This window comes from Perca flavescens, chromosome 6 (assembly GCF_004354835.1).
Source record: "Perca flavescens isolate YP-PL-M2 chromosome 6, PFLA_1.0, whole genome shotgun sequence".
Taxonomy (NCBI): Eukaryota; Metazoa; Chordata; class Actinopteri; order Perciformes; family Percidae; genus Perca; species Perca flavescens.
In genome coordinates, this window is record NC_041336.1 from 29,874,422 (window position 1) to 29,930,282 (window position 55,861).

Here is a 55,861-nt window from a genome sequence, read left to right on the forward strand (position 1 = left end):
GGCCTTTTATCCTTTTTTTTTTGATCCACTATACTATGGCTTTATGGCTTTCTCATCACCTTTTTCGACATACTATACTCTGACTTTTTCATCACTTTTTTCACCATACTATACTATGGCCTTTTTCTCACTTTTTTCGACATACTATACTATCCATCCATCCATCCATCTTAGTCCGCTTATCCGGTTGTCGGGGTCGCGGGGAGCAGCTCAACAGGGGACCCCAAACTTCCCTTTCCCGAGCAACATTAACCAGCTCCGACTGGGGATCGGCGTTCCCAGGCCAGGTTGGAGATATAATCCCTCCACCTAGTCCTGGGTCTTCCCGAGGCCTCCTCCCAGCTGGGCGTGCCTGGAACACCTCCCTAGGGGCGCCCAGGGGCATCCTTACCAGATGCCCGAACCACCTCAACTGGCTCCTTCGGCGCAAAGGGCAGCGGCTCTACTCCGCTCCTCACGGATGACTGAGCTTCTCACCCTATCTCTAAGGGAGGCGCCAGCCACCCTCCTGAGAAACCCATTTCGACGCTTGTACCCTGGATCTCGTTCTTTCGGTCATGACCCAGCCTTCATGACCATAGGTGAGGTAGGCGAAAAACTGCCCGGTAGATCGAGAGCTTTGCCTTCTGGCTCAGCTCTCTTTTCGTCCTGGCAGTGCGATAGATTGAATGCAATACCGCACCCGCTGCGCGATTCTCCGACCAATCTCCCGCTCCATTGTCCCCTCACTCGCGAACAAAACCCCAAGGTACTTGAACTCCTTCACTTGGGGTAAGGACTCATTCCCTACCTGGAGAAGGCATTCCATCGGTTTCCTGCTGAGAACCATGGCCTCCGATTTAGAGGTGCTGATCCTCATCCCAACCGCTTCACACTCGGTTGCGAACCGATCCAGTGAGTGCTGAAGGTCGCAGGCCGATGATGCCATCAGGACCACATCATCTGCAAAACAGCGATGAGATCCCCAGCCCGCAAACTGCAACCCCTCCCCACCCGACTACGCCTCGATATCCTGTCCATAAATATTACAAACAGGATTGGTGACAAAAGCGCAGCCCTGGCGGAGGCCAACCCTCACCTGAAAGCGAGTCCGACTTACTACGAGAACCCGGACACAGCTCTCACTTTGGTCATACAGAGATTGGATGGCCCTGGTAGAACCCCCTCACCCCATACTCCCGCAGCACCTCCCACAGTATCTCCCGGGGACCCGGTCATCACGCCTTCTCCAAATCCACAAAACACATGTAGACCCGGTTGGGCATACTCCCAGGCTCCCTCCAGGATCCTTGCGAGTGAAGAGCTGGTCCGTTGTTCCACGACCAGGGCGGAATCCGCATTGTTCCTCCTCAACCCGAGGTTCGACTATCGGCCGAACCCTCCTTTCCAACACCTTGGAGTAGACTTTACCAGGGAGGCTGAGAAGTGTGATACCCCTATAATTGGCACACACCCTCTGGTCCCCCCTTTTTAAAGAGGAACCACCACCCCAGTCTGCCACTCCTTTGGCACCGTCCCAGACTTCCACGCAATGTTGAAGGCGTGTCAACCAGGACAGCCCCTCCACACCCAGAGCCTTGAGCATTTCTGGACGGATCTCATCAATCCCGGGGCTTTGCCACTGTGTAGTTGTTTGACTACATCAGTGACTTCCGCCTGGGAAATCGGCGACAATCCCCGTTATCCTCCAGCTCTGCCTCTAACATAGAGGCGTATTAGTCGGTTCAGGAGTTCCTCAAAGTGCTCCTTCCACCGCCCTATTACCTCCTCAGTGGAGGTCAACAGTGTCCCATCCTTACTGTACACAGCTTGGATGGTTCCCCTTCCCCTCCTGAGGTGGCGAACAGTTTTCCAGAAACACTTTGGTGCCGACCCGAAAGTCCTTCTCCATGTCTTCTCCAAACTTCTCCCACACCGCTGCTTTGCCTCTTTCACGGCAGAGGCTGCAGCCCTTGAGCCCCCTTCGGTACCCTGCAACTGCCTCCGGAGTCCTCCGAGATAACATATCCCGGAAGGACTCCTTCTTCAATCGGACGGCTTCCCTGACCACTGGTGTCCACCACGGTGTTAAATGGGTTACCGCCCCTTGAGGCACCTAAGATCCCTAAGACCACAGCTCCTCGCCGCAGCTTCAGCAATGGAAACTTTGAACATTGTCCACTCGGGTTCAATGCCCCCAGCCTCCACAGGGATGCAAAAGCTCCGCCCGGAGGTGTGAGTTGAAAGTCTGTCGGACAGGGGCCTCCTCAGGCGTTCCCAATTTACCCGCACTACGTTTGGGCTTACCAGGTCTGTCCAGAGTCTTCCCCCACCCCTGACCCAACTCACCACCAGATGGTGATCGGTTGACAACTCTGCCCCTCTCTTCACCCGTGTCCAAAACATCGACGGCCTCAGATCAGATGAAACGATTATGAAATCGATCATTGACCTTGACCTAGGGTGCTCTGGTACCAGGTACACTTATGAGCATCCCTATGTTCGAACATGGTGTTCGTTATAGACAATCCATGACTAGCACAGAAGTCCAACAACAAACAACCACTCTGGTTTAGATCAGGGGAGGCCGTTCCTCCCAATCACGCCTCTCAGGTGTCTCCATCATTGCCCGTGTGCGTTGAAGTCCCCCAGCAGAACAATGGGTCCCCCACTGGAGCCCCATGCAGGACTCCAGTCAAGGTCTCAAGAAGGCCGAATACTCCGAACTCCTGTTTGGTGCATATGCACAAACAACAGTCAGAGTTTTCCCCCCACAACCCGCAGGCGTGGGAGGCGACCCTCTCGTCCACGGGGTAAACTCCAACACAGCGGCGCTCAGCCGGGGCTTGTGGTATCCCCACACCCGCCCGGCGCCTCACACCCTGGGCAACTCCGGAGAAGAAAGAGTCCAACCCCTATCCAGGAGTATGGTTCCAGAACCGAGACTGTGCGTGAGGTAAGCCCCACCAGATCTAACGGTGGCGCTCCACCTCCCGCACCAGTTCCGGCTCCTTCCCCACAGAGGGTGGCGTTCCGTCCCCAGAGCCAGCGTCTGCCGCCCGGGTCTGGTCCGTCGAGGCCCCTGACCTTCACTGCCACCCATGTGGCATCGCACCCGACCCCAACGGTTCCTCCCACAGGTGGTGGGCCCATGGGCTGGAGAGATGGGAGCCACGTAGCTTGTTCGGGCTGTGCCCGGCAGGCTCCGTGGCAAACCCGGCCACCAGGCGCTCGCCCGGCGAGCCCGCCGTCTGGGCCTGGCTCCAGGCAGGGGCCCGGGCTTCCTCCGGGCAGGGTCACTCCATCTCTACCTTGCTTCTTCATTGGGGTTTTTGAACCATTCTTTGTCTGGCCCCTCACCTGAGACCACTTTGCCTTGGGAGACCCTACCAGGAGCACAAAGCTCCAGACAACACAGCCCTCAGGTTCACAGAGACACACAAACCTCTCCACCACGATAAGGTGATGGTTCACGGAGAAGCATACTATACTATGTCCTTTTTATCCCTTTTTTCGACAAACTATACTATGGCTTTTCTATCCCTGTTTTTGACATTCTATACTATGGCTTTTTATCCCTTTTTTCGACATACTATACTATGGCTTTTTTTATCCCTTTTTTCGACATACTATACTATGGCTTTTTTATCACTTTTTGTCGACATACTATACTATGGCTTTTTTATCCCTTTTTTTACGACTATGGCTATTATACTATGGCTTTTTATCCCTTTTTCATACTATACTATACTATGGCTTTTTATCACTTTTTTTATTTTTTCGACATACTATACTATGGCTTTTTATCCCTTTTTTCGACTATGGCTTTTTATCCCTTTTTTCGACATACTATACTATGGCCTTTTTCATGACCTTTTTTTTTTACTATACTATGGCCTTGACTACTATAGCTTTATCCCCCTTTTTCGACATACTATACTATGGCCTTTTTCATCACTTTTTTCGACATACTATACTATGGCTTTTTTTCCCTTTTTTCGACATACTATACTATGGCTTTTTATCCCTTTTTTCGACATACTATACTATGGCTTTTTATCACTTTTTTCGACATACTATACTATGGCCTTTTTATCACTTTTTTGACATACTATACTATGGCTTTTCTATCCCTTTTTTCGACATACTATACTATGGCCTTTTTCTCACTTTTTTCGACATACTATACTATGGCTTTTTTATCACTTTTTTCGACATACTATACTATGACTTTTTTCGACTTACTATACTATGACTTTTTTTTTTACTTTTTTTGACATGCTATACTATGACTTTTTATCACTTTTTTTCGACATACTATACTATGGCTTTTTATCACTTTTTTCCACATACTATACTATGGCCTTTTTATCACTTTTTTTGACATACAATATAATGGCTTTTTTATCACTTTTTTCGACATACTATACCATGGCCTTTTTATCCCTTTTTTTTTGACCTACTATACTATGGCCTTTTTATCACTTTTTTAGACATAATATAGTACAGCCTTTTTATCCCTTTTGTCGACATACTATACCATGGCCTTTTTATCACTTTTTTCGACATACTATAGTATGGCCTTTTATCACTTTTTTAGACATACTATAGTATGGCTTTTCTATCCCTTTTTTCGACATACTATACTCTGGCCTGTTTCTCACTTTTTCCGACATACTATACTATGTCCTTTTTATCCCTTTTTTCGACAAACTATACTATAGCTTTTCTATCCCTGTTTTTGACATTCTATACTATGGCTTTTTTATCCCTTTTTTCGACATACTATACTATGGCTTTTTTATCCCTTTTTTCGATATGCTATACTATGGCTTTTCATCACTTTTTGTCGACATACTATACTATGGCTTTTTTATCCCTTTTTCGACTATGCCTTTTTATCCCTTTTTTCGACATACTATACTATGGCCTTTTCATCACTTTTTTCGACATACTATACTATGGCTTTTCATCACTTTTTTTGACATACTATACTATGGCTTTTTATCCCTTTTTTCGACATACTATACTATGGCTTTTTATCCCTTTTTTCGACATACTGTACTATGGATTTTTTATCCCTTTTTTCGACATACTATACTATGGCCTTTTTATCCCTTTTTTCGACATACTATACTATGGCTTTTCTATCCCTTTTTTCGACATACTATACTATGGCCTTTTTCTCCCTTTTTTCGACATACTATACTATGGCCTTTTTATCCCTCTTTTCGACATACTATACTATGGCTTTTCTATCCCTTTTTTCGACATATTATATTACGGCCTTTTTATTCCTTTTTTCATCATACTATACTATGGCCTTTTTATCACTTTTTTCAATATACTATACTATGTCCGTTTTATCCCTTTTTTCAAAATACTATACTATGGCATTTTTATCCCTTTTTTCGACATACTATACTACGGCCTTTTTATCCCTTTTTTTGACATACTATACTATGGCTTTTTATCACTTTTTTCGACATATATACTATGGCTTTTTAGCCCTTTTTTCAACATACTATACTATGGCTTTTTATCACTTTTTTTCGACATACTATACTATGGCCTTTTTATCACTTTTTCGACATACTATACTATGGCCTTTTTCTCACTTTTTTTTTTCGACATACTATACTATGGCTTTTTTATCACTTTTTTCGACATACTATACTATGGCTTTTTATCCCTTTTATCGACAAACTATACTATGGATTTTCTATCCCTTTTTTCGACGTGCTATACTATGGCTTTTTATCCCTTTTTTCGACATACTGTACTATGGATTTTTATCCCTTTTTTCGACATACTATACTATGGCCTTTTTATCCCTTTTTTCGACATACTATACTATGGCTTTTCTATCCCTTTTTTCGACATACTATACTATGGCCTTTTTCTCACTTTTTTCGACATACTATACTATGGCCTTTTTATCCCTCTTTTCGACATACTTTACTATGGCTTTTCTATCCCTTTTTTCGACATACTATATTACGGCCTTTTTATTCCTTTTTTCATCATACTATACTATGGCTTTTTTATCACTTTTTTCGACATGCTATACTATGGCCTTTTTATCACTTTTTTCAATATACTATACTATGTCCGTTTTATCCCTTTTTTCAAAATACTATACTATGGCATTTTTATCCCTTTTTTCGACATACTATACTACGGCCTTTTTATCCCTTTTTTTGACATACTATACTATGGCTTTTTATCACTTTTTTCGACATACTATATTATGGCTTTTTTAGCCCTTTTTTCAACATACTATACTATGGCTTTTTATCCTTTTTTCGACATACTATACTATGGCCTTTTTATCACTTTTTTCGACATACTATACTATGGCCTTTTTCTCACTTTTTTCGACATACTATACTATGGCTTTTTTATCACTTTTTTCGACATACTATATTATGGCTTTTTAGCCCTTTTTTCAACATACTATACTATGGCTTTTTATCCCTTTTTTTGACATACTATACTATGGCCTTTTTATCACTTTTTTCCCTTTTTCATACTATACTATGGCCTTTTTCTCACTTTTTTCGACATACTATACTATGGCTTTTTTATCACTTTTTTCGACATACTATAATATGTCTTTTTTATCACTTTTTTCGACATACTATACTATGACTTCTTTCGACTTACTATACTATGACTTTTTTTTACTTTTTTTGACATGCTATACTATGACTTTTTATCACTTTTTTTCGACATACTATACTATGGCTTTTTATCCCTTTTTTTGACATACTATACTATGGCTTTTTTATCCCTTTTTTCGACATACTATACTATGGCCTTTTTCTCACTTTTTTCGACATACTATACTATGGCCTTTTCATCCCTCTTTTCGACATACTATACTATGGCTTTTCTATCCCTTTTTTCGACATACTATATTACGGCCTTTTTATTCCTTTTTTCATCATACTATACTATGGCTTTTTTATCACTTTTTTCGACATACTATACTATGGCCTTTTTATCACTTTTTTCAATATACTATACTATATCCGTTTTATCCCTTTTTTCAAAATACTATACTATGGCCTTTTTGTCACTTTTTTCGACATAGTATGCTATGGCCTTTTAATCGCTTTTTTCACCATACTATACTATGGCTTTTTATCACTTTATTCGATATAATATACAATGGCTGTTTCATAACTTTTTTCAACATATTATACTATGGCATTTTTATCCCTTTTTTCGACATACTATACTACGGCCTTTTTATCCCTTTTTTTGACATACTATACTATGGCTTTTTATTACTTTTTTTCGACATACTATACTATGGCTTTTTATCACTTTTTTCGACATACTATACTATGGCCTTTTTATCACTTTTTTGACATACTATACTATGGCTTTTCTATCCCTTTTTTTGACATACTATACTATGGCCTTTTTTATCACTTTTTTCGACATACTATACTATGGCTTTTTATCACTTTTTTCGACATACTATACTATGACTTTTTTTCGACTTACTATACTATGACTTTTTTTTTTACTTTTTTTGACATGCTATACTATGACTTTTTATCACTTTTTTTCGACATACTATACTATGGCTTTTTATCACTTTTTTCCACATACTATACTATGGCCTTTTTATCCCTTTTTTTGACATACAATAAAATGGCTTTTTTATCACTTTTTTCGACATACTATACCATGGCCTTTTTATCCCTTTTTTTTTGACCTACTATACTATGGCCTTTTTATCACTTTTTTAGACATACTATAGTATGGCCTTTTTATCCCTTTTTTCAACATACTATACTATGGCCTTTTTATCACTTTTATCGACATTTTATACTATGGCCTTTTTATCACTTTTTTCGACAATACTATACTATGGCTTTTTCATCACTTTTTTGACACACTATACTATGGACTTTTTATCCCTTTTTTCAACATACTATACTATGGCTTTTTATCAATTTTTTAGACATACTATATTACGGTCTTTTTATCCCTTTTTTCAACACACTATACTATGGCTATTTCATCACTCTTTTTGACATATTATACTATGGCCTTTTTATCCCTTTTTTCGACATACTATTCAATGGCTTTTTATCACTTTTTTAGACACACTATACCATGGCCTTTTTATCCCTTTTTTAGACATACTATACCATGGCTTTTTAATCACTGTTTTCGACATACTATACTATGGCTTTTTATCACTTTTCTAGACATACAATACCATGGCCTTTTTATCCCTTTTTTCGACATACTATACTATGGCTTTTTATCACTTTTTCGACATACTATACCATGGCCTTTTTATTCCTTTTTTCAACATACTATACTATGGCTTTTTTATCACTTTTTTCGACATACTATACTATGGCTTTTCTATCCCTTTTTTCGACATACTATACTATGGCCTTTTCATCACTTTTTTCGACATACTATACTATGGCTTTTTTATCACTTTTTTAGACATACTATACTATGGCTTTTTATCACTTTTTTCGACATACTATACTATGTCTTTTTATCACTTTTTTTGACATACTATACTATGACTTTTTTTTTTACTTTTTTTGACATGCTATACTATGACTTTTTATCACTTTTTTTCGACATACTATACTATGGCTTTTTATCACTTTTTTCGACATACTATACTATGGCCTTTTCATCACTTTTTTCGACATACTATACTATGGCCTTTTCATCACTTTTTTCGACATACTATACAATTACTTTTTTCAATATATTATGACTTTTTTCGACATATGATACTATGACTTTTAATCACTTTTTTTAACATATTATACTATGTTTTTTTTAATCTCTGCTTTCAACATACTACTATGCTATGCTGACTTTTTGCGACATGCATACTATGACAATTTTCAACACAATATATTTTGACCCGCTATATATGTGCACCCGCTCTTCCAACTGAGCTATCTGGGTGCCACTTCTTAATCACTTGATTGACATACTATTCTTTGACGATAAACTCGCTTTGCTTCGATAAACTATACTACGACTTTTTTATGACTTTTTCCGGCATACTATGATATCTTTCAACATAACATATTATGTCTTTTTAATGGCTTTTTTTTAACATACTATACTATGACTTTCGTATCACTTTTTCGACATACTATACAATGACTCTTTTACAATATTCTATATGTGACTTTTTGGTCACTTTTTCGAAATATTATAGTATGACTTTTTTCCCACATATTTACCATTTTACCAACTAATTATTTACTCTTTTAGTTACTTCTTCATCCACATTAAAGCTGGCATTTCAGTTTAGCTTCATCATTTCCACGTTTCCTACAACAACAGCTTTTTACAAATATTTTTTTAAAGATTATTTTGTGGGAATTTCTGCCTTTAATGGATAGGACAGTTAGATATACATTGTCACAGGTCAGACTTGAACCCTGGACCTCTGCTTTGAGAAATAAACCACTTGTATATGAGTGCCTGCAATACCAACTGAGCTAACCAGGTCACTGCTTTTACCCATTTTAACCAGCAATTCAGTGTAGAGACAGCTTTCAAAAGACCCTCGAAATATTCCACTTATGTTTTATACATTAGTGGTAATATTCAAAATGTCAATGAAATTCATACTAATATAAACCATTCCCACTTGTCCAACTATTCTCACTACTTCACCTTCTTCTTACACAATCATGCCAGCAATCCAGTTCAGCTTTAGAAATTTAGCCTTTCAGCATTCACAATCAAATTCTGCAGGAAATACATTTTCTAGTTACACTTGTTATCTCATACAGACCAGATGTTATTTGACATCAGAAATGTGTAGGTGCATTGCATAAATCATTTCTTTACATACAGCTGTCTGATATACACAGATACTGCAACTGCAGATGTAATTTGTCAGTTGATTGACTGACCAAATGATCAAATGACTTGCTGACACACAGACAGACTGAATGACAGACTACCATTCAATGGCCACAGCATCCCCACAGTCGAACCAACAGCACATACACGCAAAAAGCCTTCCCTGACCATAATGATAGCAGCGCGTGCCATTTTCTCCCCAGGGTCCACATGCTCACAGCACCTGACAGAGGGCACGACTTAGAAGTTTCATTGCACGGATTAATAGCGTCTTTACGGCCCTGCTTCCTCCCCCATTGTATTCCCACAGAGCTCTTGATTTGGGCTTTTATAAAGTGAGTGCATAGGCACAGCACTGGAGCTCCTGCCCTTGTCTCTCTTCGGCCATCTGCAAGCAGTAAATCCACATTATACCTCTGTTATGAAGGGCATGTTGAGAGAACCATGGGGGTGGTTTTAAGAGATGCTTTAAGAGATAATTGCTTGACCATACTAAGATACCTTTGATAGTTCTATAAGCCTTTTCTACATTTGATCTTTTTTGGTCCCTTGAGTCAGATTTTGTGATTTTTTTCTCTCTCCAGAGATGTGTCAGATGACCATAAACAGGCCGTCTTATCAATTACCTTTAGGATGATAAAGAAAGAAGATAAGGACCATATGTTTGGGGATTCAAGCATGTGTTTACATGTGTTTTTCAAATCTGTTTAGGGTGGGGTTTTTAGGGCTCCACAGGTGTACACGTAGCCCTTCCATGGGACTGTTTCACATGTGACAGGACCCAGCAGATGACCCGCAGACATGGTCACATCGTTGCGGACCCACAGACAAATCACCTTTTTAAAAGACACTTTAAGAGACACTCTGAAAAGCAACCAGATGGGGCCTGGAAAATCTTGTGCCTTCTTTTATTCTCCATCTGCAATCATTCAGCTTGATTCGCTCTCTCTTTTGTGATGCGTGAAATGTTGTGCAAGGATTTATAAAAAATTTAGCGGCGGGACAGATGTTTGACCTTAAGAAATGTGAAAAGTGAGAATTATCTTTAAGAGTCTGTTTATATGATCACAACATGAGTTCTCCATTCTCCACATCAAAGGCGATGCATTCAATACCCATTTCTAGGTCACTCTAAGAGCTCTTTTTCTTCATCGAAAAATACTCCAAGCAATCATTCTTCCATTGTTTGCTGTAAATGTTTTGGTATGTATGCAGAATGTTTATGTTAAAGTACATTGTAGCGCACATTAGGGATGCTCTTAATGGGCTACAGTAAAAGCCCTTGCTAGTCAAGAGTTCAGGCAGGTGCAGACTCTTACAGTAGATAAAGGAGCCTGGCACTGGAGATGAGTTCACGACAATCACTGTGAGGCTTTTAGACGCCTTCTCCAAGCTCAATCTTCATTTCCCCTGACACTGATTTTGCAATAAGGATCCGGAGAAAAGGGGAATGTCCATCTATTCATTTTAATGATCCCTCATTATTGACTGCTGGCAGGGAGGGGGCGGGCAAAGGTAATGATTCTTTGTCTTTGCTGGCCAATCACTCCTCTTAAAGGAATAAGACTCTAAATAAGGCCACTAATGGATGCCCAGAATGACCTAAAGCTGACCCCACATGCAACCAATGCGAACTGACTTCCCGACATAAAGGAGTGAGAGTCCGCTGCTTTAGTTATTTCTCTCTTTTTAGTGGGTTGGTTAAGATTTGTCCAATAGGAGGAGGAATTGTTATTAAATGTCGGCGCTGCAGATGAGGGTCTGTCTAGTCCACACAGCATTCTGGGATGGGAGAAAGACGTGCTCTGGTTTATTGGCATTTCTTTAAAACAATCACAATCATCTTGATCGGTGCTAAGCGCCGGACGGATCCACGGTGCCTCTGCAAAATAGCCTCGGGAAGGAACTTTTTTTGGTGGAAAATGTGCTTGTTCAAAAGTTGTTTTAGTCGTGCAACAGAAAACTCAGATTGGACAGATAGTCTAGCTAGCTGTCTGGATTTACCCTGCAGAGATCTGAGGCGCAGTTAACCATAGTCCTCATAAATCCACCGCAGTTTAGAACGCCAACACAAAGAAAGCGGAAGGTGTGAGACATTCGGCTTAAAAAGAGGGATATCCAGTGGAATTTCCGGCAGCAATCCCAGAATTGGAACGTCGTTGATATAGACAAATCTAAAGGTGACGACACAGAACCATCTAAGAAACTTTGTTGGAAAAGGGCAGACACTTTCAAAAAATACCTGTCTATTAAACTCTTGCCCAAGCCAGCCGGGAGAAGAGCGAAAAACTTCTTTTGCGATGAGAAAATCCTTCAGTGCTGTTCTTTTCTTTTCTTTTAATGAAAAAATTCTCTTCAGTTCTGATATAGCTGAAGCTATTGCAGCATCTACACTGACCTCTTTAGGAGCCGCCATTGTTGTTTTGGTCGAACAGTGGCCTCTATATGTCGTCACACACACCTAAACCACGGCAGTAGTTCTTTGCATCAAGCATTTCCCAAAATGTTGAGGTATTCTTTAAAAAAAACTTTTTTCCCACTGAACTTTTTTAAAATACAGATGTGTTATCTGCACCCGCAGCATGTTGGTCACATATCGATTTGGAAGCCTTCGGCAAAGGACTTGCAAGAAAATGATTTTACATCTTAGAGCTCCAGAAAATAAATCTTTTTTTAAGTGTAGGTGTTCGGTTCATATAAGATCCTATGTGTGCATAATACAAAGGAGCACTGATTGCACATTATTTAGCCTTTATCTTAGTATGGGTAAATGTATGTATATGTGCGCATCTCAGCCAGTCTTAGCTGTCATCGGTCTGTCAAGGTAATGAACTCTACTTTACTGCAGCCTCCAACAGCTCTTTAAGGCCTACTTCACACCACTGCGGAAATACACTCAGGTATTAGTTCTTCTGCCTGGATCCTCCGCTGGATGATGGGTGGGCGGGGATGTTATTAGGCGCATTCATCTACAAGGCTCCCCAAGCCATACTATACTGAAACTGACCACAAGACAACCCTATCATCCTCAAAGATTACCTGTCTCCTGCACTGTATATGAATGTTTTATCATAAAAGCTTTTCTTTTTTGCTAAGTGCCTCCTTGAGTGTTTGCTTTTAACTTTTGATTACTTTATGTCTTGTTGAGAAGAAGAAAAAAGAAAAAGGCCTAGCCCATTTGAATATAATGGACTTAACGGGAAAGGTAGTCTCTGCTGCTTCATTGAAAGGATATATATCGCGGAGGTGTAATCCCACACAGCGGGTGTGAAAAAAAGTGGTAATTTCAGTGTCTTGGAGTGAGACGTTTTATCTTGACATTGTCAAATGGGCCAAGCAGGTGGAGTGAGTCAAGGGAAAAAACAGACATGACACAATCATATAAATAAAACAGTATGGCAGGCTGTGTATGGGATCCATATGGTTCCGTCTGTGAGGAAATATAGGATGTCATGCATTACAGCGTAAAAAGACTCATTTACAACCATTAAAAGCAGCCCAATTCAACATCTCTGCCTTTGATCACATCTCCTTCGGCTATGTTTATATATGACAGCTGAGTTTCACTTTTATACAGTCTTGAAGTCATTTAGAAGAACAAATATTTTTCTGTCGTTCGGCCTAGACGTTGAGGTTTCCAGCCCTTAGCCCCCCCCTCCCCCTGCTCTCCTCCTCCAGGTTTTACCAGACGTCGCGTTGTGAGAGGGGAATGGTCGATTGCATAACGGAAGGCGAGACGTGATCATTCCTGGCCTTCTCACAAAATTCAATCATTCTCAGCATACTCCAATCCCATGACGGCCCATTAAAGAGCAGCGGGGGCTAGGATTTCCCCTCATGTGTTTTAAATTGAAATTACGGTCACAAAGTCTGCCATATGCATGAATCGAGGAAGACAGAGGAGCTTGGGGAAAAGGAGATATCAAAATAGTTGGACTGAAGGAGAGACAGAGAGAGGCAGGCAGAAAGATAAGGAAGACTCTTACTTTCTCTCATGTTGCTTGTGTCATTCTGCCATTGACATTCATATTGGCCAGACTGTCCACCTGTCTGGATCTCAGTGCATTCAATTTTATCAGACTGTTTCAGAAAATAACATATTATTAAGAATGAATCTAATCTTGAATGTATCCCCAAACTTAAGATATTGCCCAAATCATTCCAAACAGGTCTGCAGCTTTTAAACTCAGCACACCATAAGTCATAGAAACTACAGGAAGAGATAAGGAGAAAAAGTGAAGTGTAAGACACCAAATGATGACCCCAGATGTTCTCTGAGAGGAACCACTGGGATGTGAATCAGACTCTGACTGGCCATGAGTTCCTTAATCCTATTTGTCCCTGCAGAGTGGAAGAAGAAGGATAAAAACACGCACACACACACACACACACACACACACACACACACACACACACACATACATGAATATACCTACATGGATAAGACAATCTCTGATTTAGTGTTAGGAGGATATGATGCAGACGTGGTGAGCTGGGCAAATTCTCCAGAGACATGTATCACTCCTCGATCTAAACTGAGGTTGAGCAATATGCTTTTGAAAAAAGACGCGTTAAAAAGGCAAAGAGGACCGACAAGTTAATGTTTATGCTTAGTTTTTCAACCGCATTGGGTATGAAGTTTTGTATAATTCAGAGGACATCCAAGATCCATTTTATACAATATTTCTTACTGCAGATTTTGCAAATGTGACTGGATCCTAGGTTGGTTGGAATCACCAGAAACATCACGATACAATATCATCACAATTTTAAACATATTGCGATATTCTGCTATATATTGCAATTCATTACCTTTTATTCCAACTTCAAATTATGTCAAATTACATCTGTTTTGTCTAAAAGAAAATGTCTCTGGTTTGTTCATCTCACTCCAATTTTCCATCTGGTGGACTGAAACAGCAATTTATTGATTATTAAGATTGATACTTGGCATCCGTGTATCGATACAGTATTGCCATGGAAAATATCGCAATACTATGCTGAATAATTTTTTTCCCCTACCCCTACTGGATCCAACACATTTGGAGTAATTTTTTATACTTTAGTCCTGCAGATCAAAACTGTAGCACTACTCAAATTTAGAAGCTTAAGTACAGTCTGCTTCAGGTTCGTATTACGGGTCTTTTAATCAAACAGTGACATCTAGTGGTGGTTTTAAAGGTGTGCAGGCTGCTGATGCAGGGAATCACCAAAGTCATCGCTGAAGTTTTGAATTCAATTTAGTTCATCTTACCTTTCATCTATGTATCTATAAAAATGCAAGATATTGCATAATATAGATATGGTTTATGTAGATTTATTAGAGTATGGACAGACTACTAATTGGAAAAGGATACGGTAAAATAGGTCTTTGACTTTGTTACAATCACCAACTTTGATTAAATCTGTTTTGTCTTCAAAAGTGCCCTTTTCAACTTCTTGCTCGGTTATACCACTTGAACCAAAGCACACACAACGGAAGATATTTAAGACAGGCTCATGCTATTTGTATCTCTCCCTATTGCCCTATCTACCATTGACCCTTCTCTGGTACTTGTTGCCCCCTGTACCCCCACTACCCTTGGGCATAAAGCCATCTTCCCCAGCAGGCTCAAGATAAGGGGGATGTTCAGTATAATGCACATATTCTGGTAGCAATAAAACGTGTTTTATTAGGTATTGTTGAACAGTTTCTCCACACAAGTAACATATACAAAGCAAGTTAGAATGTACAACCAGGTACACCAAAAACAAGCACAAATCTTCTCAAATGAAGGCACCTTTTAAAGCCAAAAGTGCTGTAGGTTCTTATAAAAGCAACATCAATCAATAATATTCTCACATCATATTAACAGTTCAAGTAAACTGGCTTTGACCTCTGAATTGAGAATGACTTGTAATGTGCTCAGCAACAAAATGCTCTTGTGTGATCTGACACATTGATAATGTCAGGGTAATTTCAGCCTTGTGCTGAGCAGTATCAATAAATATACAGATATCTGTATAAAACATAAATTTACCATCTGACTCTGATGAGAACAAATCTGTTAAACAGTGATTGTGTTGTAGGTAAACAGCTTAGATCTGTTGACACAAACAGGAATATGTAAAGGTCACGACTGCAAGGAATTCAGTGCATCTAGAATAAGCGCAGATTAGTTTTCAGTTTGGTACAGCAGTGTTTAACTTAAACTTAAATGTATTTACTACATTGGACACTTGGTGTTGCAGGGATCACCTGACCTGAACAGTCCATATACACTGACCAACGGGAACATGGATACAGCACCAACCATGGAACCCAACTGCACTACTGCTCCACACCACACCAGGGCACTGTGGCCCTCATCCCTCAGAATCACCCCAATGATCACCTTCACGTAGGACAGAGTCAGGACAAAGAGGACCCAAGTCAGCACCTGCAACACAGGAGAGGTCAATATTATGCATTACATTGATCTGATAGCCAGTCCTTGTTATTCAGTACCAAAAATATAAGACTTAACGTGTTCAACTCACATTGAAACTTACAAGACTTTGAAGACTGGGTGGATAATAATATTTAAATTTACTTCGGACAGCACTCTAATACTTTTTATCGCCAATAAAAAGTATTAATTGGAGTGCTGTCCAACGTACCTTTATATATTCAGTACCAAACACATTTGCAAAGTGTCCTAGTTTGACCTTAACATGTAAGCCTGCTCAGTGGCTTTCAATGGTTTGCCATCATTAACAGGTTGGACAAGAGGTTTTTTTACTCCAAAAACAGACTCCGTTCACCCTCTCTGGAGGAGGTGCTGCAGTTATCGGGTCATGATTACTGATACACCAATTTATTGTCTTGTGCTTAAAACATCTTATTGCAACTAACTGTGTAACTGTTTGGTAGGAATCCCCGTATGCTACTCATTTTTACATGTTCTGATAGTCATTATTTTAGCATTTTTATTTTATCTATGTTTTATGGCACTTTGCCTTTGCCTAAGCTATACAAATTCAAATTATTGCGTTATTATTTGTGATACAAGTAGGACAAAATTGCACACATTAACAATGGAGAAACAGAGAATATAATACATTATTATGGTAAAAATCTGATTTGTTAGGCCACAAGCCCAACCCAAAGGGATGCCTCTCTTGATAAGGTCACAGTTGTCAGTACTCTTAGCTTCACAGTACACCTCTCTCTGTCTCTCTCCCTCGTTTTCACTGCTCAAGGAAGGAGTATTCTAGTTTTAGTACGCAGTGATCAAAATAAAAGAAAATAGCCATATGCCTTTCCTACAACACATGCTAACCTACAGTATACCCTGCTCACTTGCTATTAGCAAGATATTTTAAAGATTCTTTTTCGGCACTATAAGCCTTTATTTTGAAAGAGTAAGTGAGCCATTGACTTTTTTTTATAACATTTACATATCAGCATGAGGTTTTATTTTGCGACAGTATTCTCTAAAGCAACCCTGTCCAAGAGCACCAGCTAATATATATTTGAATAAACACATCTGTGACGTTGAAATCTTTCCTCTGGATAATGAGTTTTCACAAATATGCCACAAACATGGTTTGACAGTATTGTCTTAATCAATCAAAGATTGCGTTGATATCAAAACCTGCCAATCACACAACACTCCCAAATCATGAGAAATCTGAACATACACGTGGCCATAACAGGCACATCGTGTAGCGTGTGCAAGACAGCCCACAAGATCCCAAATGAACTGCTATTAAGTGACATATTTCACAGTCTAAATAAAACATCTGTATGTCCAAATCATTTTTAAAGATCAAGTCTTACTATGACTGCAGTTCCGGAGGCACTGTGGACCAGCAGGGGGCATGGACTAAGAGCAGCCATGGCCATGATGTAGGCTCCAAATCCAGTCCCAATTATGGCCAAGAAACCCATGAAGATGAGAGACCTGAAAACAAAAGTCAACGCATATGGTAAAACTGAACATTTTCTGTAAGACTGAAACACTTTTCTTCCTAAAAACACACTAATATGAGAGTTTAAACAATTTCAGTACTCAACACTTTTAAAGCTATAGTGCGTAGTTTTTGTTGGCCCCATGAGGAATTCTAAGTAATGAAAACACAACAACACTGCCGACACATCCACATGGCGCAAGCCTTTGGTGATTGCACCACCCCTACCCTTCCTCCACACAGTTGCTAGTAGCTTTATACCGTCAAATCAAGGAGGACTAACAAAAAAAACATGATGGACTCTTCAGCAGAGGTAGTTATCTTGTAATTTGTGTGCAACAAAAGTCTTGTCGGCGCTTCTTTGGGTTTTTAAGACATGTCTTCAACTATTGCAGCAGTCCTCTTCTTCTCCAAAGATGAACGCTGCGGTTGTCCTTTCTCAGCGGTGACATAAAACGCATCACTTGAGCTTCTGCACATGAATGTCGCCGGACTACACCGTTTTGTAAACATATCCATACTGAGTGTGTTGTGGAGCTGATAGGCTTAAGTAGCTTTGCAGCGACTCATTTGTCAATGGCTTGAATGTAACGGACATCCATTAATATAAGCTGTGACCTCTAAAAACTCTAGTGACCTGTAGGAGTTGCAGTTATTTGAATTTTATGTTATTGTAGGAGACACAGTTTTTATATAAAATGATAATTTCATGTAAAGAGATGGTTCCAGTAATCATTCCTACCTAATAGGCACAAACATGGCGATGAAGCAGGCCACTGGGTTAGCAACAGCTGCCATGGTGGCAGCTAGATGGTAGGCCTTGTTCCCATAGGGCAGACAGGAGTAGGACTGGACCGAGGGCAGCACTGCATTGGTCAGAGCATTGACCCAAGCCAGTACAACAAAGATGAACACCACCTCCAGATTGCTATACGTCCCCGTACCAAAAGAGCTCCTTGCTTCCCTCCTGACGGCTTGCAGAGGGCTGATCATAGGCCTCTGCTCTGGTGTCTGGGTGTGCAGGGACAGACCTTGTTCTCGCTTCCCAGGGGCCAGATCACCACTGAAGTACAGGTCGTTGTTTCTCTCTCGAGCCACAGCTGGGTGATGGTTGAGTAGAATGAAGGCTACAAGGCACACAACCATCATGGCACTGAGGAACACAAAGAACACCTCGGCAGAGAATTTAGCTGGCGGGTAGATGGCTTGTAGCTCTCCACCGCCAACCATGGTGCTATTGTCAGCTGTTGTGTTGGCTGCACCAGCCAAAGTGGCATTCTGACAGTGGGCTACACCAACACCTTGAATTAGAGCCACTAGTGCAGGCACCAGACCACTGAGGCCTTCACCTGCGAAGTACGTGGTGAGGTACTGTGGACGCAGCCGCATCATGAAAGGCAGAAAGGTAACAGAGGAGGTGCAGTCCACCACAGACAGCAGGAAGCTTAACACGAGCAGGGGCACACTGTGCAAAGAGCCCCCTATTGTCACCGTTTGCCTCCAGAAGAAAGTCAGCAGGAATGTAGCAACAATCCCCAACCCTACGATGCAGTAGATGACCGGCCGCTCATCTAGCACCCCTGGGCGGAAGCGGTGCATCAACGTGATGAAGATAGGACCTATGTTGGCCATTTGGATAATGACTGTGAGGTACGATGGCAGATACCAGCCCTCTTGGATCTGCGGTACAACCAGGGGCAGCTCCACCCACATCCCGTTGATGGCCACCCAGGAGCCCATACCAAACAGGCACGCCAGCACGTGAGTCAGCAGCGACATGGTGGAGGCAGGAATCAGGAAATGTAGAAGTATGCAATCTGGAATACAGACACAACATGGGACAGTTCAATTAGTATGCAAAATTTCACCAAATTCTAGAAAAACATGAAGACAATTAATGGAAGGGGAAGTTTCAATTTGATATTTTATCAATAAGTGTAATATAAGCATTTTAGCTTTATCCAGCTCTAATAGATGTTCCAATTTTTTTTTTACAACATTGATTCGAAATAAGCCAATTGTCTGGTCTGTTATGCAGCCATGCTAGCTGTAGACACCTCTGTGAGGCTGTATTCAAGGGCATTGCGGCACTTTTAGCTAGCGTCAGCTTGCTAACATGATCATTATGTTGTGGTGTTTTTCTGTCACCATCTCATAGTTTAGCATGTTAGCATGCTAACATTTGCTTATCAACACTAAACACAAAGTAGAGCTGAGGCTGATGGGATTGTCATAGTTTGCAGGGATTGAGAAACCAAACCAGCTACAATTGTGACATAATGATGGCACTAGATAAGTTGAACATCCTGAGAGGGATATTAATGTCTGTACCAACTTTCACAGCATACATCCAATAGTTGTTGAAACATTTCAGTCTGGACATTGCCATCCCTAAAGCCATAATGCTAGCATGGCTATTGGCTAAAAAGAAAAAAAGTATCTCTGGGATGATGTTCGCTAACTACATTATGGCAAAAAAAAAATTTAAATATGGTTTCATAAAATAAGAATAGCATAGCTGAATGTCATCATATACTGTATTTGTTACTGAGAACAAAAGCATGTCCCCATGTGGCTGGGATTGACCTTCCCAGTCTCCCTATACTCTGCTTCTTATCAAGTCCCTCTCCCATGTGCTAAATGCTAAGGGTATGCTTGACCTTTCACACACTGACACACTGCCCGCATAGAAAAAAAAGCCACATGTGGCTGTGACATAAACAGACACATTAAACAGAAGTGATTGTAAAGCTGTCTAATAAAACTACATTACTACTGGCATTGTGCAAGACCTGCTCTAATTAAAAACCATAAATGAATAGTGAACTTTTATTTATACTGTACCGTTTGCATATTGTTGTTCTGTTACTGGAAAAATATATATTTTAAGGGTTCTTGTACCAAGCTCATACTAAAGAAAAATCTCTCAGGTGGATCATAAATTTAGAAACAAGGAAGTATGCTGACTACATGAGGTGAACATGATTAAACTTCATGTTACCTGCTTCTTTATCTAATATCAAAACTGTACAATGATCCTGGTTCCTATTCTTCCCTAAAGGGGTTCCTTTAGGGAAGAATAGGAACCAGGATCATTGTGGTTTCTTGTGGTTCTCGGATAACCAGGAAATTCAATAATCCTTACTTCCTTTATACATATATCTTCCACAGTTGGAGACAGGTGTATGAATATCTCATCTTACCTTGTTCAGAACATAACCAGGAAGCTCTCCTCTTCCCTCTATCTTTTAAAAAACTGTCAGTGCATTGTGACCACAGTTTGTTTCTGTTACATCAGCGTTGTGTGTGTGTGGGGGGGTATGCATTCCCTCCCCCTTTTCTCCTCCACACAGGCATTAACCACTAGCTTGATCCATAGGCTTACAATCTGCTTCCGTGTCTGTCTTGACATGGGAGTGGCTGCACAGGCGCACATGCTTCTAGCACCACCATGACACTTTGATTGTCCAAAATCATGCAGCCATGTGCTCTGTGTGAGCCGGGGAGCTCAGGGATAGGAGGAAAGAGAGTGAAGGGGCAGGTCTCAGTGAGAATAGCTCCTCCTTTTTCCGTTTTTCTTCCCCCAACCAGCATATGACCTTGTAGCCTGCCCTCCTTTAAACACACAGGCTGCAGTGTGGGTGAGACGAGTGAACCGGCTTTTGGTTTGACATCACACTTACTAAATATAGACCAAATCACAAAGTTTGTTTACAATATCTTCTAGGTAGAAAATCCCTGTGTTCCGTATATACACAGTAAGGCATGGATACCCGAACCGGGCCCGACGGGCCGGGCCGGGTTCGGACAGATATTTAGAAATGATGGTCGGGTTCGGGTCAGGCTCGGTCACATCAGCGTGATAAGGCATTTATTATAAAATGGTGCTGTGGCCCCTTTAAGAGAGCTTAGTGTGTGTGGGTGTGTGTGTGTGGGCAGAAGAGAGATAGAGAAAGAGGAAGAAGACGTGTTGTATGCAACCAGAGCACAGTTGGTGGAGTAAGTCTAAGTTTTTGTAGAGGGTGTATGTGGTGTCCAAAATAAACCCCAGACTGAAAGCCAAGTTCATTCATTTGCTCACCAGAAACAGGTTTTTAACCCTGACGTTATTCATGTTATAACGTCGGCCCTGGGGGTAACGAGTCTCCCCTGGTTTTCTGACCACGGTCGGAAGCGAAGCAAGCAGGAAAGGTTAACACATTGAACATTTTAACAGTTTATTAACGTGCGCTTGTTGCCCCGTGTGCTCTGATGCGCTCATCTGTTGACATTTCCGAATGCCAGTTGCTTAATTAAAGCGGGCTTTCCACACAAAAACGTAGCCTTTTTCCATTAGTATGAAAAAAAAAATAGATTTTCACTGTGTCGGGCTCGGACACAAATTTCTTAATGCCTGTCGGGCTCAGGCCGGGTTCGGTCACGGCTCTGTCGGACACGGGCCGGGCTCGGACAGAAAAATTTGGCCCAATTCGGACTCTAATACACAGGGATACAGAGCAGAGATACAGAGCTAAGCAAACAAGGGCAAGAAACAACTGGATATACAGTACTCTAATCTCAGTCATCTAAAATGCATCTAAAATGTTTGAAGTCAACACATTAACTAACATTAGCTTGTAGACATAATTTACCTGTTGGGCCACGGACTAAAAGAAAATGGCACCACTCAAACAACAGAAAAAAAATATGTCATATATCTCCGCATTTCAAATCAACTGCCATTTGTCTAACCGGAAGTATTTTTTGTGTTCACGGTGATTGGGTCTATTGGAAATACTACACTGACTTTCCTTCAATTCTTCTGTTCCTGCCTCAGTCTTCTCTCTTATGGCCTGCTGAGCAACCTTTGGCTTCTCACTGTGCCAGCAGTTCTTTTGCATTATCCAGTGTGTGAATACAATTAGGCTACTCAACTGAAAAGACCAGTCTGCCAAGTCGAAACACAACACACAGTGTGGTGTTTATTTCAACCTTCCTGAATACGCCAATTGAATAGGCCTTTACTTCTCTTTTTCAGTCACATTTGACGCACATTAGGTAAAGTACAGTGGTTGTAATGTCTCAGTGGTATTCTGCAGTGGTTTTAAACATCTAGGTTAAGGCCGAGATCTTCAATAGGAGGTCCGGGACCCCTAGGGGGTCCTCAGAGTTACTTCAGGGGGGCCGCCAAATTATTGTTAATGTTTTGAACGTCTTTTTCAATAATGAAAATCTAAAGTCTAAACATGAGTACAACATATTATTAGCAAATATAATTCAGCCTATTTTTGAAAAGAATACATTGATGATAGGCTTACTGGCCTATAGGAAAGGTAGTCACTAAGATAGCCATCCACAGATACAGTTAATCCCAAGTATTCACTGTGCACACATGTATGTTTATCATTAAAACAAGATTATAAAATCATGTCAATAATTATTATTTTATTAGCATAGTATTCAATGGACAAAAAATGTATGTATAAAGGCTTTAGGCCGCCCACATGTTATTGCAGGCCCAGTTAAATATGCAACTTAATTTTATACAATATATGTACAACAAGCCTGGATGCTTTTGTTACCTTAGTCCATGATAGCAATGACGTAAGTGAGGAGCGCAGCCTTGAGGAACTTGGTGATCCCTCGCTTTTCCTCTACTGCCCCCATAAGGTTAACAGAATTTGGTTTTGAGTTAAAAGTCTTGACAACTTTTGGATGAATTTCCACAAAATGGGGTGCACACATGCCCCATCATCTAGCACCATCAGTAAATGTCAATTTTTGAAACAATTCCTGATTTTAGTGAATGGAACCGACTGAAGGCTCAGTTGGTAACTTCTATATGCTAACTGTCACCATATTCTGATGTTAGTACATGAGACAAATAATCTGTGAAAAAGCTTGATCCTCTGGCTCCTCCTGGTGCTCCTAACGGCATTTGCAAGATTCTGTCACTCGCTGGACAACCAATCAGAGGCAGTGATCAAATATAAATCAATATTCTGTTATTACATTGCCTATTCTTCGCCTCAAATGTTTTCAGGGACATATTTCTACTGTTTAGCTTTAAAATTTGTTTGTGACCCGGCCGCCATGTTGAAAACAGTCGAGCCAGAGCCAAAACTAACCACCGGAGCAAACTTTCTCATTTCACAGCTAAAAAGTACACTTCCTGAAAACATTTGAAGTGAGATATAAGCAATTCGGTGACAGAATCTCAATTCATATTTTATCACCGCTGCCTAGTTTTAGAGTTCACAAGCGGTCATTGGCACTGCGTTAGAGTCTCCTCAGCTCTGATTGGTTGTTAATCTACGGGCGCGGTGGAATCCTGCAAATGCCATTAGGAGCAGCAGGAGGAGACAGAGGAACATAATTTTTTCACAGATGATCTGTCTCATGTACTATTGTCAGGATATATTTCAGCAAATATGACAAAAACTTATTTTTTATAAAAGTTACCAACTGCAGCTTTAAGGAGCCTGCAGAAATCTAAAGCGCTAATAAACCAGCCTTTCTGCAAGTGATAACATTTCCCTCTGACAGTCAAAGCAGTAGCTTTTGTCAAGGTTGTCAGAAACAGGAGGATTGAGAGTTGCCTGGAAAAGGTTGAGGATGTAGGAGGATCCATGTTATATAGCAGATTGATACAGAGCACTAGACATTAAAAGGTGTATTTCTGCAATCAAATGTGTCAAGTAATATAAAACTGCTTTTGTCAAATTTTTGAATGTTAAGCTACATCAAAATGACAAATTGTCTATTTTTCACAACAGAGGGAAATGCTGATACAATGCTGATCTCACAAAGTTGTGTTAGGTGAGGACAGTTGCTAAGGACTAACTAAAAATGTGGAGTTAAAAACCTGCCAGCCCGGGTTGTTAAAACATTTTTTTTCTGTCTTTACAAAACTCTAAACTGGACTAACTTAACACCAAACACCATAAACTTTCTGAACTCCTTTCAACATTTTAAATCACCTCTATTCGTCATTCTAAATTAGACAAGATACCACCTACCTGCTTGTGGGAACGGAAGTGCAAAGTCAGTTCTGGTGAGATGTTACACGAGTGGAGCGTAAAGTGAACTGAGGGCTTCTCTGTTCAGAGGTGTAACAGCATAGTGGCGATCTGATGTTTCTGTGTGTAGAGCATGCATGCACATCGAGTTGAGTGCTTTGTATTTTACTACTCCGGGTCTCTTGATCTGTGTCATGTGACTGCAGAGGGCTGAGCCAGGGGTCCAGTTTGGGAACCAAAGTCCTCAGCAGCAAGGGTGGGTGGAGGAAGGGAATGAGGACACAGAGATGAAAAGCGAGGAGGAGAAGGATGGATGGTAGGATGGAGGAAAGGGAGCTTAAAAAAATGTTGGCAATAAAGTAAGGGAAAAGGAACAGACTGAATGTGATGAGTCTAACATGAAGGTTCTCTCCATTTCTGTAGCGAGCGAGTGCGGACAGCTTAGCCAACCAGAAGATGACTTTAGACAGCTGTCTGTGCTTTCTCAGTGGGTGTTTGGTTGGGCTCAGTCTGGCTTTTGTTCAACACAAATTCCAGCCCAAATAAATGACCCCTGTTGGGCACTAAGTTCCTGGTATTTCATTCCCACCCCTGCACTGACTGGTACTACATGTTCCCCTTCTTGAATAAAAGCATTTCTTTTCAGGTCTGTGACATTGAAGTGAATTACTTTTGATGAAGTAAATATAAATGATTTGAGCTTTCCTGGATGTGGGATTAAGGTGACTGTTGCGTTACTAACAAATTAAATAAGTGGACTGTTTGTTGCTGCCAGATGCCAAAAGAAATATTATTGTTCAACTGAAGTAATTCGGTCATGAAAATAATTATTGCTCTCATTCTGTTTTGTTGTTGGCAAATTGGCGTTTGAAACGTTTTGAGTTAAACATAATGTTTAGTAAAGTTATTAGATTAAAATACATCAAATGTGTCCGTGCAAGATCAGTCAGTTGAGTGGTCTACGTAGACAGTCTCTACTCTAACAGGACGTTTGCATTACCCAGTGAAGGAAGACTGATCTTGAAATACAACAGTATATAATGTGCATAAGATACAGTGTACAGAGCATTTTTATATCTGGCTGTAGCACACTGCAGCCTAGTCAGAAAAGAAGAGGGACCGTGGCCGGGTTGGTTCAGTGGGTAGAGCAGGCGCACGTATACGTTATGCCTCAACGCAGAGGGCCAGGGTTGGAATCTGACCTGTGACGATTTCCTGCATGTCTTCCCCCTCTCTCTCCCCTTTCTCACCTAGCTGTTATGTCAAATAACGGCGGAAAAGCCTGAAAAATTAATCTTTAAAAAAAAAGAAGAGGGACCACATCGGAGGAAAAATAGGTGCAAGACAAAAAATCCTTAAAGGCAGGGCAAAAAAAGAGTTCTGCCTCTTGGTTGGGCTCCAGTTAAATAGTTTATTTGTCTTTTTTAAGGCAAGGTTTTGATCTGCAAGATGCAATAAATGCAATCCTCAAAATGGAATAATACTGTAAATGCAATACGTCCGATTGCATGAGCTCTTTGCTCTGCTACGATCAAAAATATTGCATATCTTATCATAAGTGTGTATTTTGTGAGCAAAATACACTGACGGCCAGTCACAGGACAGTGTTGTTTGGATAAACCAGGGCACTCCTGTGGCCTGGAGTCACGGTGAATATTTGTGTAGAAGTACAATACTCTGCTTTCTTTCTCACAAACTGCTGGGCTCTGTGTTTAAACAAATATGATTTTGGTGCTGCATGTACGGAGCAAGTGAGTCTGAAACCCTCACTTGTTAGACATCAACAGGTGGGGGCAACCTGAGCTGGGGATCCACGGACTGAATTTGTGCCATTGAGAATTCATCAATAAATAAGATACCAAACACAAGACTATGTACACCTGACCTTTATCCTTATTCTGTTGTTATGGTGACTGGTGACGCTTAATATGTGACGGATTCACCTTTGTATTATGCTATCAAACCAAAAGTATTCATGGTTGCTTCAAATCTGCTGAATCGTCAGCGTGTACGACACCGAGCTGGCTGTAAAGATCGGCGGGCTTTTTTCTTAAGTTACCAGCCAACGCTAGCGCTGGCTAGCTAGCTGGTGGGCATAACGCTGAACAATAAATGTTCCAATAAAGTTTGAGAGTGAGTGGGTCAAAATGTAAGATAAAACACCCAAAAACCAGTTCACAGCTATTTTATTGTACAGGGCTATGGTTAGCATTGCAGACACTCTGTCCTGATTGACAGGTGGGTTTGTAGCCACGCCCTAAAGCATGCCCTGCTTTATTTTTCTATTTTAACATAAATGGGACCACCATTTTCAAAATGAACATCACGCTGTATTGAAGACTTAAAACTAGCAATTGCGACCATAAACTCATTATGAAAATGTTTATTGAGGTATTAAATCAAGTGAGAAGTAGGGTTTATTTCCTCATAGACTAACAGTCTTCTCTTTGGAGCCAGTGGAGTCGCCCCCTGCTGGAAATTAGACAGAATGCAGGTTTAAGGCACTTCTGCATTGGCTTCACTTTTTCAGACCAGGAAGATATGTCCATTGTTTTTTACAGACTATGGTTATTGCAGAGGTAAGAAAATACATACACACAGCATATTAGTTAGCCAAACTGAACAAATGAACATACTTTTGTTTTAAAGGAACGCGCCAACTTATTTGGACTTTAGCTTATTCACCGTATCCCCCAGAGTTAGATAAGCCCGTACATACCCTTCTCATCTCCTTGCGTGCCATAACTCTGTCTGGTGCACCCACCGCTAGCCTAGCTTAGCACAGATCCTGGAACGCCAACATGTTCCTATTTACATGTTGTTTTTTGTATAGTCACAGGGTGTACACATAACAAGGTCACATGAGACACAGCCATCTTCTAACCGTATACAAACTGGGAACTATATTCTCGGAAGGCAAAGCGCTGCTACTTGGGCGGAGTGATTAGCGCAACACCTGAAAACCACCGTTGTTACTCTCTGATCCTCACCACGGGGCTTCTCAGGTGCTGTGAGCAAATCACTCCGCCCAAGTAGCAGAAGTAGCAGTGCTTCGCCTTCTGAGAATATAGTTCCCAGTTTATACACGGTTAGCAGACGCCTGCGATGGATACGGTGAATAAGCTAAAGTCTCAATAAGCCGGCATGTTCCTTTAAATCATTTGGTTTGTCCATCTGCTGGAAGCCTGCTTTTTATGCGATCATTTTCTGTCTGTCTTGATTTCGGGAAAAATAGCACATGAATGCAGAACTGTATATTATTAATGAGGGAATGATCTTGGCCAATTTTTGTATTTTTTATTACAAAAAGCTTTTTTTTGTACAAGTGGACGTAAAATTATTAGTGACATTCATCTACAGTTTCCCTAAATTAGACATTAGAATGAGTGCTGGGTATAGAAACATTTACAGTACAGAAAGATTAGGGTGCATAGCAATAGAAGTAAAATCTGGCTAATGTATTTGTTTTTTTACAGTACAGTCAAATTGTAACCCTTCTCCAACATCAACACATTGAGGCCAAGAGGAAAATGTACTTTATCATGTAAAAACATTTTTGACTTTTAAAAAAATCATTTTGACAACTGCATAGATGAAATGCAACCTCAGGTAGATCTAGTACAAAGGTACACATACAAATACAGTAGCGTTACACTGCTGATAACGTATTGTAAGCATCAACTGCTCTATAGTAGAACCAGAGTGGAAGCAAGGCACAGTGCAACACTGAACAGCATCAGCTGTAAACTGATGGTGGTGCTGCAGTTGCTTCTCTCTCAGGGATAACATACTCCAGTACTATTTTTTTTGTTTGTTGCTGAAACGATGCATTTTGGTATCTTCAGGTTCGTGAGAAAACCTTGAAGGAAACAGATGCAGCGTTTCACATGGTTCTTAAACATCTTTCAAAGTAGAGTCATGAAATCCAGCCAGTTGTGAGAATTGCTGAATGGATTGGAGGTCAGAGAAGAAAAACATCAAGACAGAAATACAGACAATTTAAAATGTACTGCTTTGGGTAAAACAGGCTGAAAAAGGGGACAAAAGGAAACAAAAAGGTCGATTTCACTGAAAGAACTACACTGTTAACCCACACATATCACCTGCAGTGCATTCTCTTGAAAAATGAATTCTCTTACTCACGACAACTGCCAGATTTCCCACTTTGTAAAATAACCTAAATCTAAAGTAGTAGGACACAAGGAAAAAAAAGTGCATTTTTTTAATGAAAAGAATGTGCTAAACAAAACTTTCCCAGGAAGTACACTGTTATAAAGAAAACAACACATCTACATTTTCACAGTAATGTTCCATAGAAATACATACATCCGATGGCAAAAACCAATCCTGAGAAAATAATCTCTACAAATCAACAATGACCTGTCGTACCTCAGTGCATTGTTCAGTACGCAATCTCCAGTGTTTAAAACATCCTTACAGTAAAAAACTATACAAAAATACATCATTATTTGAAAACATGGTGTCGAAAAAGGTAAAAGACAAAAACAAAAAACAGTGTGGCCCTGCCAACAATGTTATCTTTATGGAATGAAATAAAAACAAAACTAATATCACAAAGTTGAAGGACAGCATACTGTACCATTCACATACTTCTGGTTTTGGTATATGTGTTTTTTGGATGCTAGTAGGGGCAGTCAGAGGGACAGTACAGCACCCTTACATACAATGTACAAATGTGTTCCGGCTGTATGTCACTTTTAAAATCACTTACGCCACATTACTGCCCACGACAGAGCATTATTCTTGGGTTCAGGTACCGTCTGCTCATCTTTACAAGTGAAGAAGAATAACTAGCTGGGGAAAAAAAAAAAACTAAATCTGACTTAAGCAAGGCTCTGGCTATCATGCAATAAGCATCCATGCAGAACTTTTCAATTCCTACTCTCTACGCAATCAGATACTACTGCATGCAATGCAACAGGGGACAAAAAGAATCGCTGTCTCGCATCTGCACTGACCTCCTCATTGTCCACACAGAGCACGCACAAACATTTTCCAGTTTCAAAGACACTTTACCATCCCCTCTGTACTTCTTCTGTCAGGGTCTGCTTTTTATAGATGTGACTGATGCATTGTTTTTGTTTTTTTTTTTGCGGCCCTGTTCTCACGTTACTTCTGTTTATCACTCTGTTTCGGGGGCCCCAAGGCTGTGTTTGGGTTCAGCGCTGCAGCGTACGCATTGGTTCTCAGAGGGCAGAGGTAATCATGTGGGTAACCTCGCAGCTTCGTCTAGACGGTGCACAAGAATGAAAACAGAAAGAGTAGGTGTTAACTCACCAGCACAAGTTATACGTTCTTTTAATGTTTGCGTTGTCCAGTGACAAAGCAACTTTCCTTAAAAAAAAAAATATCTGAGGTGATTGGCTGACCTGACGGTGAGGGAGAATTATCGTCCCCTGTTGTGGTAAACTGTAGATCAGATCCCAAAGCAGCGATGGAGCTCCTGGGACGGATGCAGCGGTCACCTGAGAAACTTCTGTGGAGTAATGCCTAAAGCGAGACATGTTAGACTAATTAGAGTAAGATAGCGTCGTGGTCAAATATGTGAAAGCGCGTATGGAAAGTGTAGGATTTTATGTTCCTCAAATGAAAATTCAAGAAAACTCAGTTTGAAGGATGTTACTGCTGTCCCGGCACTCATGTTATATAGGATCAGATTCTGCATTTTGACTAGTTAAGCTAAGTTAAAACTTCTGCGTGAACAGGAAGATGTGTCCCACTTATAAAATTAAAAATATTACATTATGAAAATAGTAAAAATATAATTACTTAACTAAAACGGAGACAGCTGCAAAAAATTGAAATGCAGCACACACATATGCCAGTCAAGGCTGCAAATCTTATGAAATGTGTGAAAAGTGTGTTGATGGTAAAAACAATATATTCATATATATGTATATCCATCTCTATATCAGTATATATATTCTCCCCAATTGTAAATAATGGCCTGTACAATATGCCTTTATTCATATTCATATTTATATTCATCTATAAGTATTTATGGTGCACATATTAAGGTTATGAATCTCTTCTTATTTTTTTCTTCTATTTTTATTCTTTCTGTGTGTATTTTTCTATCCTATTCATATTTAATGTGTATTTTTGTCATTTTGTTGTGCTGCATTGAGCTGTTGTGAATTTATCCATTGTGGGCTCAATGAAGTCTATCTTATCTTATCTTACCTAATAATGTCTCCAACTAGTGTGGTCATATTTTGATATTAAAATAACACACGTAGCACCTAGATAAATGACAGGATAACATGCCTTGCGTGTCATGGGGCTGGTGGGGGCCGAGGCACTGCTGTAGAGGCTGAGGCTGGAGTTGGACCTGCTGACGGTCAAACCCTTGGAAGTGCTTCCTGCAGGAGACAAGTACTTCTCCTTGATCTTCAGGTTGGTCCGGCCTTTCACTGTTGGTGACACAGCAGGGGGATTTAACCGAATACTGTAAAAACGTGTTCACCTGTATAGGAGCCACTCCTCTAATAATAGCCAGCAGACACTGCATGCACACACAATTGAAGCAAGATTGCCAATATAAAATCTGTGTTAAGAATATCTGTATTCAAATTAGGGGTGTAAATCACACATTTTAGCACGATATTATATTGATTCTTTGGACAACGATACAATACTTACTGATAGCACAAAGTCTGCCACGATACGATTTTGATCCATTCCAGAGACCATACATAAGCACATTTAACACAATGTACGTGTAAAGTTACATTTATATATATTTACAAAAAGCAACTTAATTATTATTTGACAATTTCATTACAGAATAAATATAAAGTGGGAATTTCAAAATAAAGGTGCATCTTAAAGATGACAATATGTATTGATATTTTCACTTTGTGCCGATACTTTTGGACTGTTGATGATTGAATCGATGTATCGATCCAGATCGATGTAACGTTACACCCCAAATTCGAATGGTAGACAATACTCGCAGAAAAAATGACTAAAACAGATATTAAGTGGAACGCTGACATGTTTGAACAGTTCTTATGCTTATGCTTGATGATTTAAAAATGCTAAGCGTACAGTACATAAACAATATCTGACATTAGCTACAACTATACTGTAGGAAAGCATGGCACCAAAGAAAAGATAGAACCTTGGTTTTAGGTAGAATGTTTACCTGACCGTAGAAGAAGAGCTGACACTAAATGTTGTTAGGTTATAATCTGTGGTACAGTATGTGTGGATCTAAGCAGCTTGTATCACTTGTAGTCATACCAGGCGCTGAAGACTTGTCATATTACAGTACATAGTATCCATTAAAGGTGCTGTAGGTAGGATTGTGAAGATCCAGGACTTCGACAACTTTGACAAAGTTGAACATCGACAACTTCTCAGTCCCTCCCCCCTTTCCGCTAAAGCCCAAAACGGTCTCTTAAGCCCCTCCCCCCCACAAGGGAGAGCTGTGCACAATAGAGCACGTGTGAAGAGGGGGGAAGGGGAGGAAACCTATCTGCAGCTGGTGGGCGGGGAAGGGGGAGGGGAGGACACTATGAAATGTGTGTGGCTGAGCAATGATTGACACGCAGTTAGACAGCCCCCCTGGCCCTGATTGGTGCATCTGAACCGGGAGCTGTAGGTGGTGCCAGAGGAGCGAGATTTTTTTTCTTAATGACCTGCTTCATGAAGTTCTACTCGAACATTGGGTCAGTTTCAGCAAATATGACATGAAGTTAGTTCCATAAGGCTTACCTACCGCATCTTTAAAACGTGTTTTGTTAAAAAATATACAGTTTGCAGGAACGATTGGAAAGATAAGTAGTGTACTCACCTCTGCACGGGTCATTCTTGACCAGGAACTCATCTAGAGCGGTCCAGCCTCCTCCCACCCTGACCATCAACGTGCTACGCAGGATACGAACCATCCGCAACTGTTGGGAATCTCCAAACTGTGGACAAAATACATATTGCAAGTTGTGTTTTTTGAATCTTCACACATTTTCCGTGGGCCACGTCCTTTCCAATCACCCAGGAAACGTAATATCACTTCCTGTCTGGGCCGATGGAAATCAGAGGAACAAATGAAATAGCTACTTTAATATGTTTGAATCACAATCTATAAACATGACTCACCCTGTATCTATTGGAACTTATTTGCTCCACTTCGAACCTCTTGGGACAGTTGCACTGGGATACCTGTCGACTCACCTTAAGAGGGCGCACAAGTATAATAAGTACAGTGTCAACATAAATAAACCGACATTTGTGCATTTTCTTATGTGCACACTCTGTTCACACCTCTTCGTTGATTTGATCTGCATCCAGTGTTCTCCTGTAGGGATCTCTGCTCGGGTGGAGGGCACTCACAAACTCATAGTAGTCGATGAAGCCGTCACTGTTCATGTCGAAGATGTTTGCCACTGCGTTCATCTCCAGAGAGTTGGTGGGGAATTCTGCAGCAGGGAGGTGGAGGGGATTTAAAACTGGCCCCTTAATTACATAGATATGGCATGGCATGTTTAAAAAGTAAATATCGGAAAAAAAAGTGGCTTAACCAGGAGGCAACCACACTAGTAGACTGGTTCAATGTGATGCACAACATTTTTGTCATGAAAAAACTATTTCAATTTTTTTTTATAAATTACTTATTGGGCATTTTAGGCCTTTAATTTCATAGGAAAGCTGAAGACATGAAAGGGGACAGAGAGCGGGAATTCAACCTGCGATTCAGATGCTGTCTTTTGAATGTTATGGTAACTAAAAATGTGTGATACATTGGTGAAATGTTTGATGACAAAGGGGGTCTTACTGGAGGCGAGGACATAATCAACAAACTCCTTCTGGCTGATGCGTCCATCCTGGTCCCGGTCGATGCTGCGGAACACGTCTAAGATCCGTGACTTCAGATGACTAATCCACAGCATGTAACGCTTTCGCCAAATGTTGAAGTCAAACTTTGCGAATTCCTCCATCTGTCCAGAAAATGCAAAATATCACAACATCTCTGTTGGTTATTACATCAATATTAGAGAAAGTGAATACAAATTAATTTCCCACAGCTCTAATGGCACCATTAGGAATGTGGACATTTTAGGCCTTTATTGTGATAGGACAGCTGAAGACATGAAAAGAGAGAGAGGGTGTATGACATGCAGCAAGGTCGGAGGTCGGAGTCGAACCCGTGGCAGCTGCGTCGAGGCGTAAACCTCTATATAAACCTCTATATATCTACCAACTGAGCTATCTCAGCTCCCGGAATGTTTGAAAAAGTACAATAACCTCTTTGAGTGTTTGCTGTTGTTGCTCCAGACGGATTTGTCTCGCCACAGCCAGGAGCCAAAGTTTCTGCCACTGACTGACCAGCTGACTGAGCTCTGGGGTCTGGGGGTCGAGGTGCTCCAGGGGAACCGGTGCAGCAGGCTGCAGCTTCAGAGTGCTCCTCCTTTCTAGATGGAGAAACAGCAACATGGAAGTCAGGAATCAGCTAAGGCAACTCATTGAATTAGCAGGTAGATGGTCTTTAAGCTGCCAACGCTTATATTACAATAATTACTTTTTGTAAAGAATGTAAACCGTGCTGTTTTAATGGTGGCTTACTTGTGAGTGGCCGTTTGCTGGGGGAAACGTGCTGTTTGGAAATGCTCTTGTGTTTGCAGGATTTTGTGGCATGTTCAACCTCTGGGAACTTTTTATTCAACTCCTCCATGAATATCTGCAAAGACGACAGATCAGTGATTCCACTGTACAGAAAGAGATGCTTCTTAATGCTCTGAAAGTTCTGGAACCAGGGTAAAGTATGTTACGCCATATGTATAGATTATATTATTTATAATTATATATTATATTTATTTGTGTATACTGTCCAACAATGCAGTGAAAAGGGAAATGGAGGAGCTGCTCACAACTCTAAATAATGAAGACAAATGAATGATGATGGTGCAAAGTCATCATGAGCATCGTGGAAAAAAAAGATTTGAGAAATAATTTTGCTGTTCAGGTCAAAGCGTTCCAAAGTTGCTGTTGGATTTATATTCATCAGAGCACATATTAAGGGTAAATATTAAGTATTAATATCAGTAAGATGGTAGTCTTGCATTGCCAGACCTTCCTCTACAGTGCTGCGGAGGAGGGTCTGGCTAGTCCACACAGCATTCCGAGATGGGAGAAAAACGTGCTCTGGTTTATTGGCATTTCTTTAAACCAATCACAACCGTCCACCAGAGTTTAGAACACCAACACAAAGAAAGCAGAAGGTAACGGACATTTGGCCGAAATGAGGAACATCCGGCAGAATTCCCGACGTCACCAGAGCAATCCCTGAAATGAAACGTCATCGATATATAGACTAGTAAGATAGTAAAGTAGGTGGCTCATAGAACAGAGAAGAAGCATACTGTGTGCTGCTCTATCAGCTCTTGGTTCTGCTCTGTGGTCTCCGGCGGAGGCTCGTGGTCTCTGAGGTTGAGGGATTCCTCTGCTGAGGAGATCCAGTCCAGTAGCCTCTGGACTTCCTCTCTCTCTGCTTCCAGTGCTGTCAAGCCAGCCTGGATCTTCTGGCCCTGCTGCTGAGCCCAGGTCTGAACCTGACTCAGAAAACAAGGAGGGGGAGTTAGTTCTATTCAGATGCTGTCAAATGTGACCAACAATTCTGATGGACTGCCAATTGATCACTTTAAGATTTTGAGATGCACAATTGTTGTGAATTGTTGTGTATGGCATTGTCTTATCTGCCAGCGCTAAATACATTTCTATTTTCCATTTTATGCAAATCTAATGGACAATAAAGTTATCTGAAATGTCACTGTTTCACAGTTTATACATGGCTAAAGGTATTTAAACAGTGACTCTCTGTCTTGTGACTCTAGAAACTAATAGATTAGTTTGGAAAAAGCCCTCACCTCCTCATAGCGGGTCTTGGTGACACTGATCCAAGACTTTAGGGTGATTATGGAGTCTGGGTGACAGGAGGCCAGGATCTCCTCACCCAGACACTGGATGTTCTGTAACTCCATGACCTGAGCCTGCAGGGCACCAATTGATTCCTTTAGAGGGGGAGAAAAAAGGATTTATTTGTTTTATCCAGTAAAACACAGATTCTCACGTAGGATGAGCCATTAGCATAACATTTAATGAATTTCAAAACACGTTGGTTTCTTTTCTTTTTCCTTTTTAGAAGTGTTTGTGGCCGCAAGGTGATACTAATGGTCTTAGAGTGTCTGTCCATCACTCGGTTCAATGAGTTCAAGCATGAAAGTCTGCAAATATTGGCACCAACGTGTTGCTCTGTAGCAGACCCTGACCTTTGACCTCCCCTGAAGCAAAATGTATTTTTCCTATAGGGAATGTAGGGGAAAGTATCATGTTATTACTAACCTCGTGTTGTTTGTGGAAAGCAAGCAAGCCTTCCTCCTCCTCTGGTATCACTCCGTATTTCAGTATCCTCTCTGCCTCAGTGAGGCGCTCCATGAAGGAGTGGACGAGGCCATCAAACTTTTCAGCCTAACGAGAAGACAAAGATTAAGAGTGATTAATGAGAGTAGGGTTGACCCATCACCTTTTATTAATGGTCAGATATCAGCCAATCAACTACTATCCATTCCTGATATCTTATATATATATATATATATATATATATATATATATATATATATATATATATATATATATTGTCCATAACCACACCACCTGCAACAAACTACGAGGGGACTTCTAGTTAGACTTTTCCAGCCAGACACAATTCTGGATGAAAAACAACTACAGCTTCAGTCAGAACAAAAGCTCATTCACCCTTCACCTTCATTATGTGTGAGAACTACCTGCTGAAGCGCAGCCTCCAGTCTGTCTTGCTTGCTGACCGACAGTTTGCACACCGCCTCCCAGCGGCCCTCCAGCTCATCCATCTGCTCCTGCAGCCAGTGGGCATCAGCGGTGCTGCTCCTGGTCAGATCCCTTACAGAGCGCTTCAGGGTCCTGATGCATCCAGCTCGCTTCCCTAACTCCTTTTGGAAGGCCTAAGAGGAAGGACATTTGTTAACAAACTGCAATTTTGCTACAAAACAGCAGTGTGAAGAAACACATACAGACATACAGCAACTTAATATCAATAAATCATTACCAGATTAATAATGTAGTTTATAGCAGCTATGCCAAGGCATTAAAATGACTAAAATTTGAATTCTCTAGCATGAATCTTGTTTCTATTGTAGATAGTGTTAATATATCAGCTTATTGTCTTTAGGGAAGTGGGCGTGGTTAGCTGATGGACAGGGCCAGACTGACACGTCACGTTTGTGTGATGCTGATTTAGCCCAGGCCAACAGCAGGTGTGAGGATTAGAGCTGAATCTTTGCCGACGGATTCCGTCGGGTTCGGTCTTAATTTCTATCATTTTACACGGGCTCGGGCCGGGCTCGGGCCGGGCTCGGGCCGGGCTCGGGCCGGGCTCGGGCCGGGCTCGGGCTCGGGCTTTCACTCAGGTTTGCGCGGTAAATGAACGGTCAGGTGATGCGTTTCGATTAGCTCAAAAATGGATGCTGAGGAGTTGAAATGGAGGCTGGCCTCTGGAGGACTTATTTTATTTCTTTGTTCCAACTTCCAATTACAGAAGCGGCACGCTGACGGCTGCCAACCACACGCATTCTACACAGAGAACACTATTGAAGACAAAGAGGCTGAAAGACTATTCTTGTTTTCCCACAACACAACTTAATAAATACACCTTTGAGTTTACCACACAGACTGTGAAAAGAAAGATGGACAACGCATCTCCACTTCCTCCCACTGTACAAAAGTCAAGCCAAAATATCCCAGATACGGGCGTCGCCATCTTGTAATTCTGAAGGCAAAGTCTGCACAGTAGTGATTGGGCGGTAGAGCCGCGGCACCAAAGTCACCCAGTCCCGCCTACCCGCCCGACCAATCGCGAGGCAATCCCAACTGGCAATCATGACCTTTCACCCCGTTTCTATTGACTTAAATAACACGTTTAAACCAAACCAGAAAAGTGAACACTTGAAAAAACATCAGCATTATAGGAGCTAGCTAAAATGACCGAAACAATCTTTGGAAGTTTTTTAATTTAACGTGAACTTTGATTTTTTTAGTTGGTCCATGTTCCATTCGCTTACATGGAGAGGGTGGAATTTATGACCTATTCTGAAGCCATCCACCAGGGGGCGATGGAGATGTTTTGGCTTCACGACGCATCAAACCCTGGTTTAAAGGTGCAGTAGGTAAGTAGCCTACAAATCTAGACGCACCCTAGCGGCAGCAAATTTAATTTGCAGCCAGGGGGGTCTAAGCACTCTCCATTGGCTGAAAAAACCAAACTCTTATCAGGTCACATCGTGTATAGAGTTGGTGGGTGGGTTTATGGCTGCTGCTGCTGGGAACAGCAGTCTTCTGGAAGACTTGGAGTTAAGCTTTTCTTTGAGAAAAGAACAAAGAACGGCACAGAAATTATTCTAAGGAAAAGGAAGATGTGTTTTGCTGACCGGATACGGCAAAAGTTGAATCTATCAACTAGCTTTGCTACCTTCTCCGTTGCTCTGCCTGGTTGTAACGCTGTCCTATTGCGTGCAGAGGGAATTTGAAAGACAACCGTTTATCCCGCCCCTCGGATTGAGCCCTGTCAATGGTGAGTTCCCAGACCCTACATCTTGATGTGGGTCTGGCTTGTCAGGCTAGTAGGTAAGACTTATAAAACTAACTTTCTGTCATATTTGCGGAAACTGCCCCTATGTTTGAGTAGAGCTACATGAAGCAGGTATTATTTTTTTTAAATCCAGCTCCTCTGTCTACAGTTCTACAGCCTGTAGTGCGATTTGCAAAAATCCACCGCTCCCTGTTCAGATGCACAAATCAGGGCCGGGGGGGCGTCTAACTGTGTGTCAATCACTGCTCATGTACACACATTCATTCTCATTCTCAGTCCTGGATCTTCACATTCCTACCTACAGCACCTTTAACATTGTTAATTATCGAGGCCACGCGTAGAAATGCATGCTAGGTATTGTACCTTGTGTTTGTCGATCAGGTTGTTGACCATTTCTTTGTCTCCACCAACAGGAACGTCCTCAGCCAGTTGGGGCTCCGCTCTATACAGCCAGTCATTCAGGGCCTGGAGAGCATCGGTGAATCTCCCTGAGAACAGCAGCGCTTCCTCCAGCTTGTGTTGTCTGAGAGAAGCAAACCACAATATTGGGTACATATACAAGATTGGGATTTTAAAAGAATACTTGGTAGGAATTTGCATGTGTAATACAGTTCCATACCTCTCCATAGGTAGGAATTTGCATGTGTAATACAGTTCCATACCTCTCCATAGACTTGCCACTGATGGTGTCCCATGTGTCTTTGAGCTCAGCCAGTAGATTTTCCACGTGCTGTCTATCGTGGCTGGTTTGAGCTCTTTCATGAAGGCCGCGTCCACTCTTCAGCGTAGCTTCGTACATGGGCCTCTTCGACCTCAGCAGTTTCTGGAACTCCTGATTACAAGACCAGAGATCAGTGAAGGCATATATTCATAAACACACAGCATACATCCAAGTTGTATTCATCATGATTCCTACTGCACCTTCTGTTCAGTCAGTTGCTGTTTAATCTCCTCGTGGGACACAGCAATCTCTTTGTGCGTGTCTAATGTCTGCTCTACCTCCGTCATCCAGTCCAACAGCAGGCGCCACGATTCGTTAAACTGAAATGTGAGAAATAATGACATACATTAGAGATAGATACACATTTATACAAAAGTTCCTCCGAGTGGAACAAGTCACACTTAAAGGACATGTAGAGTCTGAGAAAGACGGAGAAGCGTCGGTGTTAATATAGTGGTATACCTGTTTGGCAGTCTTTTTGACCTCCTCCAGCGCCCTGCCTCTTTCTGAAGTGCGCTGCTGTAGCTTTTTTGTGGCGATCCTGGACAGTCATGATCAGGTTATGAATGACATCACAGTCTTCTTTCCGGCTCAGCTCTATTAGTCTGCGGGCTGTGCTCTCCACTGTAGTCTTCTTCTCACCGTAACCGTTCACCTCATTCACCAGTGTCTGTACAAATACATAAGTATTTCATGAAGCAAAAATTTCCCAATGTGTTATGTAACTGTGGATCGGAAACAGACAGATTATGTAAAAAAAAAAAAAAAAGACCTACTCTGTGGTCCTGCAGTTGAGTACAAACTTTGTCCAGAACAAAGCTGGGAGCAGGAAAAAGCCCGATGGACTCCTCACACTTGCTCATCTTAGTGAGAAGTTCCTGGACGTTACTGTGGAACTCCTTGGCCAGACTCAGTCCTTCTGTAAGCCTCGCCTGTGGGACCAGCACGACAATCAGATATGATCATGCACCACATTAATGATATATCAGCAGGATGACACAAAGCCACGAAGAGTTAAATAACCTTGCGCTCCTGGACTTTGCTGTAAACGGACGCCCATTTCTGTTCAAGAATAGATAAGCTGTGCTCGGTGCTCGATCCCCGCACAACGTCGCTGCTCTCCAGCATCCTGAGGATGGCGTTCTTCACATCCGTGAAGGCGTGAAGCTTTGACTCCATCTCATTGCACAACTCCTTTTAAGGGTGAAAGAAGAAAGACAATCAGTTTTTAGGGAAGACATTCTTTTGTACTGGCTAACATGTAAAAACATTTTATTTCTTGTGTATGTCTTTATTTGTACAGTAAAAAAGTCTGGTCCGTTTTACCACATGTGCGTTGAGTCTCTCACTGGCAGAGTCCGGCATACCCCACATGGTTTTAGAGGAGGACAGTCTCAGGTCTGTGTTCTCCAGCCACTGCAGGAGATCCTGAATCTCCATTGTAACATCTTGTACCTGCAGTAAAAAAACGACAGAACCAATGAAACGTCTCCTATGGTGACGTGGCTGTCACTCCACTGCAACCTTATTTATGGCACAATGTTTTATTACTGTATGTAACATCAATAGCCATCAACCCTTGTATTATATTTTATAAGTGGAACAATGACTGCCGACTTACAGATAGTATTTGGTTATTACAATGCAGTTTCATCTGTAGATATGGTTTCAATTATTTTATTTTAAACTTTGCCTTCGTTATCACAATAAAAGCAACCAGTTTCAATTTGGACTCGCCTCTACACATTTTAATGTTAACATACAATCACCATAAGAGGGCGCCATAGTACACTGATAATTAAACATTATGTGCAGTACAGCTGAGGAAAAAAAAAAGAAAGAAAAAAATATATACAGTATATATATATATTAGGGCTGGGCAACATGGAAAAAATATCAGGATATTTTTGGCCTAATACCCCAATATTATTATTGTGACAATATTGTAGGGTTGACTTGGTGCTTTCACAAAATTTTTACACGAGAATTTTGAAAAATAATCAATAATGTGGACATAATGACTAAGTGGGTACAGGCAAATAATAGAACAGCTATAACAGCCTGGTAAATTCAGAAAATAACGTCACTTTACTGTAATGCAGCCTTTAAAACCAGGAAAAGACACCACTTATGATAGAACGATATCAAAAATCTTAGACGATATCTAGTTTCATATCACAGTATCGATATAATATCAATATATTGCCCAGTCCATTTTTTTTATCAATCTTTCTATACTACTTTGTGACTTTTGTTGCAACTGTAACAAAATAACGGATCTGTTTTTCTCTCTTCACCTGACTCAGTCTGTTCTCTAACTCCAGCTGCCTGCGTTCAGTCTCACAGCGGACAAACTCCCAGCTGTCATTGAGTTGCTCCAGCCGAGACTGCAGACCATGCGGGCTGTCCCCGGACCCAACCTCCAGCAGCCCCCTGCCTGCCTGGTTCAGGGACTCCATCGTGCAAACATGGGACATGACGTCATTACGCAAGACCTTGTAGGAGAAAGAAGCATAAAAGGAAGAGTGTGATTCAAACGTATCGCTTGGAGGTGTTAGGAGTGTTTTCCAGTCTGAGTTGTGTCTGGCAGTTCAGACAAAGATATGCACGTTTCTACCAGTGTTGATAAAGTATGAATTAGCAGAAATAATATGTGAGTCACAGACACTGGTAAACACCATGGCGAACACTGTCAGGAGTCAGAAGTGTGTTAGTCATTCAAGGCTAAGTGTTATCTAGCAGATAAGCCCACAGCTCTGTGAGAAAGTTAAGAGTTGCTCAGTCCTGTTTCCTGAGACCTTCAAAGTCTGAAGAAGCTCGATTACACTTAGTATATCAAATTGTATTCAGGCCACCACCAACCTTGTGTTTGGCCAGCTCTATTTCACAGGCCTGCAGGTCGATGCTGATTGGCCAGCTGCCCTGCAGTTGCTCAGCAGTCCAGGAAAGCCATGTGTGTAGCTCGTCCAGTGTGTTTTGGAACTGACCCAGACCCAGCAGAGCACACTCCAGCTGATGCTGATGTCACCACAGGAAACAAAGTAAAATATATAGTTTTACTTCATGCAGTCTTCCAGCTAAATATATAGTTTTACTTCATGCAGTCTTCCAGCTAAATATATAGTTTTACTTCATGCAGTCTTCCAGCTAAATATATAGTTTTACTTCATAGTCTTCCAGCTAAATATATAGTTTTACTTCATACAGTCTTCCAGCTAAATGTAGTTTGTTGTTGAATAATAATACACATAATACATAATATCTGCTTGCATATTCTCACCTGTCTGCTGACAGTCTCTGACTCCAAGCTGTCCCAGCGCTGTCTGAAGTCACACAGCGGTGAGACGGAGCCCGGGCGCTCCGAGCCTGCCGACAGCCGGCACACAAAGCGATGGTTCAGGCTTTCAATCTCGATTTTCTTCTGGTAAAGTTCTCGCTTAAATTCCTGAGGGAAAGGATAAAGAAATAATATTATGTTTGGATATTAGCTGTCATGACTGATGTGTTTTCAGTTATAGTAAAACATGTATAGCCAAAAGCACAGCCTCTGTATAATATAAGTCCAAGAAACATATTGAGAAAAACTTTGTATGCATGTTATTCAGCATATAAACTCACCTTGAGATCGCGTAGCTGCTCTTTGACGGATTCCAGGTCAGTTCCTACCAGGAACTCTTCAGTAAACCTCAGCTCAGCTGACTTCAACCTCTCGAAAAGACCCTATTAGCAGAACAGTAACAGAGTGGGCATTAAAGCACAATAAATGATATACTGTACAAACACTCAGTCCTGAATTCTTGCTGAATTGTGTGATTTTAACAGCAAAGAAATGTCTGCCAACTGCCAAACGCGTAACCCTGTTGGTATATACAGCTGGACACATTTCTTTAGATACTGTCTCGCACAGTTTGCACCATTACACTCATCTGCCTTTGGCAGAGGACCACACAATGTGTCAGTCACTCAAAAGTAAAGCTACAGGGAGTAGTCTAGACTTTGCTATTGTAACAGAATAAAAGACCAGCTTTGTCTTTGGCAGGATGCCATAGTCAGGCAGGGGTGGCCAAAGTGTCCTTTTTGATATGGCTATATACTGATACTGAGCTTGGAAGATTTGTTAGTATTTGTTGTTGTTAGCATATGGAAACCCACCTGCATAGTGTCTTGATAATGTAGTGCCAACTGCAAGGACTCCTCCAGCTTTTTGTGACATTCGCTCCACAGTTTACTCAAGTTGTTCCACGTGCAATAAAGCTTCAAGACACCAAACATACAAGGTTTTTAGTTTGTGAACACAACACCATAAGTAAAAAAATGATTTCATGTGAACTGATAAAATGTATTTCATACTTCATCCAGGCTCTTTGTGACATCTGGTTTGTCTGTATCGCCACACGCTGACATCAGATCCATTCCCAAAACGCCGAGCGTGTCCAGATCTCCCTGTAAGCTATCAATATCCTCCCTGAGAGTCTATAAGTTGAAAGGATGGAAAAGGTTACACGGTGTCTTTTTTTTTATAACATTGTGGATTCTTATACATGACTCCTTGAAGAGCTTCCAGACAAACCTGCATGGTTTCAAGGCTCTGGCGGATTGTTTCGGAATCTGTCCGACTAGCATTGAGATCCAAAACTGCCTGCTGAGCGTCATTGAGAGCAGCCGTGACATCGCTGACATCGCTCCAGAACTTCAAGGCAAGATCCAAGAGTTTGAGCAGCCAGCTTTCCCTCTCCTGGGCCTGAGTATGTGTCTCATCCCACAGCTGGGACAGACCGGACACTCGCTCCTGGATTGCTACAATCACAAGGATATAACAGTGATATTGCTTAGAATTAATCCACAGTATCATTGCTACGTGTAGCCCTGTGTGTACCATATCTGCAGCGTATGCAAATAATATAATTTCTCAGTTTCACCTGTGCCGACAGATCCGTCACCAGCTGCCTGCGTGTTAGCCAGCAGTTCATCTGCCTGTGTTTTGACACTGCTAAGGCCCAGCATCAGCTTGGATAGCTCGGCCAGGGTGTGCTTGTTGTCCTGCAGCTGTTCCTGGATCCTTGGGGTGAGGCCTTGAAGAGAGGTGGGGGTCTGTAATCGACTGTGCAGGCGGTCAAGACTCTCTCTGATAAGGATCATCCTCTCGTTCAGCTATAGACACAAGAAAAGATAGGGAGTTGTGTGCTTGTGTGAATTTGCGATACATTGCAAAGTGTAGGGCTATTTATAGAATGTCCTGCGTTATCCAAGCATTCTTACCTGAGTGAATTGAGGCAACGACTCCTCGAGTAGATTGGCAGTCTCTCTGACCCGGTCTCTGATGACTCTATGCTGCTCCTCGGTCTCTGAAGCCTTTCGACAGAACTCATCCCCCTGAATGGGGTTCAGTTCTGACAAGCGTTTTGCCAGAGAGCATAAGCGTGCAATCAAGGGTCTGTGTTCTGCTATAGACTCCCTCAGACCCTTGGCAAAAGAAAAATGCAAATAAAGGTTTAGTAACAATGTAGAGAGCAGAATATCTTTTCTGAAAGAACCTAATTCGAGTTTAATCCTACAATGGGTAGAGGGAAGTTTGAAAAAAATTAATTTTCATGGCCTACTTGACAAAACTGTAATACCATTATAGTGCACGGGTAGAAAAGTAACCCTGTCAGGAGGTAGATTACATTAATGAACCGTACTCGAACAGAACAGCTCATTCACCTAGAGGAAAATAGTGTCCGACTGTCAAGTATTAAAGGACGTCTTTGTTGAACTGGACAAAAAAATGAATGGGGAAAAAAAAGGAAAAGCTGGCACTCTAATGTAGAGAGGCAGGTTTCTTCTACCTGTAAGAGGTCCTGTTGTTCCCGAAATGCCTCATAGCTAATTGTGCTCAGGGAGAGCTGGCCAATTAGGGTTTGAGTTTCTTCAAGCCAGGGTGAAACCTCAGCGTGGCCCTCTGAGAACTGGAGAAGAAGCGACTGAGCGTGCTCAAGCTGCAGGACCACATGGGAATTGGTGGCAGAGGTGGTGTTGCATTGTTCCTGTAAGGCCTCTAGTGGGGTCTGCACGGAAAGGTGACAGTGAAAGAAATCCATTTGAAATGTAAACACCTTGAAAGTACATTTGTTTACATTATCAGTGAATTAGTCGAGTGAAATGAAGTGTGTAGAATACCTGCAAATCGACTGTTTCTCCTTCATCACTGTATGTCAGCAAGATTTCAGCGATTTTCGCCATCTTCTCAATGTTGAACCTGTGTTGGAGTATCTCCACTGCCAAAATCTATTCAGGAGATAATACACTCAAATTATATTCACTTACCAAACATAATTTAAATGAATTTTTAAAATTTTAAATCTGCACACCTTAGTAATTACAGATAACACGAACATGTAATTGTTGTCTTTAATTCAAAGTGGGAAATATACCTTCTGTTCATAGAGTTGTTCTGCTATGAGTTTTGGATCCAGATGAATGGTTTTCAGCTTTTCAAGACTCAGCGCTGTGTCTCTGAACCAAGCCATCTCTTTCACCACTGCCTGTTCCAGCTGATGAGAATATATTGTTTGTTAGCATAGCATTTTTACTGTAACATAATGTATAACACAATCATATGCAATATTATAATTGAAACATGACAACATTATTCTGAAATCTAACACCACTTGGCTGCACATACCGGCAGTAGTATCATTCTGGGTTATAAATACATATAAATAAATAAATAAAAATTAAAGCAAACCATATATTTCAGGTTTAAAGACAGTTCTTGAACATTAATGAATGAATGAATTTATAGAACTTAAATATAAACTTAAGTATAAGTGTGTATAAAAACAGTAATTAAACACATACACAACAACAAATTTATGAAAGTATGTAGAGAATACAAAAAGTGAAACAGGCCATATCAAAATAATTGAAGAATTACATTAAAATGTTTTTAAGACAAAAATATTTAAGATACAAATATAAATATTATGAGCTAAGTATATAGAAATATCAAGATATAAGCAGTAAAACAAGGCTTGGAAATGTACAAAAAATAATACAATTGTAACCAAATAAGTAATAGCTTGAACGTTATTCTATGAAGCATTCACCTGATATAAGGCCTTTTTCAGACAATCTGACTTATCAAAGCAGGAAAAGCACAGGAGTAACTAATCACACTAATGATGGCTCCACTTGTATTAACATAATTAATTACACCTGTGTTTTTCCTGCAATGAAATGTCAAAATATCTGCCGTGATAACATTAGATTCTTTACAGCAGAATTCAAATTGAGCAATCATGGCTGGCATCACTGAAGTCCACTAACGTGAAGTTGGATATAGAAATGAGATAATGGTAATCTACTGGTTTGGAAGTTCAGTAACATTGTAATTCCTTGTCTGATAATAAGAAATGTATCTCATACTCTGGTAAAAAAGTTACGTGCTAGCTTCACTACCCATTGAACTTGTCATATCAAGCTAGGTACCTAACGTTAATGTTAGCTATCCTAGCATTTAGCATTCATTTTATTTACCAAAGTAAAGGCTTTGCTGAATTATTGTAAACATATCTTGAGTTTCTTAGCTAAGTCTAACTGGTAGCTAGCTAGCTACCAAAGCAAACAAAAGTGAGTTTATTCTCATGAAAAATAAACTTACACTTTGGAAGCTAGCAAGCTCCTTTTTAGAACTGATATTGAAACTTAATGTTAGCTTTCACAAAGTGTGTTCTACCCAGAAATGAAGCCAGATGACTTCAAAATAACATTATTGCTAATAGGCTTTTTACAAAAGACATTGACTTGTAATAGTGGGACAAGCACAGGTGTAAATAAGAAATGATGGTTGAATTCCATTTAATGTTAGCTGCTTAGATTTCAGTTTCTTGCTACTTAAACAATTTATTTGTAACACATTTTTACTTCTATGATGAATCAAAAAGTTGTGAGAACGTTTGGCATGAAATAATCTAGTGACATCTAGCGACTTTTTTTAATTAGGCTTCAGCTACTTTCCATTGAAAAAATTAGCAATCACATCATAGCCACGCCCTAAAACACCCCCTGCTTTATCTTCGATTTTAAAATCAACGAGACCATAATTCAAAAAATTAACATCATTCTGTATTGCAGACTAAAAACTAGCAATTAAGACCATAAACTCATTATGGAAATGTTTACTGAGGTAATAAATCAAGTGAGAAGTGGGTCACTTTCTCATAGACTTCTACAGAAACCGACCTCCTTTTGCAACTGCACGTGTCGCCCCCCTGCTGGAATTCAGATAGAATGCAGGTTTAAGGCACTTCCGCATTTGTCCATTAATATTAACAGTCTATGTTGGGAACATTACCCTCTGTCTCTCAGCTGCACATAGTACTGCATCTCCAGCATGTGTCTGTGCTCCTGCTGCCCCCAGGAGCTCCCTCTCGATGCGGCCCAGCCACAAATGGAGGTCCTCCTGGCTGGAGGTGCAGCGACTGGAGGCCTCCAGGGCCTGCTCCAGCCTCTGCAGCACGTCCAGACTGCTTAGACTCAGCACAGAGCACCGGATACGCAGGGCATCCATCTTCTCCTGCACCTGCTGAGCTTCCTCCTCTGAAACCAAGGACAAATCACAAATAATCAGCAGTCATAGGGTAAGTAAATATATTTTTGCAGACATTGATTGTCAATTTTAAAAATCTGTTTTCTTTTAAAGATGGATATGATAAATATGAATGTGCTTTTTATTTACTGACATATATATTGTAGTGTTGATCAACATAATTGATTCACTATATCTATTGGAAATTGATCTGGATATGTTATAGCATACTGTTTTGACATTTTAATCAGATTCCACATAAAAACCAAATGCCAGAGTATGTATTCATATTATTACCATTAGATTTAAACATCTGCAGGGAAATGATTTGCTGATGCTACTGGCAGTTTTAGAACAAAATATTAGTATTGATATTTAAAAAAAATATTGATCCAACCTCAATGACCATACAATGCCCATGAGGTTTTATCTTACTGTATGTAGAAAACAATACCTGAAATTACTTCCATCAGATCATGTCCTGACTTTTGTATTTTCCCTAGCTCAGCCGTTTTGACTTGAATCTCTTCAACAACGGCCTAAAGGAAAGTGAAAACATAATCAAGGTTATAATTCTCGACTCAAATTGCGTAATGCACATTTACTATACTGTACATGCAGTTGAACCATACAAGGTAGATTTCCAACCTTGGCCCTATCTGTAGCCTCTGAGAGATGCAGCATCACTCTCTCTGCATTCCGTAGTTCAGCTAGGGTCTGTTCCACAGATATGAGCCACTGCTGCAAGCTGTCTACTCCTTCCTGGAAGACCTGGGCCCTGGGCAAAATGAGCTCCAGACTCGCTCTCCTACCAACAACAAAATGCCCACTGATTGTTACCATCGGTGAGTAAAAATTGTATCATGCAGTAAGCCTTGCCAAATGTAAGTGTGGCATTGCCAGTAAAGGTAGCTGACCTTTGCTCTGCCCCCAGCTGTAAGGCCTCCCACTTCTGTTTGAGAGTGGAGAGCTTGACCTTTTCCTGCTCTCCTTCCTGTCCTGAGTGGGCCTCCACAAGCCGAGGGCCCTCATAAAACAAGGAGTCCATACTACGCCTTCGGTCTGTTAGGAGGCGCTGCAGGAGCTGTAAAACAACACAATACGCTCAGGTAAAGCCATACTTCATGAAATCAAAAAGGTTTATTATAGATTGAGGAGTCTATAAAATGTACCTCTATTTGACAGTGATAAATATTCCAAAGCCCTCACAAACACTCTTCCATATTAAATCAAATCAGTTCTTATCATGTGTGGCATGTGTCTCACAGTGTAGAGGGTCGGCCCTCAACCACAAGATTGGCAGTTCGATCCCGGCCTCCTCCGGCCACATGTCTAAGTGTCCTTGAGCAAGACACTGAACCCCAAGTTGCTCCCCGGGTGCTGTATGTGTATGTATCTTAATGCTTAGGATGGGTTAAATGCAGAGATTCAATCTCACTACATTTTACTACAGTTTTATGTGATGAATAAGAATACAGTTTCTGTTTTTTTATTACTACAAAACAGGCTTACCTTATTTTTAATACCATTATGTTTAATTTCAGAGAAATCTCATTGCTTCCAGTAAGAATGAATATTTATCAAAGCCCCATTCTTGTTTTTTCTGCCTTTGAATCAGTGTGGAAGAAGCCCTGTCTCGTGTGTCAAGCTTACATTGTCAAGAGGCAGGCATGTTTCACCTCATCCAAAGTGCTCACAATGGGTGTGATTACAGATGAAAGGTGAGAGACTTCCCTGCCCCAGGAAATGTTCACAAAGACTTACTGAAGCTCTTTGTGGTTATGAATGCCCCCCATTCACCACTGAATAGCACAGAATGTAGGTTATAAAGGAAGCAGTTGAGCATTTTCATGACCTCAGCACACTTTTCTATAGGTAGAACTTTCAGGTGTATTCCCACTACTAAATAAAAACTCCAAATGTGTTTGTTTTTTTGGAAAATAAAATATGAGGATATTGGTGATAACAGACCTTTTGTTCTTGGAGCTGTGCTTTCACTACTTTGACCTCTGAGGATGGGGGTTTCTGATTGGCTGTGAGCTCCTCTATCTCACTGACCCATGTGAGCAAAGCTTCCAGGTTTTGGAGAAATGTCTCAGAATCTGTAGACGCATCCCTCAGTGCCAGGGCAGATCTCGTTCCCTTGAGAAAGACCATGACAAAGTATTAGCTGAAGTATGAATGAATGAAAATTCTGTCAGCAGAGGTGAAACATGACAAGTTTTACTGCAGCACACGGAGAAAAGAAGTTAAAGGTACCCTCCATCTATCCAGGCTGGAATCCTGGTCTGAGCTTGAGTGTCCATCACTTTGGAGCTGTGAATTAAAGACAGTCGACATGTTGTTTCATAAAGTCACTGTTTTAAAAAGACCCACCACGATGTTATAGAGACAAGAAAGACAAACTTTTAAAGAGAGTCTAGATGGGAATAGTTATTAATAAATCATTTTAAGTTCAGATGAGAAGAGGAAAGGATGAAATGGAGGACAGGTGAGATTTGTCGTGTTTTGAAAGTTGGTGTTTTTATCAACCTCAGCGAGTTCCTCGGCGACCCCATTCAGGACTCTAACAGTTCTGGTGACTACGGGGTCCCCTCCTTTATCTCCAGACGGATACTCTGTCACTTCCACAATTTCGGTTACAGTTGTTTCCGTCACTTCCGTCACCTCTGTAACCTCACGTGATCCCAGAGTCTTCCAGGACCAGGGGCTTCCTTCTCTAGAGTCTCTCCTATGGAAGCTCGCCCTCCTCTCTGCTGCACTCATGTCCGGGTGAGCCAAGGGGGATCTGGTAAACTCTGGAGGCACTGTTCTCCTTGTCAGCGTCCCATTTCGGGATGTTTTTATCGGGGAAGGGCTGTTGTGCCAGGCATTATCCAGAGTACTGGTGCTCCTGATTGTGGATGCAGGAGAGCTGCGGAGGGGTTTGTCTGAAACGGGAGTATAAGCTCCCTCCTCCCTCTTCTGATCCATTTCCTGTGCCTCCTTGTCTCTCTCCACCTCCCCTTCCTTGTTTGCATCCTCACTTGCTTTGTTGTGGACAGCAACTTCTGGTTTGGCCTCCCCATGTTGCTCCGGGGGCTGCCACTCTCTTCGTCGTTGGTAGCACTCCTTCAGGAAGTCCTCGTCTGACCTTACATGCTTGGACTTCTGGCCCAGGCAGCTGGGCCGGCTGATGAGGTTACCCATAATCCTTCAGCCCCAAGGCTAGTGAGGTAATAGGTGAGGTAAGGCCCCTCGGCCATGCATGCGGAAGATCCTTCAGCTACCTAAAATAAGACAAGGGGGGCTCTGGGTCATCATGCAGTGAACAAGTGTTCATAGTGTAAAACAACATAAACATTATACCACTGATCTTCGTCTCTCACATCCTTTATTTGCTATATTTTTGTGTGATGTTGCCCTTTACTTGGCACTTAAAGACCAGCGGGAACTACAGCAGAGATACTTGGCCTGGATATTCCCTGTCCCTTTGTCTTCCTTTAGACCACATACACACATGCTCCCCATCTATCTCACATCACCGACTGAAATCTTCTGGGCTTAGAAATCAATGTGACAGGCTTGTCGAGGATCCCACTGTTGAGCCTGGCACGCTGAACCAGTGGCAAACGGCCAACTCTTTCCGTAACTCGGCCTGGACCAGCCCTGGGAAACCCATTAAGGATCTGATCAAATATGACAGCCATAAAAAGGCAGACATCGCCTCATTTCTCAGGGGTGACAATAAGAGGGGGGGATTGGCATGGAGGCAGTAGGGGGTAGATAGGAAAACAGCAGCAATCAACAGTATACCTTAGTGTGCAGTATAAAGTGATGGTGTTTTTATGGAGAAACGCTCAAATGAATGCTATTCCATAATGATTACCAAGGGGAGCTTGTAGGATACAGAGCTTTCCTCTCACTACTACATCACTGAATGATGCTTTTGAATCCAACCGTGATGTCATCAACATATTGTTTGACCAAAATTAGTACATTACTGAAAAGACTCATTGGCAGTGACAATTTCAAACTGTGTCAGCCCGCCTGCTTCCCCCTCAGCTCAGTGCCTTCATTGTTTTGACAGAAGGGTTAAAGGTGAATGCAATTATCTTGGTCTAGAGGAGCTGAGGTGAGCCCATCAGGAGATCACAGGGAGGGTTCCTGTCGAGGCCGGGTCCTCCTTCTGAGGCGGGGTTGGACTGCTCCATTCAGAATCATACAGGTCACCTCAGGTCATGCTAAAGATCTGTGGGAGGGGGGGCAATATGGGTCAACAAAGGGGAAATTGGGATGTCGGCCGCTAAGTAGAACTTTGCATCGTGCTGCTGTCAAGATCCACCCCCATGTTTGAATCAAATCTCATTTGTGAGTCTCACAAACATGAATCTTATTATAATAAAGAGACATCACAGCTTTTAACTAAATGAGAATCTTAAAAATGACCTAGTTGGATATGATGGCTCCATGTGCATTAGTCTAGTAATTACCTACATCATGTATGTCTCTGCAGAGCAGATGATGCAGTCAATGGATCCACGGGGGAGAACACAGTGGGATCAGAGAGTGGTGCCCAGACAAAGCCCCAGCCTCAAGATCAATGATTACCCAGTTAGCTCAGATCACTGCCCAGCAGTCTCCTGAGGAGGGCAGAGAGAGTGTCTGTTGCCGTGTTCATATGGGTTAACAATTCAAGAGAGAGGGTGTGCCGTGTCTGGTTACTGCAGCACATGTGTGGTCGTTTGCTAAATTACACAGTTGCCTGTACAGTGATCTTGCAGCAACATATGTGAGGATATGCTGAGTAGTCTCATTAGAGTGCGCATAAATGACTACCAGGGATGTGTTATAAACATAAATATGCAAATATATTGTTTTTCTATATCTACTAGACTGGGCAACACGCTGATATACAACATACTTTTTTTTATGAAAGGACTTTTAATCATTTTGTAGCCCTCACATATAATAATATACTGTAATAATACCATGACCTACATTATTCTACAATCATAGCAAACCAAAGACACCCTCTCAAAATGCCTTAAGCCGGTATCTGATATGCACTTCACTTTCTAACAATATACTATTGATACTAGAAGGAGAACCACTCCACCATTTAACTCCTATTGCGGATGACCTGCCCATCCCATTACTTAACCTATTTTGAAATGGCCCTTAATTCAGACAGCCCTTTCTTTGCTCTCAACAGTGATTTATGATACATGACCGCAGTCAATTTCCTAATGAATTTGATTACAAACATAGCATAGCTGCTTCGCAATGCAAAACGAAATATGAAAGAAATAAATCCTAATATTATCGTTTTCAGATACTTTGGTTTTACATTTCATGTGTAATTCTTATCTAAATCTCAATATGGGAGATGCGTATGTGCATGTATTGAAAGCATCACCTTACGTATAAAAATAGTATACAAAAAAATCTGTTTTTTGTTTGTATTGCATCGAGTGTTCCATTTACATGATACAAGAAGCAGTGTATGGGTGTATTTGTAATTAGTAGCAGAACAATAATCATCAATCACAACAGCAGAACCCTATAATATTGTGTCTGTTATGTGTCTGCCTCTGTTAAGGGAGGTCCTGGAGTAGTAATCATGGTAGTGGTCCCTAATCAAGGATGGCAGCTGTGCATTCACCCATGAGACTCATAACATTTTAAGGTGGATATTGTACAAGGTCACACGCTTCTCTCGAAGACAGCCCTCTAAACATGCAACACAAAGCTACTGTATGTAATCTAATGTCAGCATGGCTTTGGCAAAATTAATAGTTATTGAAAGTGGCCATGCCGACTGAGATGTGTTAAAATGTTGATCAGTATTCTGTATCCTTTCATGAAATCCAGGCAGCTAAGAGACTGTTTACAAAGAACAAACTGTTGAACTGAATAAAATATATAATATAATACTTACACCAGAATGGGCCATTCACACTGATGTTGTCTCTACTGGAATATTTCATTGCCTGCCACACTTTGGTTAGAATAAGTGAAGAAAACCCTGCAGTCACAACTAATTTAATGTCACATGGCTCTCTCAATAACAAAGTCCAAAAGCAAACTCTCTGTTAGCCAATCCTGGGTTACTGGCAGTTTTGGCGGTTTGAAGCTTACGTTAACCACACTTACCCTGAAGCACAGTTGAGCCAAACAGCCTGAGTAAAGGAATCCAGCCAGTCCTCAATCACCATTCAAAAAGGAGAGAGAAAAAAAAAAAAATCCAGCTTTGTTTGAGCATCCTTTGAATGGCCTCCCGGCTCCAACATCCCAAACATGAACACTCCACACATACACATGCATACTCCGTCCGCAAACCTCAATCCAGTACACTCATTTACACATACAAACACACTTTCTAAACACACTCACACATGCCTTGATACCTCCTGCTTTTCCGTTGCCCACAGACACAGGCAAACAATGTCCTCCTCTCCCTCACAGTGCACCCCTCCCCTCCCCTCCCCTCCCCTTACTTCACTTCTCCTCCCACCAGCTCTGCTCCTCTCCCTTTCTTCTTTGTTGTGGGAGCTGTGATAGAGGAATTCCTTCCTTGTGTTATAGCCGATGGGATAGTGCGCCCAGATGGAGACAATGTATTCCAACGGCTCAGTTGAACTCCCACAGTTCCCAGCCAAGTGCAGTTTTCACATTGAGGTCAGATTGAGCCGGTTCCATTTAACGGGAAGGCGGTGGCATTCTCACCAGCGCTGCTGCTGCTCAGGTTGCTCCTGTACCAGGCAGCGAGGCGGCAAAGTGCCCCCTTTACCTTCTCCAGGCTTTTTCTCTCACTCTCTCCCCCTTCTCATCCAACAAAGCCCCTCCTCTGGGTCTGACTGTGGCTCAGAAACTCCATGCTGCTTCTGCTTGAAAAATGGAATGGGTGGGGGGCAAAAAAAGAAGAGAGAGTTTTCTAAAGACCCCTGGGCCGCCCTCGGAACATTCACATGTTAAGTGACAGATGCCTCCGTCCATTCCCTCTCTGGATGGCGAGGGAGAGAAGTGCAGGCTACAAAAGAAGGGACCCACACCCACCCCGCTACCCACCCACTCACACATTCACCCCCAACCCCATTGCAGTCCCCCCTTCCCCATTCAGAGTCAGTGCAGCAGTCTCCACAGCAGCAAAGACGACTAATTACTGTAAAACATCTCAGATTACTTTTCAACTCAGTTCCAGCCATTGCAAACCCAGCCCATAAACAAAGAGGCTGGAAGCAAACACACAAAATAGCGCAATGGGAAGATAATACAGAGTCTTTTCTCTGTTTTTGGCATGGGAAAGCAAAGGAAGGACCCCTATGGAGAAATTCTATCATGCCCTATTTCAATAAGTCACAATATTTGCCTTAGAAATTCAGAACACCAAGCATACTGCATGCAAACACCGTTAGAGCAACATTCACTGGTGTACACTAGTTTTAATACACCAGAAGTATCTCTCTGGAAATTATGTAGCGTGCAGGTGCACCGATAACCCAACAGAAACATGCATGCAGGTGATTGTATCACAAAGAGTGTTAATGCCCCAAATCCTGCCCTCTTTAGTCATTTCCTTCTGTCTTTCTCCAGCCAACCAAATAATCAACTAATTGACTGATCCACCAACTGCGTGCATCCATGTCCAGTACACACACCCACACACTCTCTCATACAGTCTCGCCAATAAACACAAACACACGCACACACGCACAAACGCACACACGCATCTGCATGCATGCATGCATGCAGAAACCCGCCACTCAGCCTTCTCTCTCTAATCCTCTCTAATCCATTAAAGCAGTTAAAGGAGAAGGCATCTGAAGGACCATACCATTGACTCTTCAATAAACAATCACATATAGTTCACATTTTTTTGCAATATCGTTTTACATCAAATACATCCTGTGCCTGTATTTAATCTCTCAGCAGTGCAGTCAGAAACGATAATATCTTCTATGAGTAGGAGATATGTTCATGTGCCTTTCTGCTTGCATTCCCCTGTGCAATGTGTAGTATATCACCTCAGAAAATATATAATCAATACCACTCGCTCCAGTGTAAAGTGTCTTCTGTGTTACATGTGAGTGGAAATGTCTTTGAACCTGTCAATGCAAACTTGGTTTATTCAGCAAAAGATGTGTGCACACTCCTGATTTAAT

General features: G+C 41.4%; 2 protein-coding genes across 3 annotated transcripts; both read right to left on the reverse strand.

Annotated features, from left to right (window-relative positions):
* Positions 1 to 15,507: 15,507 nt before the first annotated feature.
* Positions 15,508 to 24,902, reverse strand: LOC114557409 (riboflavin transporter 2). Of its 2 annotated transcripts, none has more exons than XM_028580840.1 (4): positions 24,786 to 24,902; positions 18,530 to 19,604; positions 17,657 to 17,780; positions 15,508 to 16,274 (listed from the first exon to the last, which is right to left on the reverse strand). In XM_028580840.1, exons 2-4 carry the CDS (start codon positions 19,564 to 19,566, stop codon positions 16,062 to 16,064), a joined length of 1,374 nt encoding a protein of 457 aa, XP_028436641.1. In that variant the 5' UTR covers positions 19,567 to 19,604; positions 24,786 to 24,902; the 3' UTR covers positions 15,508 to 16,061. The 2 variants fall into 2 exon arrangements, with proteins under 2 accessions (XP_028436641.1, XP_028436640.1); XM_028580839.1 differs by lacking the exon at positions 24,786 to 24,902 and adding an exon at positions 20,991 to 21,496.
* Positions 24,903 to 28,067: 3,165 nt separating this feature from the next.
* On the reverse strand, positions 28,068 to 54,146 carry macf1b (microtubule actin crosslinking factor 1b). The gene is given in 42 exon segments (XM_028579734.1): positions 28,068 to 30,035; positions 30,176 to 30,296; positions 31,074 to 31,219; positions 32,605 to 32,722; positions 32,907 to 32,981; positions 33,072 to 33,226; positions 33,583 to 33,745; positions 34,053 to 34,219; positions 34,371 to 34,485; positions 35,168 to 35,356; positions 35,672 to 35,815; positions 36,147 to 36,272; positions 36,590 to 36,784; positions 38,791 to 38,950; positions 39,090 to 39,259; positions 39,349 to 39,468; positions 39,611 to 39,667; positions 39,669 to 39,818; positions 39,925 to 40,080; positions 40,172 to 40,342; positions 40,475 to 40,603; positions 41,446 to 41,643; positions 42,011 to 42,166; positions 42,429 to 42,593; positions 42,767 to 42,868; positions 43,301 to 43,402; positions 43,499 to 43,621; positions 43,719 to 43,945; positions 44,068 to 44,299; positions 44,408 to 44,611; positions 44,977 to 45,195; positions 45,308 to 45,415; positions 45,562 to 45,681; positions 47,484 to 47,728; positions 48,172 to 48,256; positions 48,366 to 48,525; positions 48,635 to 48,801; positions 49,689 to 49,859; positions 49,977 to 50,033; positions 50,250 to 51,948; positions 52,194 to 52,339; positions 53,853 to 54,146. Coding segments are annotated over 40 exon segments (6,351 nt in total). The 5' UTR covers positions 50,907 to 51,948; positions 52,194 to 52,339; positions 53,853 to 54,146; the 3' UTR covers positions 28,068 to 30,009.
* Positions 54,147 to 55,861: the final 1,715 nt, after the last annotated feature.

What these genes read in the sequence shown, in the direction of transcription:
- LOC114557409 (XM_028580840.1), bottom strand. Translation starts at nt 19,566, where the DNA reads ATGTCGCTGCTGACTCACGTGCTGGCGTGCCTGTTTGGTATGGGCTCC. An exon ending in GCCATGTTTGTGCCTATTAG is followed by an intron (nt 17,781 to 18,529) that starts GTAGGAATGATT and finishes TTTTGTTTTCAG; the next exon opens with GTCTCTCATCTTCATGGGTT. An exon ending in CCTCCGGAACTGCAGTCATA is followed by an intron (nt 16,275 to 17,656) that starts GTAAGACTTGAT and finishes CCTGTGTTGCAG; the next exon opens with GTGCTGACTTGGGTCCTCTT.